Here is a 70502-nt window from a genome sequence, read left to right as displayed (position 1 = left end):
CATGCCACATCGAAACGGGCCTTCAACCCACTAGGTCCATCAAGTATCCATTTATACAAAGCCGACACTCATTTCATTTATTCTCCCCATAGTTCTATCAGCTCCGTCCATATTCTACCAATTACCTATACATTAGGAGTAATCCACAGTGTCCCATGGTGCTGGCCTGCACATCATTGGGATGCTGAAGGAAACCTGAGCATTCAGACAAAAGCCATGCTGTGGAAACTCCACACAGATGGCACAGAGGTCAGGAATGAACTTGCGGTGCTGGAGGTACAAAAGAGTAGCTCTGCTAGCAGCGTTACTGTGCTGCCCCCTACAGATTAATGGTGTGATAGATAAGAGTGGCTTTTTATAGTCGTTAGTAATTAAGCTAATAGGTCCTGGAATCCAGCTGTATACACATCAAAACAGCAAGGGCAATGACTTACCTCCCCACCCCCTCTTCCTACCAAAACTCATTACCTATTGGCAGTCTGGTACTTGTTATTTTTTTAAATTATTCAGAAACAATTATCAACAATTGCCACGTTAAGCCAGTCACTAGTTTAGCTGGTGTGCAAACTGTGGACCACCTGCATATTAGGAACCTTGGAGTAAAAATATATTATTTGTTCCATCTCTCTGCTAGCATCTATTCAATTTGCACAATCATGGATTCCATTTTCCTTTCTACCTCCACTGAACCATTTCATTCTGGTGCATACCAATATTACCCAAAATCTGTTTTTATATTCCCAATAAGTAATTGAATCCCATATGCAATTGTGGGGTGACTGGAGGGAGGCAAGTTACCTCTATTGTGTCCGCTTGATATTTCAATCTTCAATCAGTTATCTATTCAGTGCATCTTTAACAGTTCATCAGTGGCGAGTAATAACCTGCTTAGTCACCCCCATTTTACAGGAGTTAGTTTTGGTTGTTAGTTTCATTCGTCTGTACTTTATCTCCTCAGCTTGAGTATAATATGAAACCTTCCATTAAAAAGCAAGAACTTCACCGCCCTACAACGCAGCAGTCTCTTGGTGGCAAATTTGATCCAAAAACATCGTATGCAATATCCTACAAGGATTGGGACCCTAAGACCAGGATACGCTACGGTGACCCTCATGACAAAGCCTTCGAGCCGCCATCAGTAAGCAGCCATATAAGTTAGACATAAGTTAGCTCCTTCTACACTATTCCAACAACCGTCCACAGGGCAGGTGTAAAAGAGGTTAGATACAAGGTAAAGTTCCCCCCGATCAATTGGATTTCTTCCAGATATCTTGCTACAATAATGTCTCCTGTAAAAAGCATTCTTCAGCCTTGAGTGAGTATATATTTTTTGCTGTGTAGCACCATTTGCACCTGTACTTCCTTCTGAATCCAAAGTATGAGGAGTATGATTGGCCACACATTCTGATGCTTTGATATTCTCTACTGGTGCTGTAACTTTACCATTGTTGTTTGTGTATCAGGGGAGGATTGAAAGTACATCAGTCACTGGACGCGATTTCACCCCGAAAAATGTCTGCCAGCCACCAAACTATTCACCTATCCTGCGAAAGAATACTTCTCACCACCAAAATGCCCGCAGGTAACACAACGTTTTAACATATCTAGAATGCTTCCCATCATAGGCTTTTGCAGCTTCTAATAAACTATCTATTTGTGTAAATGCCTCCATGTGCAGAAATAACTAAAGCGGTACATTTTTGAGGGTGTGAGTGATCAGGGTGTGCGTGCCTACGGTACTCTCATCCAACTTGGGAGATTGTAGTTGAAGTCCAACTACAAAGTGTTGGGTGTAATAATGCAGGCTGTCACTGAAATTCAGAAGTTAGGGCGTACTGTACTAAGTGAGGTACCGTCTTTCAAATGAGATAAAACCAATGACCCATTTGTCCTCTCAGTTTCTTATGAGAGGTATAATTTCATAGAAAATAGTGTTATCACAAATGACTTATGATACAGAACATAGAACAGAACCGAATGCCCTTTGGCTGAACCGAACATTATGCCAAATTAAACTAATTTCACCTACCCGCCAATGATCCATATCTCTCCACTCCCTGCATATCTGTATGCTTATCTAAAATTCTATTAAATGCCATTACTGTATCTGCCTCCACCACCATATTCCAAGCACCTATAACGGTGTTAAAATTTACCTCATATATACCCTTAGCTGCATCAACTTGATCAATGTTAGATTAAAAAATATATATTATTATTTCACACCTGTATGTAGGACCTTGCTTTATATAAAATGGTTACGGTGACCTTTATAGTAGAACAGTGAATACACTTCAAGATTATTTAAAATACTTCACAAACTATAAAGCATGATGGGATAAACTAAGGCCATGTAAAAAATGATAATACAAGGATACTTTTCATTAGCTACCATTAGTTCATTTTTAGATTAAAACATTCTTCTAAAATACATCCCAATTCAAATCCTACACGCTATTCAAATAAGTATTTTGCTAGCTTTTATTTATTTATTGCAATGTTTAAAAACAAAGATCTGTAACTAGAGAGAACTCTATTTGTAATTTTATGTACTGAGATATTGTAATCTGGATTGTACTGACTGAGTGTGCTGGCTACAGATTTGGAAATAGATTTTAACGGAATATATATATATATATATTTCTCTCCCTCTGCTGCACCTTCTCCATAACCCTTCAAATATATATATATATATATATATATATATATATATATATATATATATATATATATATATATATATATATATATATATATATATATATATATATATATTTGAAGGGTTATGGAGAAGGTGCAGCAGAGGGAGAGAAATTGAATCATTTTTTTTTCTCCAAAAGTTCCAGTACATGTACAATGGGCTGAATGGTCTTTCTGTATGGTCTACAATTGTACTTTGTATCTACATCTGTTTTCTTAAAACATCTCCTCTCTCACTCTCCCAGCTCACCGTTCCCCATGTGCAAGCTGCAAGCCTACCTGATTCACCAGCATCTCAAGAACATGAAAATTTCCAACCGATCTGTGCCTGCAACATGTGTACAATAAGACAGCAACCAGAGCTGCTAAACCATAATGTTGGCACAGCAATACCAAGCAAAAGAGCACTTCATCCCATCAAAGTTTATCTACATCATGTACGAACCATCTGCCTTGAGGTTCTCATCACTAGATATTCATCCCTAGCAGCAGTGTGGAAGCAATCTCATTATTCAGGGATGGTGGATACCACATATTCAAGGTTTTTGTGGGAATGTCCCTTGGACAGATCAGCTATTACATCTTGTGTTTTAATATTGGCTAATCAATGTACATGTTTTGGGGAATTTTCTTTGTAGACTAATTTGCCTCTTAAAACCATGTGGGTGATCGCAGTGTGGTTATTATAATCATAGAAATCAGTAACCATGATTTTGTTGAAAAAATAAAGTTTTGCTCTTTTAATACACCAAACAATCTTTGTCACTGAACCCTAAAATCACCTAACAATTGAACATCAGTTGTAAGAAGTGTATCATTACTGACTTGAACTTGCTGTGATGATTGTGGAATTAAAAGGTTGCTTATATTTAATTAACCGTGGCATCATGTAGGTCAATACTCTCTTGCTTAATACATTTTAATAGCCTGTGTTAATTTTGTGCGAAAAAAATGAGTTTGCTTAATGCAGATCACACCAAATGATCAAAATGCAACTTGCATATTTAAAGCAGAACATTTACCAGCTGGATACAGTTCAGCCCGCAAACAAATCAATAAAAATGAAAAGCTCATAAGAAAGACTGCTTGAAAGACCCACAATCACACAATATAAACTTTGTATTCAAAAGGACAAAATATTAACTGATTTAAAAAACAACTTTCACTTCTCTCATGTTTCCAAAAATTCAAACCACCTTTTGCAGAGAAATGAATAAATATCTTTCGGTGAAGTCTTTTTTCATGGAGTGTTAAAGTCCCAGTGCAAAAGTCTCCATGTACTGATAGCTATTATGTTTAATGGTTTACATATCCTCCACACTCCATTTGTATGCGATCTCTTGCACTGCTTTCTTTTCAGCTTGTCTGGCATACCGCTTCTTTTCAAACCCATTTGACCTGCAAATTAAAAACAAGTGTTTTGAGGTTGAAAAGACTTCAAATATATTATGTGGCAGCTATCCGTATGGCATATTTTTGTGAAATTCCTTCTATCCATGCAAATGTGGCTATCAATGGAGAATGGAATGATTTGCATTTTAAAAAGTTTGAAATCAAGGGTTGCCTCCAATATACAACAGCCCCAGCAAATGCCTTTGGCCAGGTGCAATCTATGATGAGCATTAGTCAGCACTGAACCTGTACTCACTGGAGCTTAGAAGAACGAGGGGGGACCTCATTGAAATGTACATAATAGTGAAAGGCTTGAATAGAGTAGGTGTGGAGAGGATGTTTCCACTAGTGGGAGAGTCTAAGACTAGAGGTCACAGCCTCAGAATTAAAGGACGTTCTTTTAGGAAGGAGAAAAGGAGAATTTATTTAGTCATAGGGTGGTGAATCTTTGGAATTATTTGCCACGGAAAGCTATGGAGGCAATGTTAGTGGATATTTTTAAGGCAGAGAAAGATAGATTTTGAGTAGTACAGGTGTCAGAGATTATGGGGTGAAGACAGGAGAATGGGGTTAGCAGGGAGAGATAGATCAGCCATGATTGAATGGCGGAGTAGACTTGATCGGCCAAATGGCCTAATTCTGTTCCTATTCCTAATGACCTTATGAACATTGATTAGATATAGAGAAAGTTCCTTCTACAATCATCGACAAAACATTGCCTAGGCAGGTACAGCAAGTGGTTATTTCAGACATAACGTGCCAATGAAACTCTTCATTCAATGTTGCTCAGGTAAAATTCAAAATGGACACCTTAGCATCTTAAAATCACCAATGAATGGTGAAATACTGGCAGTTTTTTTTAACAGGGCTTCCCAAGAACTGAAATGAGACTGTTCGATGATTTCAGTTTCTGATTCACTGCAATCATTGAACGAATTAAACTTTTTTTTTTTAAAGTTCCTCCACTAAAATCTTGGAAATCAATATCACCTGATCTGTGCTCATGTGATAATTAACCAACTAGTGCAACTTGATTTAGTATCCCATTTATAGAGGATTACATTACTCAAAGTTACTTAAAGCCGACACAAGGTTCAACCCCAATAAAGCGCTCAGGAATGTCCCCTTCAAAAGCGGGATTTAATTTTAAATCTCTGCTCAAAATCTATAATGAATGAAATAGCTGCAAGTCCTTTCAAACATTTTACAGTAAAACATTATTGCTGGTGTAGTAAATGGAGCTGTTGATCAGCTGAGGGTACAATAGAGAAATGTTTACACATAGGACACTCCATGGACCTGTTTCTCCTGTCCAAGTGTGGGCTTTCTGCTCAGAGTCTCTTCCTTTTCAGTTTTTATTTTTCCAATTTTATAAACCAAGAACCACTCAACCCTCGAGTCTACCCCGCCACTCAATTTGACCTTGGCAACTTCATTTATGGATCTTTTCTTCTTATCCTATGCTATTTGTTTACTTCAATAGACCTTTGGTTTTAATATTTATGACTTAACTTAACATCCTTTCAGCTGCAGCAGCTTCTGATTCCATTTACACTGCAATTTCTCCTGTTATCTGATTATCATGGGTGACGACTGCACATAGTTTAAAAATCTATGAAGGATTAAAACTAAACCACTAAAAATTATTAAAATAGAAACTGAGCATAACCTGTCCACTCCATCCCAGCGGTACCCAGGGTACAGATTGAACCTGTTGGGGGGTGGTGCAGGACCATTGTATCGTGGCTTCTCTAATAAGGGAAAGAAAAAAATATTCAGTTTTTATCCATAGTCAGAAACCTCATGCTTTCACAGTGCTATGGATTAAAACTATGTTTAAAATCCCCTCAGTATTAGAACCCCGTCATTTCATCATTTTGCTTAAAACGCACCATTTTTATTCTTGGCCTCCTTTTCCTTCTTCTTCTTGATTAACCCAGCCATTGGGTCACCATCCCGCTCTTTCTCACGTAGGTGGCGGTCTAAGTCTACGTCATCGATATGTCGGGCAAGTGGCTTTTGCATCTCACGAACAGCATCCTCTATGTTCTGCTTCTGCTGCTCTTGCTGAGCCAAACTGAAGTAAGTCATATCAAGAATGAGTAGGACTAGCACAAAGAAGAGAGCAAAAACAAGAGACTGAGGAAAGGAATTGTGGAATTTGAGGCACAGTCGGGTAAAGAAGCTACGTAAATATGAAATGTGTCGGGGTGGGGAGAGAGAGAGAGAGAGAGAGAGAGAGAGAGAGAGAGAGATAGGAAGACTGCTTGAAGGAGGGGGAATGCATAACTTTGCAATTGAGGGCAAAGATAGGGTCAGGGTGAGAAGTTGGGGAAGGAAAAAAAGACGGCTTGGACTTATGATTGGAAGAAAAATGCACAGGGAAATGGTGCAAAGGGGTAGGGATTGTGTGATTTAGAGAAAAAGGCAACAAAATAAATTACACCATGTGAATGAAGGATGAAATGTGGGAAGAAATTGGAAAGCAGATTGGTAGAGAGGGAAAATGGACCACAGCTTAAGGTAATTAAGAGATATGTCAACGTATAATCATAAGGGGTTCAAAAGGGAACTGCAGATGCTGGAATATCGAGGGTGCACAAAATTGCTGGGGAAACTCAGCGGGTGCAGCAGCATCTATGGAGCGAAGGAAATAGGCGACGTTTCGGGCCGAAACCCTTCTTCAGAAGAAGGGTTTCGGCCCGAAACGTCGCCTATTTCCTTCGCTCCATAGATGCTGCTGCACCCGCTGAGTTTCCCCAGCAATTTTGTGTACCCTCTATAATCATAAGGGACTGGAATAGACTAACCAGCTGCTGTGGAACTACTCAACTTTACTGGAGCCCATCTTACTCATTATGTTGATGAGGATATAATAAATCCTATGTACTTACCCTTTGCCCCACTGGGCATATTTTTCAAGTTTTATTGCATTCTCCTCGTTCTTCTTCTTCTGTTCAAGCCGTTCCTGATCCAAGTCCCTCTTTTTCCCCGATTTATCTCGGAACACAGTAGTGGCATTTCTAGCGTCATCTTTAAAATAGAATTGAAAAATGTCAGCATCATCGGGTGGTCTGAATTGGGAATTTATAAAACACCTCATCTTGATTATCAGCCACTCCCCACACGGGGTTGGTGCACAGGAGTTTCAGATTGTCGATTACAATATAGGCAGGATTATGGACTAGTACATGGCTGGAATGATGCGCAGAAGCATTCTTTGGTTAGTACAGGGAGTTAACAGCTGGGTAAGAGTGAGCTATCTATTGTTCCCCTCAGCTGGGAAATGTTACAAAGCACAAGGGTTTGGATGCAGAGAAACAACGTCTATTCACTTTAGCCTGCAGCACTGGTTGAAGTTAAAAAGAGAACATAGGTTTGGAACTACCTAAGCATAAGATGTTGGCCCATCAACATTTCTAGCAACAGCACACGCTCTCCAATTATTTCAAGTTTAATGTTCGAAAAATACTCTTTTCTAAATCTTTTCATTTCCTTAAATCCCTGAAGTATGGTAATCATTTGTTCCCTCCTCTTCATGTTTCCTCATCAGAGAGAGACATTTCTCTTGAGAGGTGAACAAGTGATTGGAACCAAGATGGTTACCACAACTAACCACAAATGTTTATCTAATTTTATTTACTTCATGCCATAGAAATGCATTCCCCATTTCTAAAATGGTCTGGTGGAATATCTCCTAGCTTCCCTTTTTACTCTCCTGGGGACAATTTTAAATGGATAACAGCGTCAAATATTTCATCCATTTAGAATTGTCCAATGTCAGAATTCTTCATGTTGTTAAGAGTCCTTCATTAAATTGGCACACTTCTGCTGCAGAGGGAATGCCACAAATCTCTTAATTTTATCATATAATCACTATTATCCAAACAAACTCTTGCTCCCTTTGACGTTAAATAATAGAGCTGAATACTCTATTAAACTTCTACAAGTGTATGGTGTAAAACACACTGACTGGTTGCATCATGGCCTGGTTCTGAAATTTGAAAGTTCAAGAATGAAGGAAGCTACAGAAAGTGATAGACATTGCCCATTCCATCATGGGTACTGAATTCCCCACCAATGAAGTGCAACCTCAAGAAGGAAGCCAATATCATCAAATATCCACACCATCCAGGCCCATTCACTTCTCGTTGCTACCAGCAAGGTGGTGGTACAAGAGCCTGACAATCATTACCACCAGCTTCAAGAACAGCTTCTTTCCATCAACCATCAGGTTATTGAACCACCCTGCACAATTCTAATCATAACCCCACTGAACCACTATGGATTTTACATTGCTAAGGCAGCTCTATGTACTTTTGCTATTACGCAATCATGGTCTAGTTTACTTAGTATAACTGATAATTTATTGTATATCTATTGCTGTTGTTGCTGCTGTTTCTAATGTGCATATAAAGCCGCAACAAGTAAGAATTTCATTGTTCAATTTTATATCCAGTGCATAAGAGAAATAAACACTTAACACATGTGATTTTGGACAATATTTACAGTGACCTAACCTATGTTTTGCACTAGTTTATCACATGTTTGCACTCTATGATTCCATCTTTACGTTTTGTTTATTGACCGATATAATCAACTTGCAATCACCCATGAGAATTCTAGAGAGATATATAGAATAAAAGGAAAGATAAAAGCATGAAGTAATGAGAAAGCAAAAGATAGTAAAGAAAATGAAAGAGGTAATGTGGAGAGAAAGTGAAAAACAAATAACAGGAAAAGATTAAAAAAACAGATAAAATTGGTCTCAGCACTAATCCTAGTGTTCTTTCACTTACAATCTTTAATGTTATTTAAAAAATCATAGTTAATGTTAGCAAAGCAGGTTAATTTTTGGGGTTGGGGACAAATTAACTATCGTATTATTGAGCCAACAAGTCAGGAAATCCTACACTCTCTTCCCAATCTATGTTGTATAAACTGCGGAAGGATTAATGAAGCTCAGCATCACTGGGCTACGTGAGCCATGGGCTCTGATCTTGAGTCTATATACTTAATACAACGTGCAGGTACTTAAACAAAAGATTAAGTGAAGTAACAGGCTCCATGTTGATGCCTCCAGTTGTTGATACCTTGCTTATGCTTGCGGCAGAATTATAGAGACCTTTAGAATCAGCATTTTCAGGGGGGAAAAAAAGTTCCAAATGAATGTGTAACACTACAACTGCCAGGAGATCCCTCAAGCTGCATCGATACCTGCTAAGTGCTCGGCTGCTCGCTCCCTTTTCCTCCGGTCCTCTTTCTCTTTCCTTAATGTATCTGTCGATACCAGACCAGCCTTATCCCCAGATAGCATCTCATTCCCTTGTGACTGAAACACAAGATTTTGTAAGTTCATCTGTTTTTTATGTTAGTAACTTAAAGACAGCATGATTAAGAACCACCAAAGGCCACATTCAACAGATAAATTATGTTTTAAAGGCCAAATGTTCCTCTTTCCACCCTCTGCCATTCGTTTTCAGCTGTAAATGGTTTGTTTGAGATATTACATGTTTTGGTTGAATATGAAATTCCCATTAATTCAATTACGAGAAGAAATGTCTACCGTGACAATTTCAAAAATGAGTGGCATTCCTTCTTAAACTCCTTTGGAGTTTTGTGTAATCTCATAAAGATTCTTTATGGCCATTCATCCTGACTGGTCTATGCTGGTGCTTACATTCCATACTGGCCCCTTATTATTCAACACACTGTCATTATTAAGTCTTCCGTTCCTTTTTCATGTGATTATCCAGCCTCCCATTAAATTATTCATGGTATCTTCCAATGAGGAGGAACTTCCTTAACCAGAAGGTGGTGGATCTTTGGAATTCATTGCCACAGATGGCTGTAGAGCCCAAGACACTTGATTAGTAAGGACGTTACAGGTTACCATGAGAAAGCAGGAAAATGGGGTTGAAAGGGAAAAATAGATCAGCCACGATCGAATGCAGGAATAGACTTGATGGGCCAAATGGCCTAATTCTGCTCCTATGTTTTAGGGTCTATAGGTCCTCCTAGTGGTTGTGAGTGGTACTTTCAGCATAAAGAAGTTTCCTCTGAATTCTCAATCTGATTTATAAGTAACAGGTATCAAATCAAGTGGAAATATTCAACTTCACATATAATTTACAAACCAGGGTTGTTGAAAATGTGGCCCATGGCGACTCTTGGATTGAACCCCGAAAAGGCCACCACTGTGAATGATATTATCAAGTACCACTGCAGAGTTGTGGACAACTTGTACAAGGGAGAGGTGTTGTTGTGGAGGCATGTTGGAGAGAAGATCATTGCTGGAGCAGGTGTTGGTGAAGTGGGGGCTTCTGCGAGACGATTGCTGGAAACAGGATTGCAGAGGAATGATGATGGTTGAAGGGAATGTGAGGATGTGGAAAGATATGGGTGATGAGAAATTGATGGAAATGGTGAGTTTGTGATCAGGAGGATAAATTGGAGGGAGTTATCCATTACAATGTAAAACTAAAGGAGGTACTTATTTGGCGATTCATGACATGGACTCTTTGGTAGCAAGCAAAGAAAGGGTGAAAATCTTTAGCTTTTGTTCAAGCAGGCCTCAACCTTCCTATTTGGACATGCTTTGGGCCTTCCATGCACGGCCTTCCATGTAGTTTTGTAGAAGTACAAAAAAAAGTATAGGACTTCGGATGACCTTAAATTGACCAAATGTTGTTCACGCTCGTTATACACTCTTCCATAATGTAAGATTTATGAGAGTACAAACCTGTCTTCGCTTTCCAAAGAAAACAGCTTTCTTTCTTTCACTTCACTATCCTGATTGTTTCCCAAAACCCTCTCCAACAAAAATCTGTTGATTGTGGGTTTTTTATATGTATATGTGCATATGTCTGTGTCTGTGTCAATAATATGTGTGTGTGGGGAGATCCAAACATTTACAAATCCAAGAGAAAAATTCCTTCTCAGCTGTCTTAACTTGGAGACTCGTTATTCCAAAACCTCTAGTTCTAGGGAAACATTGCCTCAGCATCTACCCTATCAAATATTTTTCAAAATGTTGTCTTACTAAGATTATCCCTCATTCTTCCAAACACACAGTTATTTGTCGAACCTGTTCAACCTTTCCTCATCAAACAATTCAACTTCTAGAATCAACCTCATGAGCATAATTTGAATTTCCTCCAGACATGATATAGATCCTTAAGAACATCAAAACGGTAGACTGAGCTCCAGGTGTAGCATTGCAACTGTAGCCTTCCTGACAACACTCTTCCTTTAGGAGAGAAAAGTGAAAGAAAAATATATTCCAAAAGTTTCACGGCCAGACCTTGGCCCTTGGGTTCCTGATTATACATCAGCAAGATCAAAATAAGGCGAATGGAAACCATGTCAGTAAATCCAATATAGAGAACAGCATTTACAAAAACAAGGGGACGTTGGGGCAGAGGGGAAGGGGAATATTTGATGGATTCCTATCCTGGTGTACCTTGCCATCTACATTCTTGTTCAATTAACTGCACCGGGCAATATCAACATGACTTTCAAGAAAATGCTTTAGAAGGGAAATCAATTCAATACTGCCGAGCTCCAAACCAGTTATCTACAAAGTCTCCTTTATAGACCATATTTAATCCTCCCAAAGTGCTCCAAAGCAGCAAACAATATTGGGAGGATCTCACATAGGAATGTCAACACTGACATGACCTGCCTACTGCTCTGCAGGCTTTTACTACATCATACCAGTAGATCAGCACTTGGTCCTACCTTTCGGCTCGGACTTGAGTCTCGACTGACTTGTCCCCTTGAGGAAGCTTGTTTATGGGTACGTTGCCTCTGCTGAGTAGGCGATGGACATGAGGTTTGAATCTCCACCTTCCTGCGTGGTGGCGACAGGTCTGAGTCAGAGGAATGCTGACCTCCCTTTCGTGGGGGTGAAAGGTCAGAATCAGAATCCTTTGCTTTCCGTGGAGATCCTCTTGCTCTTCTGTCCTTGTCTCTCTTGGAGGACAATGCTAGGTAAGAAAGATTTTCACAATCAAAAATCAGTATTTTGAAATATATAATTCAGCAAAACCAGGCACAAACCAGCAACATCTAGACCTCAAGATGGAAGCCTCAGCCACCCAGGAGATGGAGCTGGTAGTTCATTAACTATTTTGATGACTTTACATTCAACTTGCATTAAACTTAGCCTTCTTATAATTATTTGTTCGAGCTGTGTAGTGCGAGCTTATACTGCATCTAATATGTGCTGCATCTATCTTAGCATTACTTGAGTAGATAGCAAATGTTAAAAGTGGGAATTGGGTTGCAGTTTTTTCAATCCAATCTCCTGTTTTCTCTGGGAATTATACTTTATGGGTTGGAGATAGGTTAAAGTCAAAACAGTTTTTTGCATTTCCAGATGCTGAAAGATTTGAGGAATCATGTATTTTTTCTGCTAGGGAAAATGTCAGGGAGATAATACATACTCTTTCCATGTGACAAGTCTGTTGATCTGATTGATTTTTCAGAGTTTTTCTTCCTTGGAGGTGAAAGGTCAGGAGAATCATGACGTAGTTTCCTTGGAGCTGAAAGGTCAGGCGAATCGTGGCGTCCCTTCCGAAGAGGTGAAAGGTCAGGGAAATCATGCCGTCCCTTCCTAAGAGGTGAAAGGTCAGGAGAATCATGCCGCCCTCTCCGAGATGGTGAAAGGTCAGGAGAATCGTTCCACCTGTCTGAAACAGGTGAAACATCTGATGAATCATGGTGTTGTCTTCTGGCCGCTGACTGGTCAGGTGAAACTGCTCCCACTTTTTTCCCACAATTCATCCCTTTTCCCGGTAGAGAATCAAAACCTGGTAATGAACTAAAAGAAAAACACACATTCGTGTATCAAAAATACAGGTTCTTGGTTCAACAACAATATGTCAGAACTTTTACTCACTACTTTAATTATCTACACAATACTTTCTATTAGAGTTTGGCTGTAAAGCAAGTGTACAGGGTGTAAAGGCATCATGTCTCTATCCACTGCATTGCACGTGATATGTTTGCTTCTATTCCATCATTAGAAGTCTTGCCTTCAAATATCCAAAGCCTAAGCAAAAATTCTCTCTGCAATCAATTTTAGTTCTCCCTCTCCTTCAAAAAGATTATTGAAACCTAATTATTTTATCAAGGATTTAATCATCCACCCTATCATTTCTTTATCATGGTTTTATAAAGCTCCTGTGAACCATCTTGGGTTGTCTGGTGTTGTGAAAATGCAAGTTGGTATGCTCATAAAACCCCATATTGTAAACAGGCCCAAAGAAGGGCAATGAATGAAGAACTGGGATATCCCATTTGAAGAATCAGCAAATTACTATAAATGCCTGCTGCACCGAAAGAGACCATCCGACTGCTAATGGTATTTACGCTCCAAATCTTCTCCTACCATCTACCTTACCGCACATTCTTCAGCTTATTTCTCCCGTGTGTATATCGAGCTTCCTCTGAAAATAATTTACTCTATGTACCTCTTTGCTGACTTTTCTGATTTATTTTGAATATTTTAGCATTCATCTTATTTTTCATGACCTTTAGTCATGGATTTCCTCTTCCAATATTTCCCATTATTTATGATATCTAATGCCTCCAAAATTGGAGGTTTTCTTATAGGAATTAAATCAAGTATTAGATACATCAATAATAGACAAAAGAGCAGCGTCCAGCAATTCAAACTTACCTGCCAGTTTGTGTTTGTAAAAACAGGTCTGAGCCCTGTGAGTCTGTATTTTCATCTAAAAGAAAACACAAAAGCATTAATTGCCCTTATAGCAGGCTTGTGCTTCCCTAATACTTCTTATTAATGGAGAAACAAGAGTTTGCAGATGCTGGAATCTAGGGTAAAACACAAACTGCTGTAGGGTCAGGCAGCATCTGTCGAGAGAAATAGCCAGATGGCATTTTGGATGAAGACGCTTTTTCAGTTGAAGGGCCCAACATGAAAAGTCATCAATCCATTTCCCACCATGGACACTGCCTGACCTGCTGAGTTCCACAGCAGTTTGTTTATTTCTTCCTTTTAATTGTATTTTATATATTGATAAAGGTTAACTATCAGTGTCTCTATTTGTCAATTTTATTGAACTGAGGGGTGTGTGTTGCGGGGAGAGCAAGGAAATCACTAGAATTCACCTGGTAATTTAAACATATGTGGCACTGAATCCAAATTCACCTTAACCTAAATGTGAGTATTTAATAAAGTCTCCAATTACCTGGTTCAATCCTTTAGGACAAGAGAGTGGCCATCAAACCAGGTCTATTTGTGATCAGGACTCCAAAGTAACATATTTGATTCTGAATGGATCTTTGAAGTAGCCATACACACTATTTGGTTCAAGATGGCCCATTAATACTTTGGTACCCGGGAGTGGGTAGCAGATTCTGACCATGGCAGCAATGTTGACATTTCAATAATGCATTCAAAAGGGACGGTGTTGCTTTTGACAAGATTTCAAAATCCACCATGACACTGATATACAATCATTCATAAAAGTTGACATCATGATTTTACCACATACCGCCTAAAACTTTCCACTTGCTGGATCGAAATTCTTCCATTTGCTGAATAATTACAGGTCTCTCATCAATTAATTCTGCAACCTAAGAAAGAAGGCTTGGAATGAACATGAAATACAATATAACATTGACTTTCAGTGACATAACGCCTTTAATGTAGTAAAATGTTCCAAAACATTTTACAGGAATGTCACCAAAATATCTGGCACCAAGCTGAAAAAAAATTAGGAAAGATGGGGAAAGACTTTGCTTAAAGAGGTAAGTGTTAATGATTTTTTTTGAAGAGAAGGGTAGAAAGGTTTAGAAAATAAATGCCAGACCATACAGACTATCTGATGAGATCACAGCTGGAAGTACAAGATTTACATGAGAAAAGAACTTGAGGAATCAAAAATTAGCTGATACAAGTTAACAAAGTTGTAACGGGCAAATGGGTGGAAATTAGAATGAATGTGACAGCATTTTGAATCAGTTCAAGTTCATGGAGGGCACAAAGTTGTCCAGGAAAATATAGAATTGATGATTCTGAAGGTTAAAAAAGTATCCATTTCTGGTTTAAAAAAGAATCAATGAGAATTTCAGCAGTAGATGGGTTGAGGCACAGTAGAAACAAGCAATTATGCAAAGGTGAAATTAGTTGTTACATCAGATGTTATGTAAGATGTATGCTCCCTATACAAAAAAAAAGTCTTGCTCCATCCCTCTCATCTGAGTCTGATGGACTTGCAAGAACTGGCATTGCAATGGCAATCAGATGTTGGGAGATATAGTGTCTTTGAGTAGCAATGTTACAATCCCCGCGATCAGTGGCGCTCTAGATCTGCCCACTGCCTGTGCGTGCAACTCGAGAGGCTGTGGGGGGGGGGGTTTGTCAGGTTGTCAGGGAGGGATTTCCTCATACAACAAGCTTATGATGTAGAGGAAATCTCGTTCTGTCATCCCGTTCGTGTTTTTTTTCAAAACGTTGCTGGTCTATTGGATTGCTGGATTTGAAAGTCGGGCTCAACTTCAACGCCTTCCAAATCAAGGAATCAAGTTCAGGACAAAACAAAAGGTATGTAGGCGTTTATTTAGCATTTTATCCAGTTTTTGGTGTGATTTCATTTAGATCTGATGATGCAAAATAAGTTATTTTGGCCTCGATATCTGTATGTACTGTGGAAGTTTTTAGTCAGATATTCATATGAAAATATTCATCATGGATAGACAATTACACAAAATACGGATAATTTAGATGTTATGACATGATTGTGCAAAAAATAATTTTGATTATCTTGGGAGTGGATGTTTAAGGATTTTGAACACATGTCTGTGTAAACGGCCCTTGCTCTCGATCACAGCTTTTGTGTTAAGTTAATGGAAAAACAATAGGGAACAAGATGCTAATTTCCGAGTATGAAAATGACAATAACTTTTTTAATACTGGAGATATGAAAGTGAATTGGGTATCAAATTAAAGGTTTTTGATGCTTTACCTGATGGGATAAAATTACAGGCTTGATTTTTAACCTCAAAATTTTGTGACATCCTTACTTTGAGAAGCATCAGGTCAAAGCTAACATGTACTGGGGCATAAATCATTGCTACGTTATCATGAATAGCTGCTAGATCAATCAGCACACTTTCTCTTCTGTTGTCAAGTTCATGGCAAATACAAAATGTGCTCCACTTTAGCTAGGACTCAAGGAGTATGCTCAGAAAAATGTGCCACGTCATAACAAAGGCAGGATAATTCACAAACTCAAGGGATTTCCCAACATAAAGAGAAATTAACTTTAAAGGGAATCATACCAGGACCATCCAAAAGTCCTTTGCAGCTTTCTCATGTGCAAAGCTGACAAATACTAAGGGAATGGATTGTTCATCTGTCCTCTTCCCAAGGGATTGATATCAGGAGGAGTGGATAAAGCAGAGATGGAGTGGGCATAGAGGATCATTTTTGCCTCAAGAAGCCATGGTTATCAGTTGAAACAATTCCAGGAAAGTACAAAAGCACAACATAAATATTATTGTATTGAATTTGCTCCAACACATCTCAGGTAATTTTTTATACATCATCCCAATTCACTGAAATAAAACAATCCTTCTCTTGCCTTTCGTCATTTTGCTCTCAACCATACAAGAAATAACAGGGAGTTGCGGATGTAACCCAGACCATCACGCACACCAACCTCCCTTCCATGGATTCCATCTACACATCACGCTTCGACAAGTCCAGCAGCATAACCAAGGACCAGCCTCACCCTGTCACTCCCCTCTCCAATCAGGCAAGAGGTACAGAAGTTTGAAAATGCATACATCCAGATTCAGGGACAGTTTCTTCCAAGCTATTATGAGGCAAATGAACAGTCCTCTCACCAGCTAGAGTGTGGTCCTGACCTCCCATCTACCTCATTGGGGACCTTTCAACTATCCTAAATCAGACTTTATCTTGAACTAAATGTTATACCCTTTATCCCGATCTGTACATTGTGAACGGCTTGATTGTAATTGTGTATAGGTATTTTCATTGACTGGATAGCACGCAACAAAAACCTTTTAAATGTATCTTGGATCACGTGACAATAATAAAGTTTTTTTTAAAAACTGACTTTTGATGAGAATACTTTGGAAAGACATTTGGTAGAGAAAAATAATATATTTTGGAATTGGTCAAATGGATGCAGCACATGTTTCAATACTATGCTTCCTGCACCATTCAGTTAGCAGCAATCTTTCAGACTACTATTAAAAATACTATTTGAGTTGCCATGTTATGATGTGCCAAGTAAGCCTTAAGGCAGAAAGCAATTTCCAGGAGTAAATGTATCTGCCTATACATACCACAGGAGCTTCATCATCATCACCAGACTCCACCTCCAATGCATTATCCTCTGTCGCAAGGCTCTTCCAAGTCACATCATCATCCACAATCCGCATTCTGTGTAATGATAACAAGGTGAGATTTTCAGCTTATTGTGAGCTTATGTCAGAACCACATCATACAAATGTTTAGTAAGAAAAATCTTTAAATAGCGAAATAAAAATCCACCTATTACTACGCTTTCTTCCCCCATGCCACAATCTGTCTGAAGAAGGTCCCCGTCCTGAAAATGTTGCCTATCCATTCTCTCCGCAGATACTGCCTGACTCACTGAATTACTCAAGCACTCCAGTGTTTTGCTCAAGATTCTAGCATCTGAAGTTCCTTGTATACTCTAAAGTTTAAGTCCTTAAACAGTGAGGGACAGAGTCCTGGGTAACAGTCCTTCAAACACTTGAAGGATATATTGTTCAAAGAGGCCAGACGAATGGCATTAGACAAAAATGCTGGAGAAACTCAGCGGGTGCTGCCTCACCTGCTGAGTTTCTCCAGCATTCTTGTCTACCTTCGATTTTTCCAGCTCCTGCAATTCTTTCTGAAACAAATGAATGGCATTGGTGATTTGTAAATAGTATGACGTACTGATTATAACCATATAACAATTACAGCACGGAAACAGGCCATCTCGGCCCTTCTAGTCCGCGCCGAACACGTATTCTCCCCTAGTCCCATCTACCTGCACTCAGACCATAACCCTCCATTCCTTTCCCGTCCATATAACTATCCAATTTATTTTTAAATGATAAAAACGAACCTGCCTCCACCACCTTCACTGGAAGCTCATTCCACACAGCTACCACTCTCTGAGTAAAGTAGCTGTGTGGAATTGCACGGTATTTCTTGTATATATTTTAATGAGGGAAGTGTGTAGGAAGGAACTGCAGATTGCTGGTTCAAACCAGATAGACACAAAAAGCGGGAGTAACTCAGTGGGACAGGCAGCATCTCTGGAGAGAAGGAATGGGTGACGTTTCGGGTTCGGGTCGAGACCCTTCTTCAGAGTTTGTTTTTGAAATAGAACAACTGCACACGAGGGCAAACCCTGGGCTGAATTGCGTCCAGTATAAGGGCGACATAGGAGCTACGTTTATAGTGAAGAGTTATAGCTGCCTCTCCCCCAGTACTGCGCCTAAACATGGGCCGTTGCTGACACCATTAACCGGTCGCAGCCGCGGGCCTCGGCAACTGAGGGAGGGGGGGACCCAGCGCTGCGTTCTTACCCGCCGGCTTTGATCTTCGCTTTTCTCTTTTTCCTCCCGGCCGGAAGCTCCCGGTCCCCCCGCTTCCCGGACTCGGAGCTGCTGAGGTACCGCTTCAAATACTCCTCTTTGCTGAGCGCCGCCATGATAATCCCAACCAGCACCGCGCCCGTCACCTAAGCAACGTTGGCGTCATGACGTCCTCGCAACGCCATCTTGGTCAAGGAGAGAGCCATCATCATCTCCATATAAAAGGCACCTTCGCCATCTTAGTGAAGGAGACATTGGAATTTCTCATGGTTCTGGAGTTTTACATGATCTGGTTTTATCTTTTGGCCCCTATGACAAAATAACAATCACAATGACCGTGAATAATTTCATCAGTGTGTTTTATTCCTTTTATTTCAGAATTAAAGTAGTTTACTGTTTCACTTTCTACATAGATTGGATAACCACTTTGCAGAACCCCTTCATTCTTGCAAATTTTATTAACGTGGGAGTTTCCATGTTGTATCTCCAAACTAAACTTCTGTCCGCACCTTAACAGACATTCCCTGCTCTCTTCACAACTTAAAACGCGTTTTCTCACTTTTCTCAGAACTTCACAAAAAAAGTGAATCGGTTTCTCTCACCATAGATACTGCTTGACCATAGTGCTTCCAGCATTGTTTTTGTTTTAAATTTCCAGAACCGGCCTAATTAATGAATAACCTCAACTCTCACTCGAGGAAATTTGTTGTGTATAAATTGAGAATGCATAAGGCACCAATTACAAGGTTTTTTTAAAAAACACCAATCAGAAAGTCAACAGAAAGAAGAATTCAAAAGTGTGAAGAATCCATGGATACAATCAGGAAGTTTGATCAGTTAGCATCTTAGTTTCGATAGCATGGAAACAGGCTCTTTGGCCCACGGAATCCATGCCGACCATCGATCACCCATTCACACTAAGTCTGTTATTCCACTTTCTCATCCACTTGCTACACTCACGAGGGGTAATTTACCGTAGCCAATTAAACTACAAACCCGCATGTCTTTGGGATGTGGGACGAATCTGGAGCACCCAGAGGAAACCCACGCTGTCACACAGAGACTATGCAAACTCCACACAGACAGAGCATCCCAGATCAGGATCGAACCTGAGTTGTGAGGAAGCAGCTCTACCAGCTGCACCATTGTGCTGCCCAAAATTAGTACAAAAATATTTACAAGGCTTATTAAGAAGTATATATTGACAATTGCAAACCCTATGTTTTAGAATTTCTTTTAATGAATAAGATGAGATGGTTCAAATTAAATCATTTTAAAATGAAATCAATGATTTTTCAAAAAGGAGCTGGACAAGTTTGAGTGACTGAAATCTTCTATACGTAAAGGTCAATGGTTTGTTGGAATATGTTGCCCTGTAAGTCACCACCTGTACTCACCTTAATGAGAATTTTTCCCCTGGTCTGATCTTTTGCCTCTTTGTAGAGATCAATAGTTATGAGCGATAGGAGGTATTCAAAGATTACATTATACTAAAATGAAACTGATTCGAAGGATCAGATCAGACTAACATGTCTAATTGGGCGAATGAAACAAATATGCCCTTTTCATTCATCCAAGCTCCCCCTTCAGCCGGTCAACGCTGCAGGGGCTGACATTGAGGTGGTGCAGACATATAAATACCTTGGAGTGCACCTTGATAACAAACTGGACTGGTCTGTCAACTCTGACTCCCTCTACAAAAAAGGCCAGAGCAGACTCTTTTTCCTCAGAAGGCTCAAATCCTTCAATGTGTGTAATGATATGCTGCACATGTTTTACAACACTGTGGTTGCAAGTGTTATTTTCTACGCTGTTGTCTGCTGGGGCAACAGCATTAGTGCAAAAAAACAACAAGAAGCTGGTCAAACTGGTTAAACGAGCTAGTTCAGTGCTGGAGGGGAGAGTAGACTCTGGGATGGATGTGCTTGAGAGGCGTATGAGGCACAAGGTGCAGGCCATCCTGAAAAACCCCGGGCATCCCCTCCATGTAATTCTGGAGAGTCAAAAGAGCACTCGGAACAACAACCGGCTCCTCTCCCTGCCCTGTAGAACGGAGCGGTTCAGGAGATCCTTCACCCCTGCAGCCATTAGATTTTATAACTCGGACCGCTAGGCGTTGCGAGGACGTCATTGCATTTTGCAATTTTTAATTGTTAATTATTGGTCTTTTTAAGTATTTATTGCTCTCAGGTAGTGTCCACATTGTATTCTATGTATTTTCTGTCTGCGTTCGTTTTGAATCTGTGGGTTTGTTGGTTGGGGGCTTCAGGACATCTGAATTTCCCTGAGGGGATCAATAAAGTATTTATTATTATTATTATTACTTCAAGGAGTAGAGGTCCCCCTTTTCCAGTTCTTAAAATTTGATATATTTTATTTTTTCCCCCTCTGAAATAGAACAATCTAGAATGTTCATATTATGCCCAATAATGATCATTGTAGGGAAAGAGCCTCAAATGCCAACATGAAACAAATTACAGAAATTCAGTCTTCATGACAAGATTCCAAAGGACTAAAGCCTTTTCAATACCAACCATCACCTTTTCTCCTCAATTACAATACAGAATAATATGACCAAGTCAAAGCCACTAATGTTCATACATCTTTTACCTAGTGGACCAGACAGAAGTCACCCTTCCATACAGACTGGAAATTCAGTTGAGTCTCTTTTAACACCTTCCATTGGTAATTTTGATCACTAACGCATTTTATTTAGATTTGATTTTGCCAGCTGGTCAGGAGAAAAGCTACAGGGTATATTCATATTTATTAAATCCCTTGTGACTGAAATTTACAATTTCAAAGGGTATGAAAAGTTACAACAAAACTAGGAACATAGGGAACATTTATTAGTCGAAATAGGAACAAATTGTTTCAAACTGACATCAAAATGTAAAGATGCTACACGATTCAAGTATGCAGCATCTTATTGTTTTGGTTTCAGACTATCCCAACATCTGCAATTTTTCCACTTTGTATTAATGAATGTTCCCTGTCCGGACTTGGGATTTTTCACACATTTAAATAGGCAAATTAGCAAATAATGTGAATACCACCCATCAGCCATGTCTTTAAGATATGTCCCATTTTGGGACTTGCGAAATATAAAGTTTGAATAAGGTTATTCAAGATTAAGTCTGTGAAATAGTTCTTGGAAATCAAATTGCATAAAGTCTCCCAGCAGAATTATGTAGGATGGTTGCATTTCGGATGCAGCGAGTAGGTCATTGCCCAAAAGTTCCTCTCCTTTCACCCCGATCAGGAAATATACAGAGACCTTCTCCCCAAACAGGAGAGGAATGGAGCAGAAAAGATGATTGGGTACATGCCCCAGAAAAAACCTTCTTCCATCACACATCACGCAAATGTTCAGGAACTTTGGTTTGTATCTTGTTTGAACATGTTCAGATTCATGTCATGTTCCTCTATAAATAATCCAATGTCTCGTCCTTTACTTAAATAGGGTTCCTTTGACAAGAACACATCTTGAAAATGCACATTGTCTCTTCCACTTCAACCTGGTCTCAATCCAAATGGTTCCTGCACTATTTATGCAAACTGCTACTGCTGATAATTTTCAGTTTTCATGTCATTCAAACCAAGTGCCTCATTATGTTCAAACGTGCGCTCATATTTCTCAATCTTCATTTCTGGATCAGGATCTGGGGCATACAAATTCTGCAGAGGGAAAAAAACATTCAACATTAGTAATGACAGGAGAAAAAAACAATTAGGTGGATAATTTTCTGCAGGTCCTATAATTCTCTACACTTCAGCCTTTTTACATCAAGCAGTTCATGTTGTTACTGCAAAAGACCCAGAGTCTGCATTGGCCATTTTCGTCATTCACTGAATGGAGACAGCAAATATAATAGCATGGAGGTTCAGCGACTGGATAGATTCAGAGATCTGGACTGTTGATCCAGACAAAAGTTTGCATCCTACCACGGTAGTTGGGGAATTTGAAATCTGGTCCAGTCTCACATAATAATTGTGAATCTATTGGATTGTCAGAAAAAAAATCTCTGGTATCATAAGTAGCCTTTTGGGAAGGAAACCTGCTGACCTAGATCTAAAGAAGGGTCCCAACTTGAAACATCACCCATCCTTTTTCTCCAGAGATGCTGCCTGACCCGCTGAGTTACTCCAGCATTTTCTGCCTACCCACTGACATATCCTGGCTTGTATGTAACACCAGAGCTACCAAGATAGTTGGTTCTCAATTGAGGAGCAATTAAGCATAAGCAGAATCATAAAATACTCGATTTGCCAATTAAAGATACATCCAATTAGTGAATACATGAAAAATAATCAATATTTTATGACTGGTTAGTTTGTAAATAGTGGCTGTTCAGTGCTCAGCTTCATAACACAACTTCATGTGTAAAACCCATACAAATGTACGTGTAAAAAAACAGCGACTCCTGACATGGATATGATGGGCCAAATGGCCTCATTCATTGCTGTATTTTTCATTTTTCACCTGTGAAGTTACCATTTGCTTTTCCACCGTTTGCTCAAGCTTCCTGTTTTTCCATCATTGAATTAATTGCATTAGTACTTGCCTGGAGATAACTGTTTCCAGCTGGATCATCAAGAATAAGGTGAGCTTCTTTTTTAATCAGCATAATCTGAAGGGGGGGGATATCATAATTCAAAATGTTTATTACAAACACAAAAATATCAAAATGATCCACACAAAAAAAAAAACATCTACATGCAATTGAGGAATCCTGATGAATGAAAAATGTGACTCATTCTTTGAAGTGGGTCATCCTTTCTAGGTGCGTACAGAACCTGGCATTTCAACTTCAGATATAATGAATTGATTCAGTACAACATCACGAGATTGTACCAACTCCAAAAGGAAGCATCAACAATGGTTTTAATAATCTTGCAGAATTAATGGAAGATTGTTCCATCCAGATTACTATGGACAAATGGCTCGTATCACAGTGAAATATATGATGGATGAATATATGATAAAAGGGGACAAAATGGATACGGTGAACTGGCTCAGAACCAGTTTTAGTCATACCCAGCTGGGATTTAAGACGCATGGGCTTGAACCATTTTCTTTATTCTATCACCAAGTACAAGTGGAGGTTTATTGAGCTGTCAAAGATTTTCTTTTCTTTGTGAGCAGCTACAGTGGCAGGCACCAGGCCCCCTCACTTTACAATTTGCTTTGTTTGACTGTCCTTTGCAGAAGAACAGAAAGTCCTGTAAACATTATACTGCTAGAATTAGGAACATGGTTCACATAAAGCCCAATCATGAGGAAAAGTACAAACTTTGCAATCACCACAGTTACTCTTGTTATGATATATTATTTTTAAGCAAGGTAATCACTGGTCCTTGGTTTGGTACTAGCTTCCAGTGTAATCAGTGTACCCGCCAGACTTCATTCATACAAGATGAACTGCAGCAATACTCAGTTGCAGTTTTACAGTGACATTCTGCCATTGTGCATACTCTGAGTAAACAGAGCTAGATATCTACATTACTTTGGAAACACAAGAGACTGTATATGCTGGAATCTTGTACGAAAAATAAACTGCTGGAGGAACTTAGCGAGTCAAGCAGCATCTGTGAAGGGACATGGGCAGAGGCCATTTCAGTCTGAAGAAGGGTCCCGACCTGAAACGCGCTGCCCAAAGCCAAGTTCTCCCAGCAGTTGGTTTTTATACGTCATTCATTTACTTGGAATTAAAAAAAAAAAAATGTAAATAAAAACACAAAATGTAAATAAAAACTTTACCTCATTCAACTTGTCTGCAAATTCTTTAAGTTGTACATATTTTTCAGGAACATTGCTGTCTCCTCCATAAAATGGGTTCTTTGCCACAATCTAATACGAAGAAGAAAATATGAAAGCCTTTTTTCAGTGTTTCAATCCACAAAAGCTATCATATTGTTAGCAATATTTAACAAAACAAAAATGTTGATTCACAAGTAACCTTATAGTTTTTCCATTTGCTCCCTTGTTCCTATGTTCTTGCCGGTAGGTGATTGCCTTACTGTCACTACTTCAATAAAACTCTTGCAAGATCACTAGAATTATAATGTTCTATTATCCTCTCTCATTCCAAGATTACACTGCTCACTCTGACAGTGGAACATTTCATAGATTTCTGCTACAAATTGAGCAGAATTGATCCTATATTTCAGGATTCATATTCTTGCTTCTGATACGTGAGCATGGATATGATTTTATAAACCTCAAATGTTTATAAAACCCCGAGGGACATAGAGAGGTGAATAGTTCATTTTTTCCCCTAGGGCAGAGAAGTCTCAAACTAGAGTGCATAGATTTAAGCTGAGAGGGGAAAGATTTAAAGGAGAATTGAAGGGCAGGTTTCTCCACACAGAGGATGGTGGGCATATAAAATGAGCTACCAGAGGATGTGGTAGAGGCGAATACAATTACAATATTTAAAAATACATGAAAGTATTTAGATTGTGCACTTTAAATAATAAGTTTTGGTATTGCCTTGTTTCATAAATTATTTCAAACATTTCTCATCAAGTCAAGTCAAGTCAAGTCTAGATTATTTGTCACATACACATACAAGATATGCAGTGAAATGAAAGTGGCAATGCCTGCTAATTGTGCAAAAACAACAGAACAGAACCAGTAGTTACATTTTAGATTTTTTTTTTTTTTTTTTTAAATAGACCCAACACAACAGTAAATTAGTCCCTGGTGAGATAAGAGTTTACTGTGGGAAGAAGCTCTGTCTCATCGTCTCTGTTTTCACAGCATGACAGCGGAGGCGCTTGCCTGACCGTAGCAGCTAGAACAGTCCGTTGCTGGGGTGGTAGGGTCGGTAGTATCAGAAGCAAGAATATGAATCCTGAAATATAGGATCAATTCTGCTCAATTTGTAGCTGGCTCTGGATCTGCACATCCTGGTGTATAGGTCCTACAGGGGTTGAGTGTAGTACCCATAGAGTGTTCAGTGAAAATATTCTTCCTGCTGATGCTTCACATTGACTGATTAGTGTGAAATTTTTGATATCAGTGCTACTTTTTTTTTGGGACTGCTAGAGGGGAGGAGCAAAACCATTTCCTTCCCTTGAAGAAAGGCACAAATGCTGGAGTATCTCAGCACGACAGGCAGCATCTCTGGATGGAAGGAATGGGTGACGTTTAGGATCGAGACCTTTCTTCAGACTGAGAGTCACGGGAGAGGGAGACACAGATAAAGAATGTAAGGTGTGAAAACGAGATATCAAAGGGTACGAAATTCAAAGAAAATGTAGAATAGAAACATAGAAATTAGGTGCAGGAGTAGGCCATTCGGCCCTTCGAGCCTGCACCGCCATTCAATATGATCATGGCTGATCATCCAACTCAGTATCCCGTACCTGCCTTCTCTCCATACCCTCTGATCCCCTTAGCCACAAGGGCCACATCTAACTCCCTCTTAAATATAGCCAATGAACTGGCCTCGACTACCCTTTGTGGCAGGGAGTTCCAGAGTTTCACCAGATCATTGTTAGCTAGGGGAGGGTAACAACAAACCATACAAAGATAAAAATGTAATCAAGAGGACAGTCAGACTGGTCGGAGAACTAGGATGGGGGAAGGTATGGAGATTGAGGGAAAGCAAGGGTTACTTCAAATTAGAGAAGTTGATATTCATACCGCTGGGTTGTAAGCTGCCCAAGCAAAATATGAGGTGCTGTTCCTCCAATTTGCATTGGGCCTCACTCTGACAGTGGAGGAGGGTCAGGACAGAAAGGTATGGGAATGGGCGGCGGAGTTAGTGTTGACCAACCGGGAGATCGCCTTCCCTTCCCCTTCCATAAAAGCTGCAGCACAAGGACCCACGATAACCTTTGTTATGTATCTTTGCACTTCACACCTGAAGGTTAGTGAGATTATAAAAGGTAATTAATTACCAATTCTTTTATATCTGTCAACAGTCCTTCCAAGGTAGTAAACTTTCCTCCAAGAAGTCCCATGCCCAACTCAAATTCCAGCTCTGGAATAGATACGAAGCAGGTTTCAGACTGGAAAACAAGGACATAATTAAAAGCATGGCCACTAAACGCACAGGACATTTGCAAATAACATTTTGAAAAAGTTTAGGGATAAATGTAAAATCATAAACCAGGTTAAATGTACAAATGCAAGTAGGTTGCCCATCTTACAAAAAACCTCAACACCCAAGTACTGTAACCGGTGGCACTAAAAAGATGGTATACCTTGAGCAGGTCCCTGGTCAGGTCCGATGGGTCTGTAATCCGTAGTGTGATTTTGGTACCCAAAGCTTCAGTAGCTCCTCCTGACTTAACCTACAATTAGAAAAATAATCCGATGAATGTGACTGTATAATTCCAGCTTTTCTTTTTTTTCCCTTACTTTAATTCATCCCAATCCCCTCACCTGAAGATGGTACCATCCACAGGGTGGGTGTTTCGCCTTTAACGCCTCATTCAAGTACCCTTGTGGGCACATCAGTGAGCAATGCAGACTACTATACTAAAATGTGCAACACAATCAACAATACATGCAAACATTGCAACACAAGCCACTAAAGGTCATTGGTTTTCTCACGTTTTAACAGAAGGACATAAAAGATCACTTGGATCTACCCGTTTAGTACCCACTAGAATAAATTGAACAGTGCATTGACCAGATTAGAATCAGAACACAAGCAAATTGTTAGCAGCTCTTGCCAATATGCTAGTCAATAATTCTACTCAACATACTACTCAATTCTAGCAAGAATAAAGGGGAGGCCATTTAAAAACTGAGACGAGAAAAACTTTCACTCACATAGTTGTGAATTTGTGGAATTCTCTGACACTGAAGGCAGCAGAGGCCAATTCCCTGGATGAATTTATAAGAGCGTTAGATAGAGCTCTAGGGGCTAGTGGAATCAAGGGATATGAGGAGAAGGCAGGCACGGGTTACTGATTGTGGATGATCAGCCGTGATCACAATGAATGGCGGTGCAGGTTTGAAAGGTCAAATGGCCTCCTTCTGCACCTATTTTCTGTGTAACATCCCCTGTGAGGTTTAATACATTTTAATGGTTACTCTTTAAAATGCACTTTTGCAAGGACAACATTTGATATATATGTAAACCTGCAACTCCTTCACAAATCTTTGAATCTATGTATTGGTGATGGAAGACCAGTTACCCATAGTTATTCTTAATTTCATTAGTCCACACCAGTTTTGTCAGTAACTGTGGATAAGATCACCAGACGCTCCACTTGTTTCTGGAATGGTTCAGGGTACAGGAAGAATTAGAGGGGAATCAATGTCTTTACGAAATAAAGAACAGGAGGGGTAAAATAAATATACACACATTAAAAACCTGAGCCAACTAGTAAAGATTTACCTCATTGGTCCGGTGTCCACATGCCTCACAGTTTGTTGCCATGATGATCACCTCCTTGAAGTGTGGGATTTCTGGAAGCCTTTGGTAAAGGAAGCCACTGACAGGACTCCAGATCAAGACTTAACTCCAAAAATATTAACAATGTAACTGCAAGATAGGCAGTGAGTCTGCCATGCATGGGCTTGCCAGCGATTAATTGTTTGAATTTAGTTTATTTACAAAAGTTTAGTTTATTTGTGACAAGCAGGAACTGAAATAATTATTCCAATGAATAATATTCACGATTGCTAAGGACACAGTGAAGTCATCTGAAATGAATTCAAAGTTCTCCATTTCTGACCATAAAACTATTTGGGAGATGAAACAGTTGGAAGATAACGCTGAATACTGCCACTTTGACTATTGTTATAGGCTACTGCGGATGTGATGCATGAATAACCGAGTCATTACAAGTTTTGTTACGCCATTTCAAGTCCTGCCAAGCATGCAGGCACATTACTTTTCAGATCACTTTAATTACATCTCCTCAAAATGTAAAAAAACTGTGAAACGCATTGACCAGTAACCACCTCCCTCCAGAGATCAAGCACCTTAAAATGGGACTTGCAGTTCTTGCTAATGTGGGACAAGCTGAAATTCTTTCATAAATATACTATGATATGTTCACATTTTAAAACATTAACTTGTCTTTTCCATTCCTGATGTTGATTGATCTTTTAAGTGATTCCAGAATGTTGCATTATTTCCAATGTATTCTGAAGCTTTAATCTCGAAATATGTTACATTTTCACCCACATTATTTGTTAGGAAATACTTCAGATTAATTAAGTCAAAGCATATTATGGAGTGATGCATTAGTTTATCGCTGGGCATTGTAGTTAGTAAATAAAGAAAGAGTAAATGAACAACGAAGAGCTGGTGAATCACAGGCTGACTTGCCCTTCTGCCCATATATTTTTAGTCATACTAAGCCCAGTAATGTGTAATTAGTCTGTGCCCCAATACAATGATAATGTTTTCCTTTCCCGAAGACACACTGGCTTGTCTAGCTCACCATTCCAAACAGCAACACTATGCCGTGTTGGAAGGAACTGCAGATGCTGGTTTAAACCGAAGATAAGACACGAAAAGCTGGTGTAACTCAGCGGATCAGGCAGCATCTCTGGAGGAAAGGAGTAAGTGACGTTTCGGGTCGACATCCTTCAGACTCAGTCTCGACCCAAAACGGCACCTATTCCTTTTCGCCAGAGATGCTGCCTGAGCCGCTGAGATCCTCCAGCCTTTAGTGTCTAGCAACACTATACTACCACCATCAGGTTGCCACCCAGGATTGCTAACATAGTACTCCAACAAAAATGATTAGATTGATGGTGGGGCTTGTCATTGGTGCGATAATGAGAAGTCGAGTCGTTTCCTCTGTATGGACTGATATTAAATGAATGAAAGAGGGAAAAATAAAATAACACACGATCTGCCAATTTTGAAACTACTGCAGTTCTTAAAGTGGCAGTTGTTCAGTCAGAAGAAAAAATCCTGAAGGTAATATTTCAGGCCATTCAGAAAACAATCCATTAGGTTTTTTTCCGCCAAAACATTATCTGTTCAAATGTTCTTGTCCAACAGTAATCTGAAGAAGGGTTTCGGCCCGAAACGTCGCCTATTTCCTTCGCTCCATAGATGCTGCTGCACCCGCTGAGTTCCTCCAGCAATTTTGTGTACCTTAGTAATCACTTCAGCCTCCTCAAAGAAGCCAACACATTTCCTCTATATTTACCTTAAATAAAAATGGCACCCATTTTAACTTCATAGCACCAATTAGCTGGGAATTCCTTACAGCTTCACGGCACCCATTCTATCTGGGAATTCCTCACATTCAGGTAGAAATATCCGTTTCTCACAAGAATAAAATCTTGAACATAGGTCGGGCCAGGAGAAGTAATCCAACATTTTACAGTCCCAAGAGATATCTGTAGCCATGAATACAGTTACACACATATCCACTACCACTATAATATCCACTATATTATAATACATAGGTCTGTGTTCACCAATATTCTTGCCAGCAAACAATGCAAATGTATTCGCAGATAAGATCCCATACAGCTTGATACTCTTAAAATGGGTTAGGATTGTGTAAAGAATGGTTCAGGAACAAAGTTCTGAGAGAACAAGAAGCAAAGGCACTTGCACCATCCATCAAATGCAATCAGTGGATGAAAGAAAAATGTCAAAAGATTTTATATATATTTGTACTTTTTAAACAAAATAACGAATAAAATTAATATGTCCAACATTTAACCTTTGCTGAACAATATAATCCACCCTACAGCTTCATTCCTACCTGCAAATTCACACACATGTAAAAGGATACGTACTAGCTTCATATTGGTTTCAGCAGGAGCATTGCATTCTGGACAGTTGGTAGGAAATTTCAGCACCTATAGGAAAAAGTGAAAATGTCTTAATTTATCAACACAATTTCCCTTCTTCCTTCCACACGGCCCAAATACTATGTGATCATTTTCTGTGTGGCTGGTTGATCGCAACTGAGTGATTAAACTCCATCTCAATGGGAGATCCTATACAAGAGAATGAACCAGTCAATACATTGTATTTTTAAGTCCTCACAGAAAAACTTACTTCATGTCTTAAATCTGCTATGGTATTTTCAGTCTTCTCCTCTTGTGCACATTCCTGTAACGAGAGCAAACAAATAAAAAATGATCGTTGGCGATCAGACTTCATTTTGTTTTCATCGTCATTGCTTAGTCAATGGTCCCACTCCAAGTGGCTACCGAATAATTCAAAATCTAGTCTAGGTTGCCTTCACCTCCAAGGATGGTTGAATCTGGGCTCGATTCAGGACCTCCACAATCAGCTTTGGATATTCATCTGACCATAATAGCCACACAAAATAAATATTTTTGAAGAATGTATCACCATATGTGCCAAGAATTGGAGTTTTGAAAAAAGTTGTCATGACGCAACTACTAATGTAAGAACATAGAAATAGGAGCAATTTGAGCCTTCGAGGCGCCTCTATCATTTATTAAGATCATGATGGATCGTCTACATCAGCTCCGTTTTCCAGCACTGTTGCCATATCCCTTGATTGCCAATGTCCAGAAATCAATTGACCTCTACTTTAAATGAATCAATGCCGGAGCCTCTACAGCCCCTCAGGGTTGAAAATTCAGATGCCTCACCATCCTGTGAAGAGATTTCCCCTCATTTCAGTCTTAAATGGCCTATTACTGAATTTCTCAGCCCAGGAAACATCTTCACTGCATCAAATCTGTCAAATCCTTTAAGAAATCAACATGCTTTTGATGAGACCTCGCATTCTTCTACACTCTTGACGGATGCAAAGCCAGTCCACTCACTTGGTCCTGATCTGGCAAACTCATCAGCCCTGGGACCTACTCGGTCAATCTTTCTTTTGTATGGAGACCAACACTGTACACAATTCTCGTTGCAATCTCACAAGAGTCTAAACAGTTACATTAAGACTCCTTTCACATTCAAAATATAATTTGCCCACTTAATTGCTTGCTGCCCCTTCAGCAACTAAGGCCCTTTAAACATCAACACTGCAGATTATCAAACACTGTACATTTATTTTACATACACCAGAGTGAGTAACCTCACATTTTCTACACTATATTCCATCCACCATGTTCTCATGCACAGCTTTTTCATATCCCTTGAAACCTCTCTGTATGCTCCTTCATAATCACAATGCCACCCTAGTTTAGCACTATCAGTGATATGAAAAATAAGGTATTAGTTCCCCTTGGCCAAACCCTTAACATAGATCGTGAATAGCTGGGGCCAAAGCGCTGATCCCTGCAGTATCGCACTATCTTGTTACCAGATCAAATAGTTTACTCAAATACACTCAGAGGAAGCCAGCCAGGCAGACGAGGAAGAAAGGAAGGAAGGAATAAAACAGGAATTATTCAGATTGAAATGGAGGCGTCAAGTTATTCGTGGAGCTTCTACCTATATTGGTTCCTAGGCACCATGAATGATATATACAAGGGAATTGCACCAGTAAATACACCACATGCTGCAGTTTCATTAATGTACAGAGGTTCTCCTCTACTTTGAGCCAAACCCATTGCAACTGGTACAGGCTCCTCCACTAATGAGTCTAAGATTAACTCTTATTTTAAAAAAGACCATCAGACATGACACACTGTAATACATAGCTGTTGTCCAGTATACATTCTTCAGTATGTTATTTTCACTGCTATAGGCATCCCCTCGAATAATTGCTTGAGTTTACTTGAATGGATTTTACAAGGGGGGGGGGGGGGGGGTCATCTAGAATGTTTTCAGTCAGAAGTCCACCAATTTGTTGGCCACTTCCAATTCATTACACTAATGATCAAAACCAACAATCTCAAGCACACAATTAACAATACGCTAATAATTTAGCCTACATACACACCTGTGAAATTGTGCCTACCTGGATTCCCAGCATACTGTCCTGTTTAGCATCTCGTTTGTAATAAGTAACTGTTAAGGCCTCATCTTTCTGAGGGGTATATGGATTTTCAATAAAGCTATTCCCAGAAGGATCATCAATAATCTGTACAAGGCAAAAGAAACAATAAATAAATAAACTGTCGTTTGGTGACAGAGGAACTCTGTCAGAGTGACTATCGGGTTCTTGGTCATCTCCCTGACCAAGGCCCTTCTCCCCCGATTGCTCAGTTTGGCCGGGCGGCCAGCTCTATGAAGAGTCCTGGTGGTTCCAAAGTTCTTCCATTTAAGAATGACGGAGGCCACTGTGCTTTTTCGGTCCTGCAATGTTGTAGAAATTGTTTTATGCCCTTCCCCAGATCTGTGTCTCGACACAATCCTGTCTCGGAGGTCTACGGACAATTCCTTTGTCTTCATGGCTTGGTTTTTGCTCTGACATGCACTGTCAACTGTGGGTCCTTATATAGTCAGGTGTGCGCCTTTCCAAATCATGTCCAATCAATTTAATTTACCACTGGTGGACTCCAATCAAGTTGTAGAAACATCTCAAGGATAATCAATGGAAACAGGATGAACCTAAACTCAGTTTTGAGTGTCATAGCAAAAGGGTCTGAATTCTTATGTAAATGTTATATTTCAGTTATTTCTTTTTAACCACTGTTAACAAACCTGTTTTCGCTTCATCATTCTGTGGTATTGTATGTTGATTGATGATTAAAAAAAAAGAATTTAATCCATTTTAAAATAAAGCTGTAATGTAACAAAATGCAGAAAAAGTGAATACTTTCTGAAAGCACTGTATATAAAATTATGAGAGACATAGATAGGTAGACAGCACACGTGCAAAATGTGAAATCAAACACGGTCCCACCGTAAGAAAATCAGCAGTGACACACCACAACAGACAAGCAGCACGTCATTTACCATTGTGAAAGGAGTCTCAACTTCCTTCAACTTCTTTAGCTTCTCAATGAATTCCTCAACCTTGGAAGCCACTTCCGGATTGGTTGCCTGCAATCGTAGAGGCACACAGTTAAAAAAATATTTTATTAGGTCACGTTCCTGAATAAATGGCACGATATAGATTTAGGAGCTGTTGGCAAAGTTCAAAGTTAACTGAAGTCTGGATTACTGCTTTCACATCAAGGGATGGAATTCAGCATGTTGAGACTACACAAGTACAAGCTTTTTATCTGATAGTTAATCTCTTATTGTTAGCTTCTAATCTCTCCACAATGCTTCCTTATATATAATTTCTTAATACTATCCACAGAATTAATTCCTTGAACATTCCAGCTTCTCTTGAACTCTATGTACTCATCCTATGAATACTTTCTCTTTTCCTTCCTTCATCCTAGATTTCACGGGTTGAATCTATGCTCAGATTTGAGTGTTTCTTTCATTTCTTTCATATTCCTCTTTCCCAAGGATCATATGCTTCTGCAGTACCAACCCCTAGTTTTACTTTTCTTAAATCCATTTTGTTTCCAATGGTGTTTATTTAGTGGTTTGAATGATGGGGGAGGTTTTGATTGAACAGATGTGAAACACACATTCAGAACTGAATCAAGTTTCTTGCACTTAGTGTGAAACTAGTTCTGAAAAGCCCAAACGCAAGGGAAATGCCCCACTATTCAAAAGCACGTACCTTCCTTATAGGCTGCTCTTGCTCCAAACCCCCAATTGCTCTGTCGATTATACCCTCGATAGTAGAAAGAGCTGCAGAAACAGAATAGTTCATTATGAGAACTAATTCTTCAGTTTGTTAAAAACAGTGAATCATTGACAAATCCACACATAATCCTTGAAACACCCTAACTTCATACACTTATAGAATTAAACTCTTCAATCATATCTTCATTCAGCCCATATGTTATTAAAGCAAACATTCCTGATGCCTACAACAGACAATCCCAAGAAAGACAAAGTGCAGGAGTAAACTAGTGGGTCAAGCAGCATCCCTGGAGAACATGGATGGGTGACGTTTTAGGTTGGGATCCTATTTCCGACTAAAGATATGACACCAGGTCTGACACCATCATGCCCAACTCCCTTTGTAACTTCAGTTGTGAATTTTACAGGGATTTATCGGTTAATCCAATGGTAGTCTTACCTCCTTTCTGCGTAAATGGTGGAATCTCAAAATCAAGTTCAGGGATTCTGGTCGTCGCACTGTCAGCTTTCACAACCTCGCGATTTAGGTCCTGCGCAGTACAGTAAGGCAGGAATAATGTCAGATTAAGTCTGAGAATCTAAATGAAGTTATTAAATATCAATGTGGCATTTTTCCCTGTAATTATATGTCCCAGTATTATATCTCAGCCTATAAGCTATTTAACTTGAAAGAATCTTAGCCACATGTATACTGTCCTTTCAGAATAACCACATGGAAAATAACACTGTGCTCCAATCAAAGAATGTGATCTAATATTCATCCTCAGGATTTAAAACTATTTAGTGTCATTTCCACCCTAGCAACACAAACCAGGAACTAAGCAGGCCAGGTAATCAAGCATTAGAGCAGATGACAAAGCCTGACCAAAGCAGCATGTTTCAAATAGCCTTGCATTAGGAGAAAAGTGAAGAAACAAAAGTGGAAGAATTGGGGAGAATTGTCATTATGAGAGCTTGAGGCATGATAGGCAAGCAGGGGCAATCAAAAACTGGGATGCTGCAGATGGTAATATTAAAGGGGCACAGAGATCTAGAGGGCTTTAGCACTGAAGCAGCACGGAAGCAGATTTCAGAGATGGGGTTAGGGACACAAAAGGAATTTGCAAATAAAGTTTTTTTTTAAAACCAGGACACAACAGGTCTTGACTGAAATAACTGTACACATTAGAAAATGGGCTGCAGCGATTTAATGACTTTATTTACATAGGAGGCCAGATTAAAGAGCATTGAAATGGTCAAAGAGCTAACGTTAAATGGTGGACAAGGTTTCCAACAGCAGAACTTGAGCGAAGTAAGAGAAACGTAAGATGATATTGTGTAGATCACAGCAATGGCGTTAACTTGTGGTCACAAGTAGATCCCCGATAGCCAACTCAAGCTCAACAACGGATTGGGTTCTAGTCGAGTGAACATTCTGGTAAAACATTCACATCAGGTTGGGACACAGCAGAGAATGATGTTCAAGGTCAGGTTTAGAGTCCAGAGCAAGGCCTTCAACCCAAAATGTCGAATGTCCATTTCTATCCACAAATATTACCTGAACCGTTGAGTTCCTATAGCAGCTCTCCTTTTATTTTGATTGGGGGGAAAATAGTTGTCTGGCTTGAGTCAGCTACGCCCAATAGGGTTTTACTTTTCAAAGGTCTTTTATTGTCACGTGTACCAATTAAGGTACAATGATATTCAAATTACCATACAGCCATACTAAAAAAAGCAACAATAGACAATAGACATTGGACAGTAGGTACAGGAGTAGGCCATTTGGCCCTCGAGCCAGCACCGCCATTCAATGTGATCATGGCTAATTATCCACAATCAGTACCCGTTCCTGCCTTCTCACCATATCCCTTGACTCCACTATCTTTAAGAGCTCTATCCAACTCTCTCTAGAAAGCATCCAGAGAATTGGCCTCCACTGCCTTCTGAAGCAGTGAATTCCGGATTCACAACTCTCTGGGTGAAAATGTTTTTCCTCATCTCCGTTCTAAATGGCCTACCCCTTATTCTTAAACTATGGCCCCTGGTCGGGGCAGTCGAAGCTCCTGCGGTTTGGAGCTTCCGAAGTCGGTCTCTATCCAGGGACTGCAAACTCCACTATGTTAAGTCCGCAGGCTCCCGCGGTTGGAGCTCCTAGGTCGATCCCTGGCAAGGGGATTGTGAGCTACACGATGGTGATTATGATGCACATTAACAAATTCCCACGTTGCACATGGTCATGTGGCATACTGCATAATACAAAAGTCTCATCATCATTCTGCAGCAAGTTTCAGAAGCAATACAGAAAAGGGTAACAAACTGATAATGGAGTTTGAACATACAATGATGATAGGGTAGAAGAGTCTGGGATTGTTTACGAGGCTCACCTGTGTGGAAGAAGCATGCAGAGTGTACTGCACTCCCTGCTCCTGGATCTTCCCAGCTGACTGGATCTCATTGTTCACACAACCACAGTTTTCACAGGCAAATGAACTAACAATAATTTCTTTGAAGAACGGAATCTTTGTCAACAGCAACCTGGTCATCCCCTTTAATAGCCAAACACAAACAAAGGTATTATTGGTCTGCATCATCCATCAAAAAAAAAGGTATGTAATTCCCAAGATGAAGTATCTAATGGGCAAGAACATTACAATAGCTAGTCTGCTGCTTTCCATTTAATAAAGATGGCAACAAATTGCAATCTACATTTTGACATATTCACCAGTATCTGCAGTTCCTTGTTTCTGCTAACCTGTTCCAATTCCTGACAATATTCCCCACAGAGACAAGTGATTAAGATTGAAAAATATCTGTATTCTGAAACTTCCTCATCATCCCTAACCAACATCAGCACTCAACCCCCTCCTCTGCCAGTACCCACAACCCAGGCCACATCTGCATTATTCACCCCCAAGATCCCCACAATTGTCCGTAGACCACATCCTCCATGAATGCCCACTCACCTTAAATTTCAATGACAAATCCTCACCACTGCCCATTCTCCACCCATCAATATCATTGCCAGCACCAAGGGCCTTAACCCACACCAAACCTGATCCCCCACCCCCCTAATTAATGCCTCTGAACCTCACCCCCTATTTACGGCCAGGCCTCTAACTATCAAAGATCTTATAGCTCTGCTATAGGATCTTTGCTAACTATCCCTCTCCTCCCCAATTAATGCCAGGCTCCTATCTCATCCCAACCCTCCCCACCCCAATCAATACCAGGCCTGTAACTCTCACCCCAAATTAATGCCCAGGCCGCCAGCCCTCACCCTCCCATTAATGTCAGGTTTGTAACACTCAATGCCTTGGCTCATAATCCTAATTCTCACTCCATTAACCCCCAGTTTCCCAACTGTCACACTATTGCCCAGCCCCCTAACTCTCACCCTCCCATTAATGCCAGGTCTCTAGCCCTCAATTAATGCCTTGGCTTCTCACCCTCATTCCCACTCCATTAATGCCCATGTCATTAACCCTCCCACTGATGCCAGGCCCCCCGGCCCCGACATCAGCTTCAACCACCCACCCCCCTGACTCACATTCTGGAAGCAGTTCATGCACAGACTCTCGATCTGCGTCGGACCGAAATCGTCCGAATCCTCGGCGCTCAGGTCGGGGAAGAGCGAGCCGGAGCCTGTGCTGTCCTCGCTGGTGCTCAGCGCCATCTCCCCTCCTGACCCCGGCCTGGTCCTGGTCCTGGTCCCCGGCCTTGTCCTGGTCCTGGTCCCCGGGCCTCACGCCGACGCCACAAGGAGCAGCAACGACACTTGCTCCCTGACTGCACCACTGCCCCCTCGCCGGGAGGACCAGCCTCGGCAACACTACAGGCAATAATGTTACACCCTCCTTCAGACCCAGAACCGCCCCCTATCCAGAGATGCTGCCCAAAGCTCCTCTCTATAATGTTTAAGAAGGAACTGCTTATTTGCCACTTTTCATTTCACTGCACATCACGTATGTGTATGTGACGAATAAACTTGACTTGACAGATGCTGAAAAATCGAAGGTACACAAAAATGCTGGAGAAACTCAGCGGGTGCAGCAGCATCTATGGAGCGAAGGAAATAGGCAACGTTTCGTCCCGAAACGTTGCCTATTTCCTTCGCTCCATAGATGCTGCTGCACCCGCTGAGTTTCTCCAGCATTTTTGCGTACTTTCAAGAATGCTTGGTCCCTTCACAGTTTCAGCTCTCAGTTATTCTCTCTCCCACTCTGCAAAAAAAGTCACCAAAGAGACATATTTTATTACAGATGCTAAGCAATGTTTTCAAATGCGTGGAATAAAGGCAACATTTATATTCTGGTTTCCCTAACTTTTGGGGATACCAGTTGTTGACTGCGTATCGCGGAACAGTTGCCCTGTGACTGAGGTGTGAGCTGGGCGAAAGGACACAGCTCAGTCACCTTCTTCAGTCTCCTCCTCGCTATAATCTTTGACGCTGCCTGTCCCGCCTAGTTACTCCAGCTTTTTGTATCTATCTTCGATTTAACCCACCAGCCCTCCCTTCACAACTAGGAACTGGAGATGCTAGTTCACAAAAAACAGACACAGGGTGCTGTGAAAAAGCAATTGTTTCATGTTGCATTTAGGGGATAGTAAATACAGAGTTTATCCTCCTTGAGAGCAATAGTAAAGTGCAGATATAAAGTATAATTTATATATAAGTTAAAGTATGAAAGTATGATTTTTAAATGACATAAGATTAAAAGCTACAAATGTTCATAGAGAATATAATTGAAAGGCACTACAGATGCTGGTTTAGACCAAAGATAGAATGATAAAATGAAATCATTTTGAGTAACGCAGTGGATCAGGCAGCATCTCTGGGGAAAATGAACAGATGATATTTTCAAATGGACAGGCTTATAGAGACTAGGCTGAATCACTGAAAGATGGTTTGCGGGTGCAGCATTTAGGAAGGCAATTGTTATATAGGCTTTTATTGCAAGATTAATTGAGTGTAAGAATCAAGACATCTCATGGAAAGTATACAGGGCCAGAGACTGCGGCTGGAGTATTGTATAGGGCTTTGACCTCCATACTCAAGGAAGTGTTGAGTTATTCCAGCACTTTGTGTTTTACTCAAGATTCCTGCATCTGCAGCACCTTGTGGCTCCAAGGAAGAATATTGTTTGGGAAGAGGAATTGCAACAAAGGCTCTAAACCAGTTTGATTCCGAGAGTGTGCGATTGTTGCAAGCGGTGAGATTGGGCCTGTGTTTTCCAGAGTTTAGAAGGATGAAAGGTGATCACATTTTAACATAAATACATGGCTTGGAAGGGTAAAAGCAGGCAAGATGTTAAAATAAAAACAGAAATGATGAAAGCTCATTCAGTCAGGCAGCAACTGTGGAAGATAGAAATGGATTTGACATTTTAGTTATGACAGTAGATCTTTGACCTGAAAGGTTAACTCTTTTTCTCTTTCAGCAGATATTACCTGACCAGCTGATTGTTTCTATCTCTGTTATTGTGTAGGTTTCGAGCATTTGCAGTTTTTATATTATTTTATTTACTCATGTTTTTCCGTGGACATCAGTAAATGCTGAGGTCATAATGGGTTGTCCATTCAGGTCTGAGATGAAAAGAGATTTTTACACTCAGAGGGTAGTGTTACTTTGGAATTCACAACACCTGAGGATTCTGAAGGCTCAGTTGCTGAATATATTCAAGCCAGGGATCAATACAGTTTTTGATAATCAGGAAACAAAGTTAAAAATGGCAAGAGGTACTGAGGTAAATTAAACTGTTCAATAAAGGGTAAAATATTAGCCTTTATTGAACAGTGGAGTATGCGCAAGGCTGCAATAATTTAGACCAGCTTCCATTTCTTATATTCTCATAATTGCAAAATGTCCTCCAATTCTTTCTCACCTGCACTGAGTTGAATGAATGAATACGTTTATTGGCAAAGTATTCACATACAAGGAATTTGCCTTGGTGCTCCACCCGCAAGTGACAACATGACATAGTGACAGTTAGGAATGACACATAAAACATGAAACGTTAATAATAAAATATTATCGTTTAAACATGTGAATTAAATATAATACCAGAGCAAAAGGAGGCTACAGATTTTTGGTTATTGAGTAGAGCTACTACTCGTGGTAAAAAGCTGTTTTTATGTCTGACTGTGGCAGCTTTGACAGTCTGGAGTTGCCTTCCAGAGGGAAGTGATTCAAAGAGTTTGTGGCCAGGGTGAGAGGGGTCAGAGATGATCTTGCCCGCTCGCATCCTGGCCCTTGCAGTGTACAGTTCGTCAATGGAGGGATGGTTGCAGCCAATAACCTTCTCAGCTGATCGGACAATTCACTGCAGCATGTGGATGTCGGGCCTGGTGGCTGAGACAAACCGTGATGGAGAAGGTGAGGACAGACTCTACGATGGCCGTATAGATTTGGACCATCATTGCCTGTGGCAGATTGTGTTTCCTCAGCTGCTGCAGAAAGTACATCCTCTGTTGTGCCTTTTTGACTGGAACTCAATTACTCCATGCATTTAAAGAGCAACAGAGGTTGCTGTGTACCTTAACATTTCAGGATATCTCAAAAACGTTTGGCATGAATTGACCACCTTATGGCCTTAGTTGAAAAATGGAATGGTGAACAAGTCACCAAAAAAATGGAATGCCAACAGGTGAAGTTAACTTGTTTTTGTGAAAAGGAAATTGTATTAGACAAACTTATTCACATGTGCTATGGATGAGGGGGGCCAGTGATATATTATCTTACATCTTGTACGCCTTCGTGCCGCCTTCGATACAGTGGACCATGGAATTTTAATTTCCCGATTACAGCACCAAGTGGGCATTTGTGGCAGTGCCCTGGGATGGTTCAGGTCCTATCTGGCTGACAGAACCATGCGTGTAAGCCTTGCTGGCTTTGAATCCTCCTCCACTCCCTTGGTATATGGGGTTCCACAGGGCTCAATTTTAGGGCCCCTGCTCTTCTCTTTATACCTACTTCCTTTGGGCTCAATTTTAAGAAGGCATGGCATCTCCTTTCACTTTTACGCAGATGATAGCCAGTTATATATGCCACTCAGGAAAGAAGACGACTATTCTCTAAAATCACTTCTGTCTTGTCTTGAGGACATTAAGTCCTGGATGGCCTTAAACTTTCTGGGACTTAATGAAGAGAAGACAGAGGTGATTTTGTTTGGCCCCAATGGCTGCCGTGAACCTCCCTTTGTTGACTTGAGTCCACTGGCATTGTCTGTAAAGCCAACCGTTTTGAACCTGGGTTTTAGGACGGACGGTGATTTTAAACTAGATAAACAAATAGGCGCGGTGGTTAAGTCCAGCTTCTTTCACCTAAGGAAGCTGGCAAAGGTGAAGCCCATTCTCGAGCGGCAGCATTTTGAAACAGTAATCCATGCCTTTATTGCATCTAGGCTGGATTACTGTAACGCACTCTACTCTGGAGTCGCACGAGCTTCATTGGCTCGTCTCCAGCTTGTTCAAAATGCTGCCGCTCGCCTTTTGACCGGAACTCGAAAGAGGGTGGACATTACGCCAATTTTGGCCTCCCTTCACTGGCTCCCAGTGCACTTTCGAGTTCATTTCAAAATTCTTTTATTTGTTTTTAAATCGTTGAATGGGCTCGCCCCGCCTTACCTCTCTGAGCTGCTCCACCTATATGCTCCTGCCCGGTGCCTCAGGTCAGCTGATCAGCTGCTCCTTGAGGTACCAAGGTCTAAGCGGAAGCTCAGAGGGGATAGAGCCTTTTCTGTTGCTGCTCCGGCACTCTGGAACACCTTGCCGCTGCACATCAGACAGGCCCCCTCACTGTCCATCTTCAAATCCTCCCTAAAAACACATTTTTATTCTTTGGCTTTCGACACTGGCTGAGGCATTGCTCCTGTTCTTAGTGCTTTTAATGTCTTTTAATTTTTAGTGTGTTTTTTATAGTCCTTCGTTTTACGGTTTTTAATGGTTTGTAATAGCTTTTTGTCCATGAGTTCTCATGTACAGCACTTTGTGGCAACTGCAGTTGTTTAAAGTGCTTTATAAATAAAGTTATTATTATTATTATTATTATTATTATCTTCAAAAGGCTTTTGATAAAGTGTCACATCAAAGGTTATTGCAGAAAATATAAATATGATGCTTGAGGCAACATGTTGGCATGGAACTTTGGCTGACCATAAATTGATTTTCTGATTAGCAAGATGTAACAAGTGATGTGTTGTAGGGAGCAACAAGCGATTGCATATGCTGGAATCTAGAGCAAAATAAAAAAAACTGCTAGAGAAAAGCAGCAGGTCAAGCAGCACCCGTGGAGAAAAAGAGATGACTTGATGCGGGTTACACAGTGCAAGGAGAAACTAAGAGTGAAGAATATAATGTTACAACTATAGAGGAAGTGCATATAAAAAAGTGCAAGAACTACAATTAGGTAGATTGGAAGGTCGGGAATTCATCATTAGCATATGAGAGGTTCTTTTAAGATTTAATAACAACGGGAAGGCTGCCCTGGAATCTGGCAGTACATGCTTTCAAGATTATCAATGGAGGAGTGGAGAAGAGAGAATGATTTGGGTGTGAGCAGTCATGATTATTTTGGCTGACTTCCCAAGGCAGCATGAAATGTAGATGGAGTTGATGGGAGGGAGGTTTGTTTGTGTGTTGGACCGGGCTGCATTCATAGCTCTGCAGATTCTTAGGGTCTTGATTGGAACAGTTGCCACACCAAGCTCGAATATCCCTAGAGTTCTGAGTAGATAGAGGCATTGGTGTGCTTTCTTGGTTGTAACATCAGACCAGGGCAACTTTTTGGTGATGTTTACACCTATGATCATCTTCCTTTGCTTCTTCTTCAATCTATGTCCTTAAGCCTTCCCAAGGTGCCACGACCATGGAACCGGGAACCTGTCCAGAGGACCTGAGTGCTCGGCGGACCCGGACCCTTGAGGGAGGCCACCAGGTGTGGACCTTGCCCGTCCCCGATGACCAGAGAATGGATGAGGAGGGAGCTGCTGGAGACGTCGGACATGAGGAGCAAGGGCCGGTAGGAGGGAGAACTGGGGTAATACCTCCAGCACCTTCAAGATTGGCTGCAGGAAACGGCCCAGGGGCACAAAGATGGCAGGGCGAGGAGAGGGACATCGGTTCATAGACAATCCGATCTGTTTGAAGGCAACAGAGGGAGGCCTTGCAGGAGCCTGGGGCTTATCTGGATTGGGAGCCATTCCAGTAGACCGAGTGTATGGGTGGACTGGACTTTGGAAATGGCGCCAAAATATGGCGGCACCTGCATGTGTATATATGCAAAAAGAATCTCACTGTGCAGTTGCACTTGTGACTAATAAAGCACCATTGAAATAAAGTACCATTTAGTGCAATCACCTTTACACTAATAAAATCCTTAGAATATTCAACTGTTGGATGTTATCAATATATGCCCTTTGTACCAAGGAATAGCTGCTGATTGGAGTTTGATCCCTTTGGTTGACCAGTGGTTGAGTTGGAAACATATTTAAGGAAACACATCACAGTTCAGAGTGACAGGATTGTTGGAAGTTCCACGTTGTCTCGGCATCAGGGAAAGTCCATGAATCAATTACAAACAGGCAAATTTGTTATCAACTGGTGATAAGGAGCCCTTAAAAAGAGAGCACTTGTGGGCTCAGTCACAGAGCTTCAGGAGGAAGAGAGCAGATCAGAGGCAGGTAAGAGGAGCAGCATCTGTGTTTAATTGAGGTGCAATTAAGAAGACACAGAGTGTTTGTGCAATTACATATGCATCTGTTTGGAAAATGTTTTTGTGTAAGGTTGTGGTGTTTAGGTAACTGTTTGAAGAAAATCCACTGCATCAAGAATTAATTTTCCTATTTTCATTCATGTGGCAGGGTACAATTGTGTGGAGTTTAGAGTGAGGCAGGAATGCCCAGGAAAATATTCCACTTAGAAAGGAATAACTGGTGATAATGGAATATTTTTCTTTATTTTCACAGATTTTCTGAACAGTAAAGCAGGCATTGTGAACCCATCATGCATCATTGGGCAATCCTTTTGTTAGCAGCTGCTACTTTGATGACAGGTACGGGTTTTTAAATTTAAGGCTTTGTTTTAAATATACTTGAACTGTTAGTTTTTTACTATCTCTTTTAAGCTTATGGATTTTGGACAAAAGATCTGCACTCCATCTGTTCAGCCCAGTTTTATGTTCAGACCCTGAGCTCTGAGACCAATGTTTCTTCCCTGGGGAAAGACTTGTTTCACCATTCATCCTGGACAAGTTTTAAATCCAGGTCCCAAAAGACAAGTGACTTTACTTTAAGAAACGTCCAAACTCATCACCAGGGAGGGATATCAGATTATCCCTTTATGGCTTGATGTGATATGGTGAAGTCTCATGGGCCACTGCAAGCTGCTTGTCTGCTAACATCAATTAATGTTAGATATAATGAACTTGTTCCTGTGTTACCACTCTGAAACCCAACTTTAATTTCTGTTTTCACACAGGCTCCCAGGCTGAACTCAGTAGAGATCAAATTCAAGATGCATTCTGGGATTACATCGGCCAATTGACCAACAATGACCTAAACGAAGGTTCGGAAATCAGGCAACAACTCAAGTGAGTGTTGGTAGTTGTGTCAGATACAGCAAAGCTAGAAATGAGAGAATAAGTAAATGTTTCACAAGTACATTGACTGAGAGATTAAAGTGTGGCTTTCTCTGCCTGTTTGAGGCCAAACTGGGATGAGACTGATGTTTGAAATAAAGGAAAGTAGACAAGAAAAGCTGTGGAAACTCAGCGGGTGAGGCAGCGTCTATGGAGAAAAGGAGTAGGTGACCTTTCGGGTCCGGACCCTTCTTAGACTGAAATAAAGGAAGTTGCCTGGTGGGGATAGTAGAACAGACTCTCAACAAACTGAAATCTATTCCTGCAACTAAGCGTGATCACTGTATAGAGCTGTGAGCACATGCAGGGATAGACTCAGACTTTGTAGCGGTACTGCATCAGGCCAGATGCAGCTACAATTAAATATAGAAATGGGAAATGCAGACATAAATATAAATGCGTGTGCAGGAAGTGTCGGACTACAGATAAAGCTCGGGTATACTGTAGTCGAAAACAAAGTATTGTGCCGTGTATATTACTGCTCCCAGTCACTGATGCCCATTTTCTACTCAACATTTGATCTTCATTATAATCTTGATTTTCTTCGAAGTTGGCCACTTGCTAAATTCTAGGCCCATTGTATATTTGTACCACTAACCATCACTTTTCCTAAAAACAGATTATTTGGCACCTCTTTAGACAGCGGAGTTTAAGCAGGCAGTATAATTGTTCTGTTAGAATTATTTAATCCATAGCATAAAAGGAGATCTCTATTTGTTTGAAATCAATGCCTTATTTTACTACCCAAAATGAAACGGTAGGAGAACAGAATGAATGAAAGATATTAGATGAATCTAATCATGTGTTACCAAGGAAGATCTGGAATTAAATCCAAAAGGCTTTCTGATCCAAATGTCCTTTCCTAACAAGTTTAAGAAACAATTGTCTCTCTTTTCCAGTCACCTTATCGAGGACAATCTGCAGACTGTCAATGACTATGCTGAGGATCTCCGACAGAAGTTGACTCCCTTCACAGATGGTCTCCATGAGCAGATGACGGTAGACATTGAGAGCCTTCGCCAGCAGATAAGAGAACAGCTGGAAGACCTGAAGGAGAAACTTTCTCCCTTTGCGGAAGGAGTCCATCAGAGAATCAGCAGGAACATTGAAGAATTTCATCAGAGGTTGACACCTTACACTGAAGAACTTGGCCAACAGCTGAAGAAGAATGCGGAGGAACTTAGGCAGAGGTTGACTCCCTTCACTGAAGAGCTTCAGGCCAAACTGGAAGTGAGCGCAGAGAACCTGAGGGAAGTCCTGACTCCCTACGCTGAAGAGCTCCAGATGAAGATCGATGAAAATATGGACATCCTTAGGCAGAATGCGGCTGCCAAAGCTGAAGAATTTCTCTCCAGGTTTGATGAGAATGTCCAGGAGCTGCGCAGTAGCTTGGCTCCCTACGCCGAAGATGTCCAGCTGAAGATGAACCTACAGATTGCAGAAATGACCCAGATGGTGGTGCCGTATGCCGAGATGCTCCAGACAAAGGTCAACGAGCATGTGGAAGATCTGAACCAAAGGTTGAACCCTTACATCGCCGAACTGAAGGGAAAACTTAATGAGACCGTGGGAAGCATGGACCAGAACCTGGCCCCATACATCGAAAATCTCAACACCAACATCAACCAGAGAATCGAGGAGTTCCATCAGAATGTGGCCCCTTACACTGAGCAGCTGAACAAGATCATCAGTCAGAATGTGAAGGAGATGCAAGAGAGCCTTGCTCTGAGTGGAGGCAACATGCAGCAGGATCTTCAGACCAAGCTCACAACTGCATGGGACGACTTCTGGCAGAATCTGAAGAACTAATTGAGAAGTAGAAAGTTACTCAGTCAATCCATGTGTCAGGATAATGGGGTCCTCATTATCTCAAATTATAATATGCTAAATATGTATATATATTTCTGAGAGGAACATATAAAAATCACAAACTGCATTTCTAGAGTTTAAACTAAAATATCTGCATTAAAACTTTGAAATGAATTTAATGACTCATACGTTTCCTTGCTTTTACTATGTGTTACCAAATAGCTATCTGTAGAATCAATAAAAGAATCCAGCACAGAACAAAGCCATTCAGCCAGTCAAGTTTGCACATATCTTTTGGAGTGCACCGCAGTGCATACTATTTTCCCACACAATTCCTCATTTCACTGCAAATATCTCCTTCAAACATTTGTACAATACTATTTTGGTTTCATTGAAACAGCATACATCCTCTTCTGTAGAGCATTTTTCTGAACACTTGTTTTGAAGTCCTTCATAAAGTTTATTGCCCATAATTCAGCCCAATAATTCAACTATGTCCCAATCAGGAGTCTAATTTATCCTCATTGGTATCTACTTTATTGTTCTGTTAATAAAGCAAGGAATCCCTTCATGTGTGTAGCAGCCAACTGAATGTGCCAATTTTTATATTTGGTACAAAACCCACACAAATGTATTCACCTCATCTATGCCCCTTACCTTTTTATAAACATCTATAAGATCATCCTTCAGCCTCCTTTAGTCAAGAGAAAAATCCCCCAGCCTATGCAGCTGCCCTTTATAGTTCAAACCATCCAGACAGGCTAATGTCTTCACTGTAGGGGTTTTGCGTTTCCCTTTACTCCACTTCGGGCCCAACTGCCCGAGTTATTCTCTCCCTTGTCGGCGGGTCAAACGGCCACCACTCCACTCGAGCGGTTTCCAAGAGAGAGAATACAACAAAAGGGATTCCCCTAGGTTCTAGACCTGGGAATTATGGTGGGATATGATTTAAAAAAAAGGTTGAATTGACCAGAGTGTGCTGATGAGAGAAAATAGAAACCAAGATGGACTCAAAGCAAGTCTAAATTTACAGGCTTTATTAAACAATGAGAAATCGAATCTCACCAACACTACATAATACGTGGCTAAACTTATGCTTTAAACTAAGACTATGGACGGAAAACTATCGGGCACGTCGTGAAACTTACTTTAACACAATTTTACTCCCCCTCAACCTCTATCCTATTTCGAGAATTTCACCAGGTCACCAGGATACTCACAGCTTAAGTCGATGCAGGCCCACGAGCTGTCCAGCAGAGCAGAAAGAGCAGGAAGAGCAGGAAGAGAGCGAGCTCTGGCTTGACTCCTGTTTTATACCTGAGATTCCTTTGAAACCCCCAGGTGGTCCTCTGGATAAAAGGGGTTCTTTTGATGTTTCCCAGTTTCAATCTGGCATGAACAATAGGCTTCCGATGATAAGGGGTTTGCTGATGTCATGATCCCTCAGCCTGATCGTTATCATCCCCGATGGTGATTGTGCTTCTGCTGGCCTGTTTACCACCGTCTGCTGAGGCTTGGTTCCTTCCTTTGTGTATCCAAGAGAATCTCGTTATCTCCGTCTCAGCCTTTCCTGTTCACACCGTTGTGTGATGTTCAAGTCCACAGGCCAGACGGGTTTGAAACTTGAAACTAATTATTTCTGTGGATTGGGGTTTTTTCCGTTGCAGCCAGCAAATCTGTCTTTTTAAAATATCCAAGTTCTTCCATGATTTTGGAGAATTTGCCCCAATAACTTACATGCCCCTATGATACGTCCAGGCTTGCACGGACCGTATCGATTGACAAAGTTAGTGGGCAATCCTCCAGCCTCAAGAGCTGTAAACACTCCTGGTGAGAAGGTGAAATTATGTACCCCGAAAGCCCCCTTAATCGCTAAACTAGGCCCTCGAAGCACATTAACTTACACTATACACCTTTTACTTTACATCAATCCCACAAACCATACAGTACCCTCACGACCATTCCCTGAAAATGCAGGGATTACAACATATGTACAAAAACTATTGCACTAGAGTACAGACATTTTACAGTGATGGGGTGTCGTTACGGTGACATCGGGCGGCTCGATTTACCAGCTGTTGTAATTTGGCCATCCTCCTCCGCCTTTTAAATTTGCAATTAATGCATAGCAAATACACTACAATTATCATCTGGCAGATGATCAGAACATGGGACACGATGCGGACCCATGCTGGAACTATGATCCAGGACTCCAGGTCCCACCAACTTGGAGACTTGATCTCTTCGATCTCCCTGGCGATATCCAGAGTCTTTTGTTCCAGGGAGAAGAAGTGTTTGTGCGACAACTCGACCGCCACCAGCAACTCTTTTAATTTTTCATTCACTGGGGGAATATCATACCCAAAATGGGCAAAATAGTTAAATAAGTCAGTTACATTTTCTTGTACCGAGAGGTGAACCGAAGAAGGTTCCGGGATGGGTAATATTCGCTGCTGTGCCACATGGACATCTGCCCTGGGTTTAAAGCAGAAGCTGCTGTGCGGTGCACTTGTGGTGACACAGACACTTCCCTGAGCTGTCCCTCTGTTAGGGCTGGGACCATAACGTGCATAGGTGTTCTCATGACCCGGCCCGTCATAAGCTCATGGGGAGAGTACCCCGTACTCCTGGACTGGCTGGCCCGAATCCCCATAAGGACCAGGGGTAAAACCTCCACCCACTGGTTGGGTGAGTCCCCTGTTTCCTTCCTTATCCTTTCCTTTATTGTCTGGTTCAACCGCTCTACCGGACCTGAGGACTGGGGGTGGTAGGCCACATGACACTTGGCCTTGATGCCCAGTATTCTAAGGGTGGACTGCATGACCTGTCCTTTGAAATGGCTCCCCTGATCTGACTCCACGAACTGTGGGAGTCCCCACCTGGTGAACACCTCCCTAACCAGGATTTTTGCCGTACCCATAGCGGTGGCTGCTCTGCAAGGGAAGGCCTCTACCCATTTTGAGAACACATCCACAAGGACTAAGCAGTACTTGTAACCCCCTTGAGCGGTTGGAAGGGGTCCGATGTCGTCGATTTGAATCGACTGCCATGGCCCCTCCACCCTTCCGATGTGTCCCATGAAAACCTTCCTTTTCTGGGGGTCTATGTTGTTTGCTGCGCAAACCAGACAGCTTGCACAAAAGTCGCGAACGTCTTCCCTGAGCCCTGGCCACCATCCTGCCATCTCTACTCGCTGCCATGTGGTCTCTGGCCCGGGGTGACCTGCCCCTGGACCCTCATGGGCTAGTTTTAAAAATTCCCTTCTGTACAGGGAAGGCACTACCCACTTATCTCCCTTGAATAACATGCCTTCCTTCACTGACATGTCTTTACCCCCATATAGTCTCTCTATTTTCTCCTGCCTGCAAATGGCTGCTGAGGCAGCCTTTAAAATAGGGTCTTGTGCCTGGTCAGTGGTCAGGTCCAGGGCCAAAACCACTCCCGCACTCTCCTTTTCTCGAGGCTGTTTCCTGGCTGCAGCTACCTGTCCTTCCTCATAGGGGTCCCATGCTTTCCTACTCCTGGCTCCTTCTCTGGCCCTCTGATTTCCCTCGCCTCGTGGACTATAGGGCGCCCTACTAGATAGAGGGGATGTACGGGGGTTGTCCGTGTGGACAATGCTACTGGAAGCACCAATGTCCAGCAGATAACTCCCGACCACATCCTGGACCTCCATCTTGACCCAGGGTCTCCCACATGGGCCACACTCTAACGGGCATAGGAATGTGGGCTGTTTCGCTGACAGTCATAAAGGTGCCGGGGGCGCGGATACGGGCGCACCCTGGCCTGTTGCCATGGCTACCTGTCCGGACCCTCCCGCCTTGGACTGCAAATAGTTCAATAGATCTTTTATATCTATTGTTACCTCCGGGGCTGGGTCGGCTGTTCCCGGGGTCCTATCCCCCACTGCTCTACTTAGGTTTCTGCACTCCCTCTTGTAGTGCCCGGGCTTCCCACACCCGTAGCACACCGGCCTCATCTCGGAAGAGGTCCGGCTGCCTTCCTGTTTCCACTGCCTCCTTTTGGGGGGTGCCGGTACTATTTCGTGCACCTTGCCCTTAAAGGGCTTCTCCTCACTTCTCTCCCCATTGCAGTATGCAAGGGTGAGCTTCCTGATCACCTCCGCCTCGTTAAGGTTTGGGTCAGCTGGGTCGAACCAGTGCTCGGCCTTTGCCCTAACTCGCGGGAGGCAATTCGCCACCAGAGTCTTCAGCCAGTGAGCTGTTCTCTCATGTAAATTCTGCCTATCTAAAGGCATCCCACACGCTCCCTCATACACTGCCCACAGCCTGTCTGCGAACATGTCCGGGGACTCAGCTACCTGCTGCTTCGTCTCCCCCACCCTGGTGAAAGGACTACCCTGATTCAACCCCATGGCCTCCAGAACCGCTGTCTGTGCCGCTACCCATGTTTCAGGTCTTCCCCCTTCCCTGGAGGTCACCGCCTTGCATAGGTATGAATCTAGGGTCATCAGTAGCAGCTTTACCCGTTCTAACTCATCGCTATCGTTTATGTCGGCTGCCTGCTGCACCTCCATAAAATGCAATGACGGGTCTCCCGCCCTGGTTAACCTGGGAAAGTGAGCCACCATCCCCCTCTGCACATGTGCCCCATGGGGAATGATGATATCACTCTCTATGGGCCCCCTATCTGCCTGCCCTACCGGGGGACCATATCTCCTTTGCCGTACCGGGCACATCTGCCCTACTCGGGGCTGTTGCCCATTTACCCCCCGGCTCTCCCACCATGATCGGTAACCCCACCACCTCGTGGTGTGCTACACATGGCGCGGAAGCCGCTAACCGAGGGTGCTCTCCCGCCCCTCCTTGGGCCTGCCCCTCCCCGGACAACCCGAACCCCACCTGCCGACCCGGACCTATCCCCGGCGCCTCAGGAGGCGGTCTATTCCCCTTTGCCCCTGGGGAATCATCTGCTGAAGGAAGCCCTCTGCCCCCGGAGGACCCCCCTGGTCCTACCAGGTGAACCCGTCCCCTATTCTTGGACAGAGTCTCCTCCAGCTGCGCTATCCTTGCCTGGCAAGGCCCGTGATCACTATCCCCTAGCTCGCTACGGGCCACCCTGTATGCTGCTTGTATATCTTGGAACTTTCCCTCCAGCTCCCTGCACTTCTGTGTACTCTGAGCCAGGAGTTCCTGGGCGTTCCCTCTCCTTTGCCTCTACCACCTGGCATTGGAGGAATTCCTGGGCATTTCTGTGGGACTCCCTCGCCTGCAAGATACACTGCCTGGCTTTACTGCATTCCTCAGATAGCCCTTCCCCTTCTCTAGCGCTTTCTTCAGTGCTGGCCCTAGCTTCTCTCAACTGCTCTTCCAGCCTATCTACCTGTCTGTGCATTTTTGCTACCTGCTGTGATAGGCACGCTAGCCAAACTGCCTTTTCCTGCCCTTTATTATACGCTTTGCTTTCCGTCCATTGAGCAGCAGCTTCTGCAGGCTGCTGTGCTGTCAACAATGCTATCACCCATTGTTTGGTGAGATTGATCTTTTTAAACAGATAAGAGGAGATTCTCTCCTCCATCTTGCTACGTTCTCTCACCCCCTCTGGCAAATCACATATCTCAAACCACCGAGGTCCTGCCGCGGTCGCCATTCTGTAGGGGTTTTGCGTTTCCCTTTACTCCACTTCGGGCCCAACTGCCCGAGTTATTCTCTCCCTTGTCGGAGGGTCAAACGGCCACCACTCCACTCGAGCGGTTTCCAAGAGAGAGAATACAACAAAAGGGATTCCCCTAGGTTCTAGACCTCGGAATTATGGTGGGATATGATAAAAAGGTTGAATTGACCTTTTGTGCTGATGAGAGAAAACAGAAACCAAGATGGACTCAAAGCAAGTCTAAATTTACAGGCTTTATTAAACAATGAGAAATCGAATCTCACCAACACTACATAATACGTGGCTGAACTTATGCTTTAAACTAAGACTATGGACGGAAAACTATCGGGCACGTCGTGAAACTTACTTTAACACAATTTTACTCCCCCTCAACCTCTATCCTATTTCGGGTATTTCACCAGGTCACCAGGATACTCACCGCTTAAGTCGATGCAGGCCCACGAGCTGTCCAGCAGAGCAGAAAGAGAGCAGAAAGAGAGCAGGAAGAGAGCAGGAAGAGCAGGAAGAGCAGGTAGTGCAGGAAGAGAATGAGTTCTGGCTTGACTCCTGTTTTATACCTGAGATTCCTTTGAAACCCCCAGGTGGTCCTCTGGATAAAAGGGGTTCTTTTGATATTTCCCAGTTTTGATCTGGCATGAACAATAGGCTTCCGATGATAAGGGGTTTGCTGATGTCATGATCCCTCAGCCTGATCGTTATCATCCCCGATCGTGATTGTGCTTCTGCTGGCCTGTTTACCACCGTCTGCTGAGGCTTGGTTCCTTCCTTTGTGTATCCAAGAGAATCTCGTTATCTCCGTCTCAGCCTTTCCTGTTCACACCGTTGTGTGATGTCCAAGTCCACAGGCCAGACGGGTTTGAAACTTGAAACTGATTCTTTCTGTGGATTGGGGTTTTTTCCGTTGCAGCCAGCAAATCTGTCTTTTTAAAATATCCATGTCCTTATCCAAGTTCTTCCATTATTTTGGAGGATTTGCCCCAATAACTTACATCACTAAAGATAGACACAAAAAGCTGGAGTAACGAAATGGGTCAAGCAGCATCCCCAGAGAAAAAGGTGACATTTTCGGGTCGAGAACCTTCTTCAGAGCGAGAGTCAGGGGAAAGGGAAACGAGAAATGTAGATGGTGATAGGGAGAGATATAGAACAAATTAATTAAAGATATGTAAAAAAGTAATGATGATCAAGGAAAGGTGGAGCGCACAACGGTCCATTGTGGGCTGGGTGATAACGAGTTATACAGACAATGAAACCCAACAGGACAACAGTGAAACTAATACAACGACTAGTGTGAGGGAGAGAGAGGGGATGCAAGGATTATGTCTTCACTGATCTGTTTTGCACCTTTTCCATTTTAATGACATCCTTTGTGTTAAGTATCACTTGCCATTTCACCAGCAGATCTATACCTTCGCGATTTCTGTTACAATGTTCCTCATTATTTACTATGCGTTTCTGACAAACAGATTTACTGGAAATCCTAGTGGCGGCGCTGTGATACGGCTGCGGCTCGCCTGCAGCCTGTCTGTTTTTACTTTTTTTAGGTCACCGGGGAGGTCGTACAAACTCCGTACGGGCAAGCACCCGACGTCATGATCGGACCCAGGTTTCTAGCACTGTAAGGCAGTAGCACTACCTCTATGCCACCGTGCTGCCATCTGCAAGGATTCAGACAGCTAAAGGGCTAGTTTCTGTGCTATCTGTCTCTGTGACTCTATGATAAAGAAGAGGCTTCCAGTTTCTACATATGCTGCAAATGGTATGACCAAAAACGCTGTGTCCTTAAGAATAAGGGTTTGGCTTATGTGAACATACACCTCTGGATAGTTTTGATGGTCTTAGCAAATTTTCGACAGCTCAAATGAGGTAAAATAGAATCCTTCCTCTGAGGTGGGGGATTGTTTGGCTCATCATGTGTAGGACGGAACTGCAGATGCTGGTTTATACAGAAGATAGACACAAAATGCTGGAGTAACTCAGTGGGTCAGACAGCATCTCTGGAGAAAACGAATAGTGACCTTTCGGGTCAGAACCTCTCTTCGGACTCATCATGTCTGTTTTAAGGAATTAATTCCTCCATCCATATTCTTTCCCCAGGTCCATTTGTTTCCTCTCATCCAATTCACGGAGGGAATTTATGTCTACTTCCACCCTCTCTCAGGGCACATTCCAGATCATGGCTACTCATTGTGTAATGATGCCCACATCTCCCCTCTGCTTCCTTTGCCGACTACCTCAAATCCTCTGGGTGCTGTGTGGGAAGGAACTGCAGATGGTGCTTTAAACCGAAGATAGACACATAATGCTGGGGTAACTCAGCGGGACAGGCAGCATCCCTGGAGAGAAGGAATGGGTGATGTCTCGGGTCGATTTACTCCAGCGTTTTTTGTCTACCCTCTGGGTACTGCCTTCTTGCCAATGGAAACGTTTCCATTCAAAACACTTCATAGTCAGTCCATAGAACAATCAAAATGTTATAGATATAATAAATCATGGTCTTTGGACTGAGTTGAGTCTTGAATGGATTTTGCCCTCTCGGGATTGAGTTGGAGTCATATTTAAGGCAGCAGTTCAGAGTGACAGTGTTGTTGGAAGCTCCACGTTCTCTTGGCATTCAGGGAAAGGCCATGAATCGAACACAAGTGTGCCAGTTTGTTATCAGCCACTGATAAGGTGCCCTTATATAGAGTGAACGCGCGTTGTCTGACACACAGAGCTTCAGGAGGAGCAGATCTGAGACAGGTGAGAGGAGCCCTGAGGCTCACATTGCTCCAACCCAGGCTGCCTGCTTGCTTATCCTTCCAGCGACTATCTCTGTGGATCGCTGAGTGTTGAGGCAACTGGTCAAGGCAAAGCCGTGGGATTTTCTATTTTCAGTAATGTTACAGGCTATAGTTGCAGCTTGGCAGGCTGCATTCAGGGAGGATATTTTCATGGCTGAAATCTTTAGGATCGGTGGTAGAATTTCAGAATGAGGGCCGGGCCATTTAGGACTGAGATAAGAAAGGATTTTGTCACTTAGAGGTTGGAAGTCTTTGGAATTCTTTACCTTGGAGCACTGTGGAAGCACAGTCATTAAGTTCATTCAAAATAGGGATGGATAGATTTCTGGATGTTCAAAGATTTGGGCGATATGAGGATAGTAAAATGATGCCCAGAAGGTCGGCCTTAATCTTAATGGCAGGGCATGCTCCAAGGGCTAGGCGGTCCATTCCTGCTCTGTTTTCTTGTGTTCTTTTTAATGAAGTTTGGAAGGAGACAATTATGCACAGCGTGTTTTCAATGAGAATTTAAACCCTCGACTAACTGATCTTTATTTTTATGTAGGTTTTCTGAAAAAGGGAAAGCAAACCATTGGAGAACTCCACCATGTTTCCCAAGACAATCCTCCTGCTTGTTGCCGCAGTCTTGGTCCAAGGTATCAGCTTCAAATATTCCTCATTCCCTGTTTTCTTGCACTTAGACTGTGATTGGGATTTTGTTATCATTTATGATCTGCAAGCATTCTTTTTTGAAGATCTTCATGCTACTTATACGGATATGAATTAAGTTCAGATCAGACTTTTGGAGCCCCATGCATTGTTCTTTCTTCCAACATTAGTTTGCTGGGTGAAGCTTGCTTCCTCTCCATTCTGATTTTGTGTTAAGCCCTGTTTCCATATATTTAAAGACAAGGGATTTTACCCTTGAAGCACGCAGCAGTATTTCCAGTAAAGAACACTGGTGGTCACCAGGATCTGGTGAAGTCTTGTGGCCCATCTGTTGTGTAATTTTAGTTTAGTTTAGTTTAGTGATACAGCACGGGAACAGGGCCTTCGGCCCACCGAGTCCGTGCCGACCAACGATCCCCGCACACTAACAATATCCTACACAAAGTAGGCACAATTTACAATTATACCAAGTCAGTTAACCTGCAAACCTGTATATCTTTGGCATGTGGGAGAAAACCTGAGCACCCGAAGAAAGCCCATGCAGGTCATGGGGAGAACGTACAAACTCCATGCAGACAGCACCCGTAGTCAGGATCAAATCCGGGCCTCTGGAGTTGTAAGGCAACAGCTCTACCACTACCCCACCGTGCCGCACATATGAGGAGTGGATGCAGGGAAAGTTCCTCTCGTCTTCCCGTTCTGATTATCTCATTCTTTCTTTCTCATAGACTGTCGTGCTGAGTACAACAGAGATCAGGTTCATGAAGCCTTCTGGCATTACATCAACCAATTGGCCGAGGAAGCCAGGGATGGTGTAGAACTGATTCAAAGCTCAGAAGTCAGCCAGAAACTCAAGTGAGTATTGGGGATTTGTTAGGGGCAATTGGTAAAGTTCAACCTCTTTACCCCAGGAAGAATTAAAGAGCCAGGAAAAAATTGTAAACAGTAACTTTGTAACATTGTGAAAAGTTCTTTCTATTTTCCAGATTATGAACCTCGCCAATATTATTGTTCATCCCTAATTGTTGATAGGCTAATTATTGTATTGTATTGTATGTATGACTGCTTCAATTTCGTTCAGACTTCGGTCTGAATGACAATAAAGGCTATCTAATCTAAAGAAATCAGTGCGATCTCAACTATGGACCAAAAAGGACATTAGTGAAGCAGCTGTGACTTTATGACAATCCACTCACCAGTAACAACACCTATATTTTTAATTCCAAATTTATTTGACCACTAAAATTGAAATGCTTTTCAGTGCGAAATGAATTCAGAAGCTCAGTCTTCATGGATTTGTTAGACCAGCAGCCTAACAACTGTGCAATATTATTAAGCAATGTTAATGAAGGGGTTTGTTAATGAACAGGAATGAGATTCAAGAATAAAAGAAGGGGCGTATCCCATTGGGAATGGTAGAACAGATAAGAAGAGTCTTGACCCAAAACCTCCCCCATTCCTATCCAGAGACGCTGCCTGTCTTGCTGAGTTACTTCAGCATTTTGTGTCTATCTCAGGTAAACAAAACCTGCTTCGACAAAAGAACTGATCAATCTCTATCTCTGTGGGTGGAAAGTGCAGGTACAAATAGGGGAATTATATGAATAGGTTCAGCTGGAAATATTAATACAGATACAGTTATAGGAATGGCATTTGTGAATGCAGGCACTGGCACAAGTTAATTCATTTACTTTGAATTGCTAGTTTAGTTTCAAAACCCTAAGAGTATATAACCTTTGCAGTGTTAATCATCCCCTCAGTAATCTCTGTAAAACATTATTACCTAACTACTTGTAGAGTTTTACCAATCAATGTGAATGCCTTTCCACAATCAGATAACGTAAAGCATTCAACTCATTGTGTTTCACTGCACTCTTTATTTTCCTCTCAAATTGTACCAATTAGGAAAGGACAGAATAAATGAAAGACATTGGGAGAATCCTAACCTCTCTTCCCAATAAACATACTGAGTTAACCTGAAAAGATTTCCTGATCCAAATGTCCTTTCGTTCCCTGAGCTCCGCTTCCCTCTGTAAAGCATTTGTTTCAGTCACAGACTTACGCTGAGCTCTGTCTTAATGTATCTCTTCTCTGTAACAAGTTTGACAAACACTTGTCTCTCTTTTCCAGTCATCTTATCGAGGAGAATCTGCAGAATGTCAATAACTATGCTGAGGATCTCCGACAGAAATTGACTCCTTTGACAGATGGTCTTCGTGAGAAGATGACAGTAGACATTGACAGCCTTCACCAGCAGATAAGAGAACAGCTGGAAGACCTGAAAGTCAAACTTTCTCCCTTTGCTGATGAAGTCCATCAGAAGATTAGCAATAACATTGAAGAATTTCATCAGAGGTTGACACCTTACACTGAAGAACTTGGCCAACAGCTGAAGAAGAACGTGGAGGAACTTAGGCAGAGGTTGACTCCCTTCACTGAAGAGCTTCAGGCCAAACTGGAAGTGAGCGCAGAGAACCTGAAGGAAGTCCTGACTCCCTACGCTGAAGAGCTCCAGATGAAGATCGATGAAAATATGGACAACATCAAGCAGAATGTGGCTGCCAAAGCTGAAGAGTTTCGCTCCAGGTTTGATGAGAATGTCCAGGAGCTGCGCAGTAGCTTGGTTCCCTACACCGAAGATGTCCAGCTGAAGATGAACCAACAGATTGCAGAAATGACCCAGAGGGTGGTGCCGTATGCCGAGATGCTCCAGACAAAGGTCAACGAACACGTGGAAGATCTGAACCAGAAGCTGAACCCTTACATCGCCGAACTGAAGGTAAAACTTAACGAGACCGTGGGAAGCATGGACCAGAACCTGGCCCCATACATCGAAAATCTCAACACCAACATCAACCAGAGAATCGAGGAGTTCCATCAGAATGTGGCCCCCTACACTGAGCAGCTGAACAAGATCATCAGTCAGAATGTGAAGGAGATGCAAGAGAGACTTGCTCTGAGTGGAGGCAACGTTCAGCAGGAACTTCAGACAAAGCTCACAACTGTATGGGACGACTTCTGGCAGAATCTGAAGAACTAATTGAGAAGTAGAAAGTTACTCAGTCAATCCATGTGTCAGGATAATGGGGTCCTCATTATCTCAAATTATAATATGCTAAATATATTTATTTTTTTCTGAGAGAAACATATAAAAATCACTGACTGCATTTCTAGAGTTTAAACTGTAAAATATCTGCATTAAAACTTTGAAATGAATTTAATGACTCGTACGTTTCCTTGCTTTTACTATGTGTTACCAAATAGCTATCTGTAGAATCAATAAAAGAATCCAGCACAGAACAAAGCCATTCAGCCAGTCAAGTTTGCACATATCTTTTGGAGTGCACCGCAGTGCATACTATTTTCCAACACAATTCCTCATTTCACTGCAAATATCTCCTTCAAACATTTGTAGAATACTATTTTGGTTTCATTGAAACAGCATACATCCTCTTCTGTAGAGCATTTTTCTGAACACTTGTTTTGAAGTCCTTCATAAAGTTTATTGCCCATAATTCAGCCCAATAATTCAACTATGTCCCAATCAGGAGTCTAATTTATCCTCATTGGTATCTACTTTATTGTTCTGTTAATAAAGCAAGGAATCCCTTCATGTTTGCAGCAGCCAACTGAATGTGCCAATTTTTATATTTGGTACAAAACCCACACAAATGTATTCACCTCATCTATGCCCCTTACCTTTTTATAAACATCTATAAGATCATCCCTCAGCCTCCCTTAGTCAAGAGAAAAATCCCCTTGCCTATGCAGCTGCCCTTTATAGTTCAAACCATCCAGACAGGCTAATGTCTTCACTGTAGGGGTTTTGCATTTCCCTTTACTCCACTTTGGGCCCAACTGCCCGAGTTATTCTCTCCCTTGTCGGAGGGTCAAACGGCCATCACTCCACTCGAGCGGTTTCCAAGAGAGAGAATACAACAAAAGGGATTCCCCTAGGTTCTAGACCTCGGAATTATGGTGGGATATGATAAAAAGGTTGAATTGACCAGAGTGTGCTGATGAGAGAAAACAGAAACCAAGATGGACTCAAAGCAAGTCTAAATTTACAGGCTTTATTAAACAATGAGAAATCGAATCTCACCAACACTACATAATACGTGGCTAAACTTATGCTTTAAACTAAGACTATGGACGGAAAACTATCGGGCACGTCGTGAAACTTACTTTAACACAATTTTACTCCCCCTCAACCTCTATCCTATTTCGGGAATTTCACCAGGTCACCAGGATACTCACAGCTTAAGTCGATGCAGGCCCACGAGCTGTCCAGCAGAGCAGAAAGAGCAGGAAGAGCAGGAAGAGCAGGAAGAGAGCGAGTTCTGGCTTGACCCCTGTTTTATACCTGAGATTCCTTTGAAACCCCCAGGTGGTCCTCTGGATAAAAGGGGTTCTTTTGATGTTTCCCAGTTTCGATCTGGCATGAACAATAGGCTTCCGATGATAAGGGGTTTGCTGATGTCATGATCCCTCAGCCTGATCGTTATCATCCCCGATGGTGATTGTGCTTCTGCTGGCCTGTTTAACCGTCTGCTGAGGCTTGGTTCCTTCCTTTGTGTATCCAAGAGAATCTCGTTATCTCCGTCTCAGCCTTTCCTGTTCACACCGTTGTGTGATGTCCAAGTTCACAGGCCAGACGGGTTTGAAACTTGAAACTGATTCTTTCTGTGGATTGGGGTTTTTTCCGTTGCAGCCAGCAAATCTGTCTTGTTAAAATATCCATGTCCTTATCCAAGTTCTTCCATTATTTTGGAGGATTTGCCCCAATAACTTACATCACTAAAGATAGACACAAAAAGCTGGAGTAACGCAATGGGTCAAGCAGCATCCCCAGAGAAAAAGGTGACATTTTCGGGTCGAGAACCTTCTTCAGAGCGAGAGTCAGGGGAAAGGGAAACGAGAGATGTAGATTGTGATAGAGAGAGATATAGAACAAATTAATTAAAGATATGTAAAAAAGTAATGATAATCAAGGAAAGGTGGAGCGCACAAAGGTCCATTGTGGGCTGGGTGATAACGAGTTATACAGACAATGAAACCCAACAGGACAACAGTGAAACTAATACAACGACTAGTGTCGGGGAGAGAGAGGGGATGCAAGGATTATGTCTTCACTGATCTGTTTTGCACCTTTTCCATTTTAATGACATCCTTTGTGTTAAGTACCGCTTGCCATTTCACCAGCAGATCTATACCTACGCGATTTCTGTCACAATGTTCCTCATTGTTTACTATGCGTTTCTGACAAACAGATTTACTGGAAATATATCTGGGGAATAGAAAGACCCATATCCCTTTGTTCATATGCACATGTCTGGCGAACATGCACATTGTTTTCACATCACTTCAGAACTGTATCTTGAAGCATGTAGCTAGAGTATCTGATGTTATACACCATGTATACTATGGTGGTGTCTGCAGATTGGTTCATGCTCTGAAGCCAACCCTCTTTCATATCAGCTTTTTATTATCAGCCTGCTGGATGCCTGAAGATCTTTAAGATCAAAACATGGAGAGTGGGGGACATAATTCTTTAGTCAGGGGAGGAGATAATGAGGCAGGGCATCTGGGAGGGATTGAAGAGATCAGGGAGTGAGAATGGATGTAATTGGTGGGGACAGAGAGTTTGAAGATGGAGATGCCAGGTGAAGCAGAAGATAGGGACATCGTGAGCGGACGTGGCGACGAAGGACGAGAAGCCGAAGCAAAGAAGTCGAAGCCAAATAGCCGAATAGAAACAAAGCCAAAACGCCAAATAACCGAAAGCAAACAAAGCCAACACGCCAACGAACCGAAAGGACGGGACGCCGAAAAGCCAACTAACCGAATGGCTGCTTCGCCGACAAGCCAACTAACCGAATGCCGCTCTGCCGAAAAGTAAAATAATGCCGTGTGGGAAAATGACCCTCACCCTCCCGTCTCCACCGGCCAGTGATGTGATGGACGTGGGGGTCTGCACAATCGCTGACAAGTCCCGGCCCCCTGCGACGTCATGTCTGTTATTTGACTTTTCGGCAGAGCGGCATTTGGTTAGTTGGCTTGTAGGCGACGCATCCTTTCGGTTAGGTGGTGTTTCCGCAGAGCGGCCATTCGGTGAGTTTGCTTTTAGGTTACGCAGCCTTTCGGTTAGTTGGCTTTTAGGCGTCCCGCCCTTTCAGTTCGTTGGCGTTTCGGCTTCGTATGCTTTCGGTTCGTTGACGTTTCGGCTTCGTTTCCATTCGGTTATTTGGCTTCGACTTCTTTGCTTCAGCTTCTCGTCCTTCGGCGCCACGTCCGGGTACCAGGAACAGGTCACCATCATCAGCCATCACACCGGTTCTGCACTCTGTTCTGGACCATCTGGTTAACAGCAACACAAACATCAGGCTGCTGGCCATCAATTACAATGGCGTTCAACACTCCAGTCTCATCAACAAGCTCCAAGACCTGGGCCTCCACCTCCCTTTGCAAATGGATCCCTACCTTGCTCAAGCAGGATCTCGTTGGCAGACCTCAGTTTACCCACACCCAATACTGTGCGGCTAAGCACAACTATAATGCCATTTATAAATTTGCGAATGACACCATTGTTGTTGGCTGAATCACCAGAGGTGATGTGTCAGCGCACAGGAGAAAGATGGAACACTTAATTGAGTGGTGCTGTAACAGCAACCTCTTGCTCAATATCAACAAAACCAAGGAACTAAATGTTGACTACAGAAACGGGTTGACTACAGAAGACAAGACCATGTGGTAGTTAACATTGGTAGGTTGGTGGTGGAAAGAGGTGGCAGCTTCAGATTCTTGGGCATTAGATTCTTTGATAGCCCATCCTGGGCCCACTGCATAGATGTAATCATGAATCATTTCTTAATATTATGCTGATTAATTTAACAAACATATACTGATGCACTGTAGAAGGTATCCTGACTGGATGTATCATGGTCTGGAATGGCAATTCCATCACACATAAATATGGGGGTGCAGGGAGTGGTGGACTCAGCCTATTCCATTGCAGACATTGTACTAGCAGCCAGTGGCACAACTAGCAGAGCTACTAGCAGAGCTACTGCCTTACCTGTATGCGGCAGGGGCCACATGCGTATGTGTAAAGTTTGCACGTTCTCCCTGTGACCGCATGAGTTACTTCCAGGTGCTCCAATTTCCTCCCTATCCCAAAAACATGCAGGTTGGTAGGTTGTGTGTAGGTGAGTGGTAGAAACTGGGGAAGGTTGATGAGAAAATGGGGGAGTTAAAAACATGAGATGAAGGTAGGATTAGCGTACAATGATGATCTTTTTAGTTTAGTGATACAGCGCGGAAACAGGCCCGCTGATCCACACTAACCTGCAATCCCCGCACATTAACACTATCCTACACACACCGGGGACAATTTTACATTTAACATTTATACAAAACCATTTAAACTATAAACCTGTATGTCTTTGGAGTGTAGGTGGAAACCAAAGGTTTTGGAGAAAACCCGCACCGGTCACGGGGAGGTCGTACAAACTCCGTACGGGCAAGCACCCGGCGTCATGATCGGACCCAGGTTTCTGGCACTGTAAGGCAGTAGCTCTACCGCTATGCCACCGTGCTGCCATCTGCAAGGATTCAGACAGCTAAAGGGCTAGTTTCTGTGCTATCTGTCTCTGTGACTATGATAAAGAAGAGGCTTCCAGTTTCTACATATGCTGCAAATGCTATGACCAAAAACACTGTGTCCTTAAGAATAAGGGTTTGGCTTATGTGAACATACACCTCTGGATAGTTTTGATGGTCTTAGCAAATTTTCGACAGCTCAAATGAGGTAAAATAGAATCCTTCCTCTTAGGTGGGGGATTGTTTGGCTCATCATGTGTAGGACGGAACTGCAGATGCTGGTTTATACAGAAGATAGACACAAAATGCTGGAGTAACTCAGTGGGTCAGACAGCATCTCTGGAGAAAACGAATAGTGACCTTTCGGGTCAGAACTTCTCTTCGGACTCATCATGTCTGTTTTAAGGAATTAATTCCTCCATCCATATTCTTTCCCCAGGTCCATTTGTTTTCTCTCATCCAATTCACGGAGGGAATTTATGTCTACTTCCACCCTCTCTCAGGGCACATTCCAGATCATGGCTACTCATTGTGTAATGATGCCCACATCTCCCCTCTGTTTCCTTTGCCGATTACCTCAAATCCTCTGGGTGCTGTGTGGGAAGGAACTGAAGATGGTGCTTTAAACCGAAGATAGACACATAATGCTGGGGTAACTCAGCGGGACAGGCAGCATCTCTGGAGAGAAGGAATGGGTAATGTCTCGGGTCGATTTACTCCAGCGTTTTTTGTCTACCCTCTGGGTACTGCCTTCTTGCCAATGGAAACGTTTCCATTCAAAACACTTCATAGTCAGTCCATAGAACAATCAAAATGTTATAGATGTAATAAATCATGGTCTTTGGACTGAGTTGAGTCTTGAATGGATTTTGCCCTCTCGGGATTGAGTTGGAGTCATATTTAAGGCAGCAGTTCAGAGTGACAGTGTTGTTGGAAGCTCCACGTTCTCTTGGCATTCAGGGAAAGTCCATGAATCGAACACAAGTGTGCCAGTTTGTTATCAGCCACTGATAAGGTGCCCTTATATAGAGTGAGCGCGCGTTGGCTGACACACAGAGCTTCAGGAGGAGCAGATCTGAGACAGGTGAGAGGAGCCCTGAGGCTCACATTACTCCAACCCAGGCTGCCTGCTTGCTTATCCTTCCAGCGACTATCTCTGTGGATCGCTGAGTGTTGAGGCAACTGGTCAAGGCAAAGCCGTGGGGTTTTCTATTTTCAGTAATGTTACAGGCTATAATTGCAGCTTGGCAGGCTGCATTCAGGGAGGATATTTTCATGGCTGAAATCTTTAAGATCGGTGGTAGAATTTCAGAATGAGGGCCGGGCCATTTAGGACTGAGATAAGAAAGGATTTTGTCACTTAGAGGTTGGTAGTCTTTGGAATACTTTACCTTGGAGCACTGTGGAAGCACAGTCATTAAGTTCATTCAAAATAGGGATGGATAGATTTCTGGATGTTCAAAGATTTGGGCGATATGAGGATAGTAAAATGATGCCCAGAAGGTCAGCCTTAATCTTAATGGCAGGGCATGCTCCAAGGGCTAGGCGGTCCACTCCTGCTCTGTTTTCTTGTGTTCTTTTTAATGAAGTTTGGAAGGAGACAATTATGCACAGCGTGTTTTCAATGAGAATTTAAACCCTGGACTAACTGATCTTTATTTTTATGTAGGTTTTCTGAAAAAGGGAAAGCAAACCGTTAAAGAACTCCACCATGTTTCCCAAGACAATCCTCCTGCTTGTTGCCGCAGTCCTGGTCCAAGGTATCAGCTTCAAATATTCCTCATTCCCTGTTTTCTTGCACTTGTGATTGTGGGATTTTGTTATCATTTATGATCTTCAAGCATTCTTTCTTGAAGATCTTCATGCTACTTATACGGATATGAATTAAGTTCAGATCAGACTTTTGGAGCCCCATGCATTGTTCTTTCTTCCAACATTAGTTTGCTGGGTGAAGCTTGCTTCCTCTCCATTCTGATTTTGTGTTAAGCCCAGTTTCCATATATTTAAAGACAAGGGATTTTACCCTTGAATCACGCAGCAGTATTTCCAGTAAAGAACACAGGATCTGGTGAAGTCTTGTGGCCCATCTGTTGTGTAATTTTAGTTTAGTTTAGTTTAGTGATACAGCACGGGAACAGGGCCTTCGTCCCACCGAGTCCGCGCCGACCAGCGATTCCCGCACATCAGTTAACCTGCAAACCTGTATATCTTTGGCATGTGGGAGAAAACCTGAGCACCCGAAGAAAGCCCATGCAGGTCATGGGGAGAACGTACAAACTCCATGCAGACAGCACCCGTAGTCAGGATCAAATCCGGGCCTCTGGAGTTGTAAGGCAACAGCTCTACCACTACCCCACCGTGCCGCACATATGAGGAGTGGATGCAGGGAAAGTTCCTCTCGTCTTCCCGTTCTGATTATCTCATTCTTTCTTTCTCATAGACTGTCGTGCTGAGTACAACAGAGATCAGGTTCATGAAGCCTTCTGGCATTACATCAACCAATTGGCCGAGGAAGCCAGGGATGGTGTAGAACTGATTCAAAGCTCAGAAGTCAGCCAGCAACTCAAGTGAGTATTGGGGATTTGTTAGGGGCAATTGGAAAAGTTCAACCTCTTTACCCCAGGAAGAATTAAAGAGCCAGGAAAAAATTGTAAACAGTAACTTTGTAACATTGTGAAAAGGTCTTTCTATTTTCCAGATTATGAACCTCGCCAATATTATTGTTCATCCCTAATTGTTGATAGGCTAATTAAAGAAATCAGTGAGATCTCAACTATGGACCAAAAAGGACATTAGTGAAGCAGCTGTGTCTTTATGACAATCCACTCACCAGTAACAACACCTATATTTTTAATTCCAAATTTATTTGACCACTAAAATTTAAATGCTTTTCAGTGCGAAATGAATTCAGCAGCTCAGTCTTCATGGATTTGTTAGACCAGCAGCTAGACCATAATAACTGTGCAATATTATTAAGCAATGTTAATGAAGGGGTTTGTTAATGAACAGGAATGAGATTCAAGAATAAAAGAAGGGGCGTATCCCATTGGGAATGGTAGAACAGATAAGAAGAGTCTTGACCCAAAACCTCCCCCATTCCTATCCAGAGACACTGCCTGTCTTGCTGAGTTACTTCAGCATTTTGGGTCTATCTCAGGTAAACAAAACCTGCTTCGACAAAAGAACTGATCAATCTCTATCTCTGTGGGTGGAAAGTGCAGGTACAAATAGGGGAATTATATGAATAGGTTCAGCTGGAAATATTAATACAGATACAGTTATAGGAATGGCATTTGTGAATGCAGGCACTGGCACAAGTTAATTCATTTACTTTGAATTGCTAGTTTAGTTTCAAAACCCTAAGAGTATATAACCTTTGCAGTGTTAATCATCCCCTCGGTAATCTCTCTAAAACATTATTACCTAACTACTTGTAGAGTTTTACCAATCAATGTGAATGCCTTTCCACAATCAGATAACGTAAAGCATTCAACTCATTGTGCTTCACTGCACTCTTTATTTTCCTCTCAAATTGTACCAATTAGGAAAGGACAGAATAAATGAAAGACATTGGGAGCAAAGATCCTATAGCTATAGGATCTTTGATTGGGAGAATCCTAACCTCTCTTCCCAATAAACATACTGAGTTAACCTGAAAAGATTTCCTGATCCAAATGTCCTTTCGTTCCCTGAGCTCTGCTTCCCTCTGTAAAGCATTTGTTTCAGTCACAGACTTACGCTGAGCTCTGTCTTAATGTACCTCTTCTCTGTAACAAGTTTGACAAACACTTGTCTCTCTTTTCCAGTCATCTTATCGAGGAGAATCTGCAGAATGTCAATAACTATGCTGAGGATCTCCGACAGAAATTGACTCCTTTGACAGATGGTCTTCGTGAGAAGATGACAGTAGACATTGACAGCCTTCACCAGCAGATAAGAGAACAGCTGGAAGACCTGAAAGTCAAACTTTCTCCCTTTGCTGATGAAGTCCATCAGAAGATTAGCAATAACATTGAAGAATTTCATCAGAGGTTGACACCTTACACTGAAGAACTTGGCCAACAGCTGAAGAAGAACGTGGAGGAACTTAGGCAGAGGTTGACTCCCTTCACTGAAGAGCTTCAGGCCAAACTGGAAGTGAGCGCAGAGAACCTGAAGGAAGTCCTGACTCCCTACGCTGAAGAGCTCCAGATGAAGATCGATGAAAATATGGACAACATCAAGCAGAATGTGGCTGCCAAAGCTGAAGAGTTTCGCTCCAGGTTTGATGAGAATGTCCAGGAGCTGCGCAGTAGCTTGGTTCCCTACACCGAAGATGTCCAGCTGAAGATGAACCAACAGATTGCAGAAATGACCCAGAGGGTGGTGCCGTATGCCGAGATGCTCCAGACAAAGGTCAACGAACACGTGGAAGATCTGAACCAGAAGCTGAACCCTTACATCGCCGAACTGAAGGTAAAACTTAACGAGACCGTGGGAAGCATGGACCAGAACCTGGCCCCATACATCGAAAATCTCAACACCAACATCAACCAGAGAATCGAGGAGTTCCATCAGAATGTGGCCCCCTACACTGAGCAGCTGAACAAGATCATCAGTCAGAATGTGAGGGAGATGCAAGAGAGACTTGCCCTGAATGGAGGCAACGTTCAGCAGGAACTTCAGACCAAGCTCACAACTGTATGGGACGACTTCTGGCAGAATCTGAAGAACTAATTGAGTAGAAAGTTACTCAGTCAATCCATGTGTCAGGATAATGGGGTCCTCATTATCTCAAATTATAATATGCTAAATATATTTATTTTTTTCTGAGAGAAACATATAAAAATCACTGACTGCATTTCTAGAGTTTAAACTGTAAAATATCTGCATTAAAACTTTGAAATGAATTTAATGACTCATACGTTTCCTTGCTTTTACTATGTGTTACCAAATAGCTATCTGTAGAATCAATAAAAGAATCCAGCACAGAACAAAGCCATTCAGCCAGTCAAGTTTGCACATATCTTTTGGAGTGCACCGCAGTGCATACTATTTTCCAACACAATTCCTCATTTCACTGCAAATATCTCCTTCAAACATTTGTACAATACTATTTTGGTTTCATTGAAACAGCATACATCCTCTTCTGTAGAGCATTTTTCTGAACACTTGTTTTGAAGTCCTTCATAAAGTTTATTGCCCATAATTCAGCCCAATAATTCAACTATGTCCCAATCAGGAGTCTAATTTATCCTCATTAGTAACTACTTTATTGTTCTGTTAATAAAGCAAGGAATCCCTTCATGTTTGCAGCAGCCAACTGAATGTGCCAATTTTTATATTTGGTACAAAACCCACACAAATGTATTCACCTCATCTATGCCCCTTACCTTTTTATAAACATCTATAAGATCATCCCTCAGCCTCCCTTAGTCAAGAGAAAAACCCCCCCGCCTATGCAGCTGCCCTTTATAGTTCAAACCATCCAGACAGGCTAATGTCTTCACTGTAGGGGTTTTGCATTTCCCTTTACTCCACTTTGGGCCCAACTGCCCGAGTTATTCTCTCCCTTGTCGGAGGGTCAAATGGCCACCACTCCACTCGAGCGGTTTCCAAGAGAGAGAATACAACAAAAGGGATTCCCCTAGGTTCTAGACCTCGGAATTATGGTGGGATATGATAAAAAGGTTGAATTGACCAGAGTGTGCTGATGAGAGAAAACAGAAACCAAGATGGACTCAAAGCAAGTCTAAATTTACAGGCTTTATTAAACAATGAGAAATCAAATCTCACCAACACTACATAATACGTGGCTAAACTTATGCTTTAAACTAAGACTATGGACGGAAAACTATCGGGCACGTCGTGAAACTTACTTTAACACAATTTTACTCCCCCTCAACCTCTATCCTATTTCGGGAATTTCACCAGGTCACCAGGATACTCACAGCTTAAGTCGATGCAGGCCCACGAGCTGTCCAGCAGAGCAGAAAGAGAGCAGAAAGAGCAGGAAGAGCAGGAAGAGCAGGAAGAGAGCGAGTTCTGGCTTGACTCCTGTTTTATACCTGAGATTCCTTTGAAACCCCCAGGTGGTCCTCTGGATAAAAGGAGTTCTTTTGATGTTTCCCAGTTTCGATCTGGCATGAACAAAAGGCTTCCGATGATAAGGGGTTTGCAGATGTCATGATCCCTCAGCCTGATCGTCATCATCCCCGATGATGATTGTGCTTCTGCTGGCCTGTTTACCACCGTCTGCTGAGGCTTGGTTCCTTCCTTTGTGTATCCAAGAGAATCTCGTTATCTCCGTCTCAGCCTTTCCTGTTCACACCGTTGTGTGATGTCCAAGTCCACAGGCCAGACGGGTTTGAAACTTGAAACTGATTCTTTCTGTGGATTGGGGTTTTTTCCGTTGCAGCCAGCAAATCAGTCTTTTTAAAATATCCATGTCCTTATCCAAGTTCTTCCATTATTTTGGAGGATTTGCCCCAATAACTTACATGCCCCTACGATACGTCCAGGCTTGCACGGACCGTATCGATTGACAAAGTTAGTGGGCAATCCTCCAGCCTCAAGAGCTGTAAACACTCCTGGTGAGAAGGTGAAATTATGTACCCCGAAAGCCCCCTTAATCGCTAAACTAGGCCCTCGAAGCACATTAACTTACACTATACACCTTTTACTTTACATCAATCCCACAAACCATACAGTACCCTCACGAACATTCCCTGAGAATGCAGGGATTACAACATATGTACAAAAACTATTGCACTAGAGAACAGACATTTTACAGTGATGGGGTGTCGTTACGTTGACGTCGGGCGGCTCGATTTACCAGCTGTTGTAATTTGGCCATCCTCCTCCGCCTTTTAAATTTGCAATTAATGCATAGCAAATACACCACAATTATCATCTGGCAGATGATCAGAACATGGGACACGATGCGGACCCATGCTTGAACTATGATCCAGGACTCCAGGTCCCACCAACTTGGAGACTTGATCTCTTCGATCTCCCTGGCGATATCCAGAGTCTTTTGTTCCAGGGAGAAGAAGTGTTTGTGCGACAACTCGACCGCCACCAGCAACTCTTTTAATTTTTTTCATTCACTGGGGGAATATCATACCCAAAATGGGCAACATAGTTAAATAAGTCAGTTACATTTTCTCGTACCGAGAGGTGAACCGAAGAAGGTTCCGGGATGGGTAATAT

The 70502-nt window shown here is 42.0% G+C and overlaps 6 protein-coding genes across 8 annotated transcripts in view; 4 read left to right on the top strand and 2 right to left on the bottom strand.

Annotated features, from left to right (window-relative positions):
• The window catches only part of LOC116991399, a 16063-nt gene extending 12645 nt beyond the window's left edge, over nucleotides 1–3418 (top strand). For both annotated transcript variants that reach the window (XM_033050012.1, XM_033050011.1), the window contains exons 7-8: nucleotides 1464–1582; nucleotides 2946–3418. In XM_033050012.1, coding sequence (XP_032905903.1) covers nucleotides 1464–1582; nucleotides 2946–3048 — 222 coding nt within the window. In that variant the 3' untranslated portion in view covers nucleotides 3049–3418. The remainder of the gene's footprint in view (nucleotides 1–1463; nucleotides 1583–2945) is intronic.
• On the bottom strand, nucleotides 3412–18880 carry bud13 (BUD13 homolog). Of its 2 annotated transcripts, XM_033050010.1 has the most exons (12): nucleotides 18697–18857; nucleotides 17437–17533; nucleotides 14616–14697; nucleotides 13778–13832; nucleotides 12730–12916; nucleotides 12540–12690; nucleotides 11833–12080; nucleotides 9310–9424; nucleotides 6987–7125; nucleotides 5985–6169; nucleotides 5762–5843; nucleotides 3412–4098 (listed from the first exon to the last, which is right to left on the bottom strand). In XM_033050010.1, the coding sequence occupies exons 1-12, from the start codon at nucleotides 18819–18821 to the stop codon at nucleotides 4005–4007; spliced, it is 1560 nt and encodes a 519-aa protein (XP_032905901.1). In that variant the 5' UTR covers nucleotides 18822–18857; the 3' UTR covers nucleotides 3412–4004. The 2 variants fall into 2 exon arrangements, with proteins under 2 accessions (XP_032905901.1, XP_032905900.1); XM_033050009.1 differs by having other exon boundaries at nucleotides 12540–12916; nucleotides 18697–18880.
• Nucleotides 18881–21055: 2175 nt separating this feature from the next.
• On the bottom strand, nucleotides 21056–38006 carry zpr1 (ZPR1 zinc finger). The gene is made up of 14 exons (XM_033049993.1): nucleotides 37753–38006; nucleotides 36590–36751; nucleotides 34666–34756; nucleotides 34201–34271; nucleotides 33477–33563; nucleotides 32536–32658; nucleotides 30705–30758; nucleotides 30436–30502; nucleotides 28065–28135; nucleotides 26920–27009; nucleotides 26614–26724; nucleotides 24467–24556; nucleotides 23271–23336; nucleotides 21056–22383 (listed from the first exon to the last, which is right to left on the bottom strand). The coding sequence occupies exons 1-14, from the start codon at nucleotides 37876–37878 to the stop codon at nucleotides 22267–22269; spliced, it is 1326 nt and encodes a 441-aa protein (XP_032905884.1). The 5' UTR covers nucleotides 37879–38006; the 3' UTR covers nucleotides 21056–22266.
• Nucleotides 38007–43759: 5753 nt separating this feature from the next.
• Nucleotides 43760–46756, top strand: LOC116991171 (apolipoprotein A-IV-like). Its single transcript, XM_033049541.1, has 4 exons — nucleotides 43760–43882; nucleotides 44168–44253; nucleotides 44679–44790; nucleotides 45738–46756. The coding sequence occupies exons 2-4, from the start codon at nucleotides 44205–44207 to the stop codon at nucleotides 46645–46647; spliced, it is 1071 nt and encodes a 356-aa protein (XP_032905432.1). The 5' UTR covers nucleotides 43760–43882; nucleotides 44168–44204; the 3' UTR covers nucleotides 46648–46756.
• An 8894-nt stretch (nucleotides 46757–55650) lies between these two features.
• On the top strand, nucleotides 55651–58889 carry LOC116991170 (apolipoprotein A-IV-like). Its single transcript, XM_033049540.1, has 3 exons — nucleotides 55651–55699; nucleotides 56441–56567; nucleotides 57843–58889. Exons 1-3 carry the CDS (start codon nucleotides 55651–55653, stop codon nucleotides 58750–58752), a joined length of 1086 nt encoding a protein of 361 aa, XP_032905431.1. The 3' UTR covers nucleotides 58753–58889.
• A 3795-nt stretch (nucleotides 58890–62684) lies between these two features.
• LOC116991169 (apolipoprotein A-IV-like) lies at nucleotides 62685–68027 on the top strand. Its single transcript, XM_033049539.1, has 3 exons — nucleotides 62685–62811; nucleotides 65752–65878; nucleotides 67118–68027. The coding sequence occupies exons 1-3, from the start codon at nucleotides 62685–62687 to the stop codon at nucleotides 68025–68027; spliced, it is 1164 nt and encodes a 387-aa protein (XP_032905430.1).
• The last annotated feature ends 2475 nt before the right edge of the window (nucleotides 68028–70502 follow it).

This window comes from Amblyraja radiata, chromosome 33, assembly GCF_010909765.2.
Source record: "Amblyraja radiata isolate CabotCenter1 chromosome 33, sAmbRad1.1.pri, whole genome shotgun sequence".
NCBI lineage: Eukaryota > Metazoa > Chordata > Chondrichthyes > Rajiformes > Rajidae > Amblyraja > Amblyraja radiata.
The sequence above is the reverse complement of the archived record's forward strand: the minus strand, read 5'-3'. Positions and strand labels throughout refer to the sequence as shown.

Excerpts from the sequence above, each read along its gene's own strand:
- zpr1 (XM_033049993.1), bottom strand. The coding sequence starts at position 37,878 with ATGGCGCTGAGCACCAGCGAGGACAGCACAGGCTCCGGCTCGCTCTTC. Across the intron at positions 36,752-37,752 it reads GCATGAACTGCTTCCAGAAT|GGGATGACCAGGTTGCTGTT; the intron begins GTGAGTCAGGGG and ends TGGCTATTAAAG. Across the intron at positions 22,384-23,270 it reads CTGGAAACAGTTATCTCCAG|AATTTGTATGCCCCAGATCC; the intron begins GCAAGTACTAAT and ends TTCCCTCTGCAG.
- bud13 (XM_033050009.1), bottom strand. The coding sequence starts at position 18,821 with ATGGCGGCGCTCAGCAAAGAGGAGTATTTGAAGCGGTACCTCAGCAGC. Across the intron at positions 17,534-18,696 it reads GCGAAGATCAAAGCCGGCGG|AATGCGGATTGTGGATGATG; the intron begins GTAAGAACGCAG and ends ATCATTACACAG. Across the intron at positions 13,833-14,615 it reads CAAGTGGAAAGTTTTAGGCG|ATGAAAATACAGACTCACAG; the intron begins GTATGTGGTAAA and ends GTTTTCTTTTAG.
- LOC116991169 (XM_033049539.1), top strand. The coding sequence starts at position 62,685 with ATGGGGGTGCAGGGAGTGGTGGACTCAGCCTATTCCATTGCAGACATT. Across the intron at positions 62,812-65,751 it reads ATGCGGCAGGGGCCACATGC|ACTGTCGTGCTGAGTACAAC; the intron begins GTATGTGTAAAG and ends TCTTTCTCATAG. Across the intron at positions 65,879-67,117 it reads GAAGTCAGCCAGCAACTCAA|TCATCTTATCGAGGAGAATC; the intron begins GTGAGTATTGGG and ends TCTCTTTTCCAG.
- LOC116991171 (XM_033049541.1), top strand. The coding sequence starts at position 44,205 with ATGCATCATTGGGCAATCCTTTTGTTAGCAGCTGCTACTTTGATGACA. Across the intron at positions 44,254-44,678 it reads AGCTGCTACTTTGATGACAG|GCTCCCAGGCTGAACTCAGT; the intron begins GTACGGGTTTTT and ends GTTTTCACACAG. Across the intron at positions 44,791-45,737 it reads GAAATCAGGCAACAACTCAA|TCACCTTATCGAGGACAATC; the intron begins GTGAGTGTTGGT and ends TCTCTTTTCCAG.
- LOC116991170 (XM_033049540.1), top strand. The coding sequence starts at position 55,651 with ATGTTTCCCAAGACAATCCTCCTGCTTGTTGCCGCAGTCTTGGTCCAA. Across the intron at positions 55,700-56,440 it reads TGCCGCAGTCTTGGTCCAAG|ACTGTCGTGCTGAGTACAAC; the intron begins GTATCAGCTTCA and ends TCTTTCTCATAG. Across the intron at positions 56,568-57,842 it reads GAAGTCAGCCAGAAACTCAA|TCATCTTATCGAGGAGAATC; the intron begins GTGAGTATTGGG and ends TCTCTTTTCCAG.